A 55,723-nucleotide genomic window follows, 5' to 3' on the forward strand; every position below is an offset into this window, starting at 1 on the left:
AGCAGGAACTACCTCAACCATCAGGCAGCAGCTCACTCAAGCAGGAAAATACCCTGAGTCAGGGATTCTTCTCCTACTCTGAGCCCTGCCCTTTCTAAAGACCAAAACTACTTTTATTTGCATTTTAGCCTTTAAATTAATTAATAGGAATTAATACGTGTGTAAGAACTTCAGAAATTTCCCAAAGGCTCATTATAAATTTAGAGTAAAAGGAGCAGTGGATATTTTATTTTTAAAGATAGGGCTCTCATTAAATTTTTAGGTTATTAATAAAAACATTTTTACCAGGGCCTGGGTAGTTTGAGTGCTAGGATGAAGATATCAGTTAATACGATCCAACTATACACTCAATTGACTCCTAGAAGAGAGCCCACAAGCTGCATGTGAGTGTGTGTGCGTGTGTGGATAGGTTAGTGAGAGGTACATAGGGTTTCCAGAAAGGTATATAATCATGACTTCCTTTAATTAGAAAAAAGTTTCCTAATCTAGTCATTTGTATTATTTAATCATCTAAACCCCTTTTGGCTATCATAGGATGTATAGAGAAAAATTGCATTTAGTGTATATAAAAACAGAATTGAGTATCTGTTTATTTGGGAATTTATATCTATCTATTCATTTATGATCACCAGCCAGTAGCCTGATCAATGATAATAGGAAAGCTTTATGAGCAATGGTGAACTCAACCAACTCCACAGTTTCCACAGAGAATAAGTGCACAAAAGTAAATCAGTACAACCACAAGCGTGGCCTCCCTTATGCTCTGACTTTAAATACAGGCATAAGCTGGCTGGGCCTCTGTGGACTACCTCCTGGCTTAACATCATGACACTTAGAGTTGGAAGGAATCACCATTCGCTCCTTGTATGCATGACCTTTCTTTGCACTTTAAAAGGTCACACTGATATTCTTGCATACCCCAGCAATAGGGGTTGCCCCCTTTTAAGGAAGCCTGTCCTCTTATGAGATCGTGGAGAAGCCACTGCTATCGTGAAGAGGAGTCTCTCTCAGCTTCCGTTTGCACATCCCAGCCCTGTTGCTCAGAACCATCCTAAAATGACTGTAATGGTTCTTATAAAGCACTACCAAAATGTTTTGACATAGCTTCTTGGCTCTTTCAAATAACCTGTCTTCCTGTGTTAAACAGCTTCAGTTTCTGTAAACTTTTTTTTTTTTTTTGGTGTGTGAGTATGAGTGTTAGTGTTTGTGGTGCTTTAGACAGGGTCTCATTGAACACAACTGTCTTGTCTTTATCTCCCTAGCAGCTGGAACTATAGGTATTGCACCCCTAAGCCCTGTTTTTTAGGATGATATGGGAGTTGAACCCAGTTCTCCTTTGGGGGTTTGACCTGTAAAGCAGGAGCTTCTAGGTCATACTACTGTGACTGGGCCTCCTTAAACATTCTTTTCTCCACATTAAAAAAAAATATTTATTTTTAATTTTATTTATTCATTCACTTTTTTTTTTTTGGAGAGATTTTCACTGTAGGGCGCGTGCGCTCGCCAGACAGACAGAGAGAGACATAGAGACAGAAAGCGAGAAATCACCCCCCAGGGGGGATGGTCACGCCGCAATCCCTTCTCCTCCATTCTCCTCTCGGGATCTTGGGCATGCACGCACACGCGCCGGCGTGAGTTTTAAGCCACCGGGTCCGGGACACGAACCGCGGTCGACTACGTGGGAATCCAGCGGCATAGCCATTATGCTAACTGCTGGTTTCCTCATTCACTTATTTTAATTTGACCATACACACATATATGCACATGTGCACGCATGTACACACACACACACACACACACACACAGAAAGGGAGAGAGAGAAAGTGGGAAAACAAGCCACCAGGTCCTGGACTCTAACGTGGTTGGTCGTGTGAGAATGTCCAGCACTTTGACCACCATGCCACCTGCTGGTCCCTATCACATGTTCTAACTTTCAGAATTCTGGATATCTAAGTGATTTCATGCCTGGAATCCTCCAAACTGACTACACATTTCCCAAAACGTGACTTCCAGAAGTGGGCACCTTGATCCATATGAGGTCCGTGGGATCACAGGATACCACGGGACCATTACCAACCTGTATCTGGAGCCCGAACCCCAGCCACTAGAGATAAAACAAGACTGTGAATCCATGATAACAAGAACTGGCTTTAGTCTTGGTAGACACAGTAGTAAATGGGTTATAGGGCATCCGCTAAGCCTGATGGCTACACTGCACAAGCCATGGCTTCCCTTTCCTGTTTGTAGTTAGATAGCGCCTGGAATCTATGAAACTTCTATTTGCTCTTACCAGTCTAAACAGCATCTTTCTAGCTGCAGCTCTGATGGTCACTCCAGCCACCCAGGATTAACCATGTCTTCCTTCTTCCAGAACTCTGGCTACCCTTCTTGGTCTTATGCCTCATGCAGACTAGAAAGACATGATTTCTAACCTTTGCACAAATTTCTGTCAAAGGTATTGGACACAGTAGATCTTTAATTCATCCTTATAAACTTAGCAACCGATTTTCCTCTTCAGCCCAGTTCTGAATCTGCTTGATGATAGCACCACAGTCTTCTACATTGAAACCATAGTTTGTTATTTGTCATCCCAAACCAAATATATCAATATATGGTCATCCCTTCTTTCAACAGATAGCAACTGAGCCTCTTCTAACTATCAAGCCTTATATTGGATGCTGGGAATATAAAGAAGATTAAAGGGGATAAGATCTTTGTTCTCATGGAGTTTATATTGTGAAGAATAAAATAAATAAGTAAATTAACTACATATGAGACTGATGCTATGAAGGAAATAATCAGGATGATGAAAGAGAGCACTCCAGGTGGAGCCTATTTAATGTAAAGCAGATAGGGAAGGAAATTTTGAGGAATGACTGAAAGACAAAGTCTGCAAAATAAGAAGGTACAGCAGTGAAGACAATTTGGGAAGAGTATACCAAGCAGAAGAAATAGCTGAGGCCCATCAGCCAAAATGGGATCGATGCTTTCCAGACTTACAAAGGGCCAGTGGGCTAGAGCAGAACGTGCCAAATGGGAATAAAGTCATATTGAGAGTTCAGATTGAGGCAGAGTCCAATCATGCAGGCCTTATATGAGCACAGGAGAGGAGTATGGTATTCACATAACATACAATGAAAAATCATTGAACGTCTCACATAGTAGAGCAACATGGCCTAGTTTTCCATTTTATGAAGGACTCTCTGTGGTATGCAGAGTGGATTGGAGATGGGAGAATAGAGCAATTGTTGAATTCTATGACAAAAATGTAAGGGAGATGAGAAAGAAACCAGTTGGTGACAGTGGAGGTAGGAAGGCTGATTTAAGATAAATTTTGGGTGTATCTTAAAGGTTAGATGGGAGGGATGAAGGAAAAGGAAGAGAAAGAGTGGCTTACCCTGGTTTGTAAGTCTGGCCATTGTGGTTAGGGAGTACTCTTACAGTACTTATTCCATAAAACCTGTGCTCTTTCATCATTTTGATTCACTCTTCCTCTCTAAAGGTTTAGTATAGAGCCAAATAAGAGGATCTAGAATCTTACCAATCTCAAATCTACCTTTTCTTCCATTTTGACAATAGGTTTCTCCAGAAGTCTCTTACTTTTCATAAATAACTCCATGATTAAGTATACAAAAAACTTCAAAAACCCTGTGGACAGTTCTATTGGGCTTGAGGAATTAAACTTATTTAAGTCGATATGGGTTTTTCAAACATTAACTTACTGTCTCCTCTTGTGCTTTGGTCTTCAACCACCTTTTTGCAATATTTATCCTACTCTTTTCAGTTTAGGATTTATTTTCCCAGTTGGAGAACATAGAAACTAATTAAACCAAAGAATAACTTGGATCTTTCTTCAGTATCTGTTAACATCACAACACCTTTAAATAGAAGATTCATGGCTTCCCTTTTTACATTCTTTCTAGTCTTTGTGTGTGTGTGTATGTGTGTGATCTTAAACATTTATAAAGCTTTATCTTGTTTTGGTTTGTAAATTTTCTGATGCAAACCCTACACACTTATGCTGATTTTCTGAACTTTTTTTTTGATTATGAGCTCTTCCTGGTCCATTTGGTATATTAAAAAATCTGAGCTCATGAGGGAGATAATTTTGGAGCTATGTTGGGTACTTTGACCTTCAATCTCATTTCCGTCTCATTTAAATTAGTCTCACTTGCATAGTCAAAATTATATATTTTTAAAGGCTCCCTTTCTTTTTAGAATCATATTCTTTTAAAAATGTGTCTGTGGGATCTCTAGAGTTCCAGAAATCTCTTTTCATGGGAGACAGAATAGAGGGGAAAGAACCTAGACTGTAGAATCTGAAAAGTCTGTGGCTGACTTCTAGTCTGGCTAGAGATTATCCATAAATATCTGCTGCACAAGTGAATGAATGAATGCATTATAACTGCAAGCACATCATTTAATCTCACCAACCCTTGTTTTTCTTTCCTCTATGAAGAAGGGATGCAGGGACCAGCAGTTAGCATAATGGTTATGTCGCTGGACTCCCATGTAGTTGACTGTGGCTCGAGTCCTGGACCTGGTGGCTTAAACTCACGCCGGGAGCATGTGAGTGTGTGCCCAAGATCCCGAGAGGAGAATGGAAGAGAAGGGATTGCGGCATGGCCATCCCCCCTGGAGGGTGATTTCTTGCTTTCTGTCTCTCTGTCTCTCTCTGTCTTTCTGGCGAGCACATGTGCCCTGTAGCAAAAACCTCGACAACAACAACAACAAAAAAAAAAAAAAAAAAAAAGAAGGGATTCAAATATCTATTATTAGAGGGCTGCTGTCAGAAGCAAATGGACCACAATAATCTGTTGGAGCCTCCTTAATGACACCACCTTGGTTTTAGTTTTGTGTCAGTTCTGGGTACACTGTATGATATAGGTATGTTTGTAGTGTTGAATGTTCTGATGGCTGGCTCTCTTAAAACCTTGAAATTTGGGGAGAAGGGTGAGAGGGAGGGAACCAAGGGGAAGAAGAAAGAAGCGAAACATTTAATGGATATAAAATGGAAAGAAATCTGTTGACTATAATATGTAGTCTATCTTTGGATAGATATGCTGTGTATTCATGATGGGAAAATTCACTTGGTATGCTATAAAGATACATAGTGATTGAATGTAAAAATAATAATGATAATAATAAAGGAAAGAAAAAGAAAAGCTAGTAAACCAATACTATTGAGACAAGCATGACATTGTCTGACCAATAAAACCCTGGATAAATAAATACATAGCAAACAAATTAAACTTTTACTTTTATTAAACTTGTGTACGCATACACTTGAAAGAGTTATCCAGATTTACAAACTTTGTTAACTATCAGCTTTCATAAGCCTTTTCCCCTTACCATCTCAACTTCCCTTTCTTCCAAGGAAACCACTTTTAACACTTCTAGATGATTCTGTTAGTATTTCCCTCCATATTTCTAAATAACATGGATATATTTGCTTCTTGATTTTTCAGTTTCAGACATTTCCTTTTGATATCCCACAAGGAAGATTAACACTCTACAGCATTTCCTCTTTAATCTCCAAAATACACAAATTTCCACTTATTATGCCTCATTCTCTCAGTATAGATATTTAAAATTTGTATTAGATAAATATTCAACATGGACAGATTCTGTGTTCATTCTGATTCTGTGTACAGTTTAGGGCTAAGCCTTGGGGTGAATGTTGATTACCTTTCCTTTCTTACACATTTTTCAAAAATGTTGGGACTGGCAGGTGAAATTGTGGTTAAGGCACTAGGTTTCCACATGGTCGACTGCAGTCTGAGTCCCAGACCTGGCAGTTTGCTTTCTCACTTTTTCCTTTCTCTCTCAGTCTCTGATTAAATTAAAAAATAATAATAGCATATAAAATTGAATAAATAGTTCTTTGAAAAAGTATTTATGGCAACTAGAATTATGTTTATTTCTTTAGTTTTCTATGTGTTTCTCACAAATTCACTCCCAGTTGTCTCAATTTCTTAATACTTTCATTCACCTCAGCTAGTCAACAAGTACATTTTTTTTTTTTTGAGAGGTTTTTGCTATAGGGTGCGTGTGCTCGCCAGACAGACAGAGAGACAGAGAGACAGAAAGCGAGAAATCACCCCCCAGGGGGGATGGCCATGCCACAATTCATTCTCTTCCATTCTCCTCCTGGGATCTTGGGCACACACGCACACATGCCCGGCGTGAGTTTTAAGCCACCGAGTCTGGGACTCAAACTGTGGTCGACTACGTGGGAGTCCAGCGACATAGCCATTACGCTAACTGCTGGTTCCAACAAGTCCATTTTTAAAAAGTAAATCTCTCCTAGAATTTCCAACCAATATCATCCTGAACAGGCTGCTGTAGACTCTTCCAAACAACCCTTAAGCCTGTGAATACTCTATAACTTTCTGAATTAGATCTCCTGTTCTTGGTTCTCACTCTTACCTTTCTTATATAAATGTCTTGCTCTGAAGTATTAATAGTACATGTTCTAATCATTTTCTGATAAAGATTGTGAGAAAGATAAATTTTTGAGATATTCCATGCTTTTAAAATACTTTTTAATTTAAATTTTTTTCCATAGGGTGCATGCACTTGCTGGAGAGAGAAAGAGAGAGACAGTGAGAGGGAAAGTGAATATCCTCTGGGTGGTGGTGGGTAGGAGGGATGGCCATGCTGCAATCCCTTTTTCCTCTATTTTCTTCCTTGGATCTTGGTCACACATGCACACATGCTTGGCATGATGTTGAGGCTACCAATCTGGGACTCAAACCTCAGTTAGTCATGTGGGAGTCCAGTGCCTTAATGACCATGCCACATATTGGCTAATGTTTTTATTTACTTTTTTTTTTTTCTTTTTCGTAGAGGGCATGTGCATTTGCCAGGTAGAGAAGAGACAGTAAAAGGAAGAAAAGAGGGAGGAAAGGTGAAAGCACCTCCCAGGAGGGCTTTGTCATACTGCAATCCTCCTGTCTCCTCCATTTCTCCATCCTGTCTGAATTCTGGGCAAGCACACCTCTCACCTAGCATGCTTTTCAAGCTGCTGGGCGTGGCATTCAAACTGCAGTCAGTCATGTGGGATCTGGCTACCTTAACCATTAGAATATAGGGCCAATCTGACATTCTATGTTTAAAAATGCTTTTTTTTCTATCTCACATGTGATTGATGGTTTGATTCTATTCAATCTTACAGTATAGAAAACAATTTCATTCAGAATTTTTCTTTCAGAGAGGAAAAACAAACACTCACAACCAATTGATCACACACAAAGGATCAAGAATAAAGGTAGCTGGGGCCAGATGGTGGCACAGAGGTGATGCAATTACACCCACATGGGAAAGGTTGGGACCGACCTGAGCATGCTGGGTGTGTGTGTGTGCACAAGATTATGGCCAGCTGAGACTGGGCATCTATTGGGGTTGCCTGTCTCTTTGTCTCTCTCTCTCTCTCTCTAAGTGTCTGTCTCTTATAGAATAAATGAACATATAAACTTAGAAAGAAAGAATGAAAGAGGTTCAGACTTCACAATAGCAACAATAGAAACCGAAAGAATATGTTGCTTATGCAATTTGAACAATTCAAATGTCTGTAGTTTTGGTGATTTTGGGGGGGAGGGAATACAATTTCACATATGCTCTTAATACCTACGTTTACTCAAAAGTCTCTATTTTTGTCTTTACATGAAAAACCAAGGTGCAGGACCAGCAGTTAGCATAATGGCTATGTCGCTGAACTCCCATGTAGCTGACCACGGTTCGAGTCCCAGACCTAGTGGCTTAAACTCACGCCGGGCACGTGTGCGTGCGTGCCCAAGATCTTGAGAGGAGAATGGAGGAGAAGGGATTGGGGCGTGGCCATCCTCCCTGGGTGGTGATTTCTCGCTTTCTGTCTCTCCATCTCTCTGTCTCTCTCTATCTTTCTGGAGAGCGCACACGCCCTGTAGTGGAAACCTCTCCAAAGAAAAAAAAAAAATAGAAACCAAGGTGCTTCCCGGATGAAAAGAGCCAGTGTTAGAGGGAGGGGACGCAGGGGCTCCCACTTGGCTCTCACTAAGCTTATCCTCATGCCTCACCCTGAATGAAGCCAGAGTTCTCGGACATACGAGTTGTGTGCAAACTCGTAAAACATAATACATGATAGAGTAAGGTTTGTGACATACAAAGCATTTGTTGACTAGAGCTTAAGCTGAGCAGGATACTGGCTCCCTAGGAAAGACATCTGGCAACAGCAACCACAGCATCTTCAGCATAGGACGTCAGCAGCACAGCAGCGAAGGCGTGGGGGGGAAGTGTGGAAGGACTTGAGACCCGCCTTCATCATAGAGCTCCTGCGGACTTCATAGTGCAGTTGCACCTCTGATTATCTGCAGCTTCAAAATGACCAAAATGGTAGCTGCACCTTGGCTACTAGCAGGAGCTCTTGGAATGCAGGTGGAAGTCTTCTTTGGGAACTCCTAGGGTAATTTCAAGGACATTTGAAGAGAGTGAAAATTCTTAAGGAATTGGGAAAAAAGAGTCATAAACCTTCTTTGTCATGTTGTTACAAGTCTTCAGTCACATTCATTCTTGGCGTTCCGGGGCATTTCTGAACTTAGTTGTGAATCTACGGTACTGATGCCTAATCTGTATTGACAATGCAGGTAATGTTTACATTTGAACAGAGAATTCCTATGGGATGTTTTGATCAGAAGGGACAAACTATCTTTTAAGAAGTTTATTTCTTTCTTTAATATGAGAGCGAGAGACAGAACAAAAGAGACAAGAGTCCCAGCAAAAGAGATAAAGTCCCAGCAAGAATCTTTTTTTTTTGGAGAGGTTTTTTACTATAGGTCACATGCACTCGCCAGACAGACAGAGAGAGACAGAGAGACAGAAAGCGAGAAATCACCCCGCAGGGGGGATGGCCACGCCGCAATCCCTTCTCCTCCGTTCTCCTCTCGGGATCTTGGGCATGCACGCACACGTGCCGGCGTGAGTTTTAAGCCACCGGGTCCCGGACATGAACCGCGGTCAACTACGTGGGAGTCCAGCGACATAGCCATTATGCTAACTGCTGGTTCCCCCAGCAAGAATCTTTATCCACTCCTAGCTTAGGCAGCCCCAGATCATGGGCACTCACTTGCCCAGTATTCAGGGAGGTCTTTGGAAAATTTCCATGTGGGTCAGCATCCCAGAATTTTGCATTGCAGCTTTGCTACTGCCTAGCCCTTGGATGAATTTTTATTTTATTTTATTTTATTTATTTATTTATTTATTTATTTATTTATTTATTGGAGAGGTTTTTGCCATAGGGCGTTTGCGCTTGCCAGACAGACAGAGACAGAGAGACAGAAAGCGAGAAATCACCCCTCGGGGGGATGGCCATGCCACAATCCCTTCTCCTCCATTCTCCTCTCAGGATCCTGGGTAGGCATGCACACACACCTGGCATGAGTTTTAAACCACCGGGTCCAGGATTCGAAGCACCATTGACTCCATGGGAGTCCAGCGACATAGCCATTACGTCAACTGTTGGTCCCTTATTTTTTAATTTTTTTAGAGATTTTTGCTATGGGGTGCATGTACTCACAGGAGAGACAGAGAGACAGAGAGAAATCATCCCTTGGGGGGGATGGCCACATCACAATCCCCTGTCTTCCATTCTCCTCTTTTTTTTTTTTTTTAAAGGCTAGTTCATTTCTTTTATTAACTCATAAACAATTACTTGTCTTCTGGTTTGTTGAAGCAGTAAGTCAGACATTTGCCACAATAATGTCTGTCAAAATGGCTGGCCATAAAAACTCCAACACTTCATCTAAAGGGCACTCTGACGAAGGTGACTCATTTTGCCCTTTTCATCCATTTTATAGTATTTCAAGACAGCCAGATTAACCTTCTTTCTCTTATGCTTATTCTTCTTGGGAGTGGTATAAGACTTCTTCCTTTTTTTAGCACCACCAGAAAGTCTCAACATGAGATGAGGCATGGACTCCTTCTGGATGTTGTAGTCAGACAAAGTACACCCATCTTGCAACTGCTTGCCACCAAAAATCAGTCTTTGCTGATCAGGAGGAATTCCTTCCTTATCCTGGATTTTGGCTTCTATAATTTCTATTGTATCCGAAGGTTCATCCTCAAGGGTGATGGTCTTCCCTATAAGGGTTTTTATGAAAATCTGTATCTTGATGGTGGTCCCACCACAGATGGCGGATCAGAAAGGAAGCTTCCATTCTCCTCTTGAGATTTTGGAAACCACATGTGCATGTGCCCCGTGTGACTTATAAGGCATTGGGTCCAGAGTTCGAACTGTGGTCTACCACATGGGAATCCCGCAACGTAACCATTATGCCATCTGCTAGTCCCGATCCCTGGATGAATTCTTAGTAGTAGAAATTTAGGCCCTGCAAGGGACCATTTCCTTGGGCCTCTCCCGTTTAGTATAATTGGCATTCCGTCTCCTCTTGTCATGTGTTTTCATAATGTCTCTTTGATTCTCCATCACTTTCCCTTTTTGGGGGGCTTCTGAATGATTTTCTGACTCACACAGTGGTACATGCCAATTGAAGCAGGATTTTATAGATGTACTTTTAAGGTACAGAGACTCCTTCATACTACTTAAAAAGATACAAAGAACACACTCTAACCAGATTGACTTCACGTTTCAGATGTTTAACAAATGTTATGAGCCAGACTGTGTATCTCAAATGTATATTTATATAGTTGAGCACCATCGAATGTGTCTTCAGGGTACTATTGTAAACAAGCTGTCAAGCCTAACTGGGTTATCTTGGGGGAAAAAACAACCCTTGTTGCACATGCCGTTTACAAACCTTGTAAGAAACATTCACTAATCGAATCGATTGGGTAACTTTAAAAGCATGGAGTACTGTGCTATGTGTTCAGAAATCCAAAGTTTAGCCCTTAGTCTATTTGGCATCGGGAAAGCTATTTGAAAAATGATAACTCAGCCCATTAACAGATTGTCTCAACATGTTTACAACTGTCAATGTGTTTTCCTTCCTTCCTTGCTCCCTTCCTTCCTCGCTTTCTTTCTTTCTTTCTTTTTAATCTTTTTAAATTTTTACCAGAAGTACAAAGAGAGAGACAGAGAAGGACAGAGAGATAGTATCCCCAATAAGGCATGGCCACTCTGTAAGCTTCTCCATTTCTCCACCTTGTCAGGATTTTGGGCACACATGGACACGCTTCTGGTGTGTTTCTTGAGCTGTGGGAGCCGGGATTGGAACTGTGCAGTCAGACATGTGAGACCAACCACCAGGCTGTGGAGCTGGCCCGCTTCACTCTTTTCACTGAATGAAATAGATTTTTAGTCATTATATAATAATAAGAATAAAAATCGGGAACCAGCAGTTAGCGTAATGGCTATGTCGCTGGACTCCCACATAGTCAACCGCGGTTCGTGTCCCGGACCCGGTGGCTTAGAACTTATGCCGGGTGCGTGTGCGTGCGTGCCCAAGATCCCGAGAGGAGAATGGAAGAGAAGGGATTGTGGCATGACCAGCCCCCCGGGGGGGGATTTCTTGCTTTCTGTCTCTATGTATCTCTCTGTCTGTCTGGTGAGTGCACGCGCCCTATAGCGAGAACCTCTCTCTCAAAAAAAAAAAAAAAAGAATAAAAATCAAACCTTGGATAAAGTTAATATATTAACTTTTTGATTGTCTGTTTTTGTTTTTACCAGTGGGTGTGTGTGCTCACCAGAGAAAGATAGAGAGAGGGAAGTGAGAAATCACCCCTTCTAGTGGGATGGCCACTAAGGGATGCAAACCATTTTCCTTCATTCTCTTCTTGGGATATTGGGCATGTACACACACAAACACACACACACACACACACACACACACACACACACATATACACAGCATGATTTTCAAGCCACTGGGTCCAGGACGCAAACCATGGTCAGACATGTGGGAGTCCAGCATCTTAACCACCATGTTACCTGCTGGCCCAAAGTGAAAACAGTTACTTTTTAATTCTCCTTCTTTTGTTAGAGATTAAGTAGCCTTATTCCAAACATTTCAAATTTCTATGATTAAATCTAAAGTTATTTCCATCTTGAAAACACTAGAATTCCTAAACTAAAATTTTTATTTTTCACATTTAATTTTAAGGCTTCTTTGTGAGGAAAAATGATGGAATGGGGGATTCTTCCTCACCAATATGGAAGTTTGGTGTAGGAGAGACCATAGATAGCCAAGGTAATCCAAGAAGACTTTCTGGAGGAAGGGAGCTTTGAATTAGGACTTTTGAGAGTAAAAAAAAATGTCCATTAATTCACTCAGACATATAGGACATTTAGGAAAACTGGAACAATGGGGAAAAATCTAAGCATGTCTCAAAAAACAAGGACTAAAACAATTCAGATAAGTATGTTTGTGTAAGTAGGAGGTTCCATGAAGGATCTTGTGATGACAAACCAGGAAAGACATTTCTGGTAGGGGCCTTACAAAGCTCCTCGTATATGCCATGCCAGACACTGCCATAGGCAATGAGAGAATAAGGGAGTTACAGTGTAGAATACATTATCAGAAGTCTTTGAACAGAGTACAGAAACTTAATAGTACAGGCTATGTGGAAAGGGGAAAATCATGAACCCTCAAAGGAGAATAACCAGTAGGCCTCAGTAAAAAGTGCTTTCCACTGTAGCCAGGGGAGATAAGACAAGCTTAAGGGGGAAACATTCCTGCATCATTGAGTTCCATTCATTAATTCAGCAGTATTTATGGAGCCCCTTACTCTGGATATAGTGCCATGTTAGCACAGAAAGGAGACTAGAATAGGTCTAAGAAAAGCATGGGGCTTCCTCTCAAGACATGTTGCAGAATAGCACAAGTCTGTCTGGAATGACCGCGCTCAGGGCACAAAGGGTACGTGACCTCTCTTGATGGGGCAGGAAGCTCTTGCGGCCTTCAGGTCCTCATTATGGGCATTGGCTATCTTTGAACTACAGATTTTTCAGAAGGGCCAACTATTAATAGACAGTAGAAAGCTGAGTTTACTGTAAGAGCTTGACAAATATAGATTTGAGATATCATTATACCGCCAATTGCTCTTCAGCCCACAAAAGCTTTGCTGGCCTTTGTGCATCCTTGTTTTACTTGGTCTCCTTGCGACAGAAAACAATTGGCTAGGGACAGAGCATACTCTGGATCTTTCTTCAAACACAGGTCACAAAATAAGAAATAAAGTCTATTGCTTAGGACCTAGTTTCTTATATTCATTTATTTATCATCTACCTTATTTTATTTTAATTTTTGAATTTTATTCACTACTTCCATGAGTAAGGGAGAGAGAGAAAGAGAGCAAGAGAACGCAGCCTCAACTGGGTTCTGGGCTACCACCCACCCGCAGCCTCAGTCAGCCTTGGATTATGGGCAGGCAGGCCTGGCACACTCAATGGGGTCTCTAGACACAAACCTGGGACCCTCCCATGTGGATCTGCCTTGCAGATCATCACATTTTACTGCTCCATCACATTCTGGCCCTTGTCTGACTTTTTCAAGGGCTAAACATTACTTCTTCATTCGTTGCTATTCTCCCCACTCCAAGCAGCCTAGAGCATTTGGATTTATACTTATTGTCATGTATGATTTACAAGCTTCCTCTTTGGAAGCTAGGTCCTCTCTAATAGAGAACTCTAAAGTCATGTTAGAGAAAGAGACCTTTATTAAATGGAGCAATAAACTGGTTACAGAGTCTCCTTAGCATGTTTTAAAGAGATTGTTGCGGGCAATAGAGTGTCTTCCAAATTCCAAGCATGTCTTTTTCAGTCTTTAATAATTATAAAGATGGCACAATTTTGTGATTATCCCAGTGATCAACTCACCCAGAAACAGAGCAAAGGACTCTTAAAATATTGTGCACACTATGGCTCTTTACACTCATAAAGGTTAGAATAAAATAGTTCAGACTAGAGAATTTTAGCTGTAACTTGCAAAAGACCCAAGTGATCCTGTGCCTCCACTTGTGAAAAAACTCAGATAAATTTCAGATAAAATTTTCAAGGGTAATATTACAGAATTTAGATTGCCTATGAATGCAGAGACAGAACATTGTGAATTTTTCAGTGAATAATAAATGTCAGTTTACAGTTTTCACTGTAGGGTCGAACTGCTTGTCTATTCCATTGTGGAATTATAGGTTGGGACTTGTATTTTCCTCCTATGAATCTATTTTTTATTACTTCAACTTTGTCCTATATTTTGTTACAAACTATTCTATTTTGTTTTCTTCATAGACTTTCTTACTTTAGATATTTATTTACTTAGAGGTTTGTTTTTTTTATTTCCCCCATAGGGCACCAGTGTTCACCAGAGACAGAGACAGTGAGAGGGAAAGGGAGAAATCACCCCCTGGAGGCGGAGGGCCACACTGCAATCCCTTCTCCTTCAATCTGCTCTTGTGATCTTAGGCACGCATGCATACTACCTGGCAGGATTTTCAAGGCCCCAGGTCTAGGACTTGAACTGTGGTGGGGTATGTGGAAGTTCAGTGACATAACCACTATACCATCTGCTGACCTCCACTATTTTAAAACATTGTGTTAGTATAATCTTTTCATGGTTTACCCTTTTTCATTTTAACTCTGGTTTTTAGGTCTTTTTTTCAGTCTGTAATTAGGTAAGTAAAAATTTTATCCATTTGTATTATGCTGAAGAAGTTAACATGAAGTTCTGCTTTCCTAATAATGCATTGTGGAACTAGAAGATGTAATTCACATTGCAAATGTGAGACTATCTGTTAGAAAATAGGGAGAAAATAATTAAGTCAGGGATCTACTAATAGTTGTAATATGAGGAATAGCATCTGTTAGTGTGATGTAGACTCTTGAGTTAGGTGCCTGTGAAAATATTAGCAGAAGGTGGTAAGTGGGTAGAAATTCAAGATTACATGATACTTATACCCCCTTTATTTATTTATTTATTTTTAGAGGTTTTTGCCTTAGGGCATGTGCTTGCCAGAGAGAGACAGAAACAGAGGCAGTAAGAGGGAAAGTGAGAAATCACCTCCCAGGTAGATGGCCACACTACAATACCGTTTCCTACACTCAGCTCCAGGGATCTTGGGCACACATGCACACACGCCCAGCATGAGTGTGAAGCCACCAGGCCTAGGACCTGAGCCACAGTTGACCATGTGGGAGTCCAGTGACATAACTGCTGCACCATCTGCTGGCCCCAACAAGAACTAATATTTCTTTAAAAATGCTATTTGAGGGACCAGCAATTAGTGTAATGGCTCTGTCACTGGACTCCTATGTAGTCAACCGTGGTTCGAGTGCCGGACCCGGTGACTTAAAACTCATGCCGGGCGCATGCATGTGCGTGCGTGTCCAAGATCCTGAGAGGAGAACGGAGGAGAAGGGATTGCTTTGTGGTCATCCCCCCTGTGGGTGATTTCTTGCTTTCTGTCTCTCTGTTTGTCTGGTGAGTGCATGCGCCCTATAGCAAAACCTCTCCAAAAAAATGTTATTTGAATAATGATTGCTCCCTTATATCACTTGCTAAAATGTGTTAGGCCTTGAGAAGAACATTGGGGACACTGTTAAAAATCAGGTAAAATCTCAGGCCAACCACAGTGGTACAGAAGTAACACAAAGTTCTGCAGTGCTAAATCAATATGGGTAGTTTCTGGGTTTGTATCTTGAGGGTTCCTTGTGCATGTTGGCCATGTGTGTGAGCCCATGATCTTGAATGGGGAAGGCGGGGGAGGATTCAACATAAAGACCCTTTTGGGGATACCTCTTTCACTGTTTCTGTCTCTCTCTTTCATGGAAGAAATAAGTAATAAAAACACTTGAAAGGGATTTAATTTTTGGCTGGAAGAACTTATCATTTAGCATACCGTGGGACCAACACCGTCATACCATGGGACAAATTTGATGATGAGTAGGTGAAAGAGAATCCATGGGAGTTGGGGAGTAATTCAGTCGTAGGAATCATCAAAGGACTCCTAAAGAAAGTGATGTTAAAGCTGATATGGTGGACATAACTCTAAGATGACCTCTAAAGAGTAATGGCTTTGCGTATTTTCTTCCTCTTGAGTATGGGCAGGACCTTGAACTTGCATGTAGCGAATATGGCAGAGGTGCTGGGATCACTTCTGTCATTATGTTATATTATGTAGCAAAAGTACAGGAATTTTGCATACATAACTAAGGCTCTTATCAGTTTAAGTTAACCAAAAGTAAGAGTGTCTCAGGTGGGCCTGACCTAGTCAGGTGAGCTCTTTAAAAATGACTAGAAGTCAAAGACATTTCTTTCCTGGCTTTCATGAAGAAAACTTCCACGTGGGCAGAGGGACTGTGAGTGGGCCACAAGGTGAGGAATTGTGAGGGCTTCTAGAAAGTGAGGGAGGTCTCTGGCTGACACAAGGTGAGGGAGGTCTCTGGCTAACTGTCATCAGGAAAGCAGGAACCTCAGTCCTATAACCATAGGAAATTAAATTCTGCCAACTCTGTGAGGTTAGAAAAGGATCATGAACTCCAGAAATGAATGACAAAGTTAGCAGTAAGATTAAACCTTGTGAGATGGTGGTCAGAGACCCAACTAGGTTGTACTTAGATTCACGATGCATGGAAACTATGAGAATAAATGTGGTTTTTTTTTAACTGAATGTTTGTTTTCAATTTTATTTATATACTTATTTTGAGAAATGAATGACAAAGTTAGCAGTAAGATTAAACCTTGTGAGATGGTGGTCAGAGACCCAACTAGGTTGTACTTAGATTCACGATGCATGGAAACTATGAGAATAAATGTGGTTTTTTTTTAACTGAATGTTTGTTTTCAATTTTATTTATATACTTATTTTGAGAGAGAGAAGCAGAGAGAGAGAGAGAGAGAGAGAGAGGGATAGACAGAGCCTCAACAGGGTTTCAATGCCATGATTCATCCCTAGCCTCAGTAAACCCTGGATCATGGACATTTATGTGCCCAGCATACTTATGTGAATCTCAAGATACGAACCTGAAACCTTTCCATGTAAGTCTACCCCACAGTATTGAGTTTTACCATTGTGCTTACATCTGGTTCCAAATGTATGTTTTAGACAGGAAAGTTTGTGCTAATTTGTTATACAAAGCTGAGATGCAAAAGATAGTACTTGGAGAAAAGATGCCCTATGATTTAAGTAGAGTGGCTAAAATCACAGATAGGCTTGGGTTTTAGTTTAGCCCAGTGATCTTGAGTAGGTTTTTTAACATTTTTTCCTAATCTGTAAAAGAGACATTAGTATTGTCATCACCACCATCACCATTTTCCTTGTCCTCTTCATTAGCACCATTGTCATCTTTGCCATTATCACCACCCATCATCTTTTATTTGTCCCTTGTAGGGCTATTGTGAAAACTAAGTAGATTAAGCTGTTGAATGATTTTAAATAAGAGAGTGATACTAACAGAAGCAGGATTCTAACTTAGTTTGTCTGAGCCCAGGTCCTGTTATTTTCCAGAATGCTCTTCAAGACCACAATTTATATTGTTTCCCTCTAGTGTTACAAGCTCTGGTTTAGCAATGGGGTAAATCTCAGTTTAAATTCCAGCTTTACTTTGAGCAAAACAAAGTTTTGAGGCTCAGTTTCTCATTTCTGTCATATAATATTACAGTATTCATCTCATAGGGCTATGAGTATTAAACAAGATAATATATATAAAATGTGTACACATTTAATAATTTCTTTTCTTTCTTTTTTTTAGGGTGATAACAGCCTTTAATTGTATTTATTTATTTATTTATTTTTGCACTTATTTATTTATTCTTATTGCCATGATTTTTTTTTAATTTTTTCCCTTTTATTATTTTTTTTCATTTTATTTTCTTCCATACAATCAATCACATTATTATTTGTCTTACAAAATGGATATTTAAACAGGTGAACATTTCTCCCTAGTACTGTTGATAAAACTACGAAATATCTTCAACAGATAGTACCATTTAAGAATTTCTTAAATTAGCAAATACATGTTCACACATATTATTATTTATAGTCTTCATCCATTTTATATAAAACACAAACAGATTTTTATATCTACACAGGTGTAAAATGCTCTGTATAAGAAATATATTATTGAGGGACACGATTAAGTCTCTCAAAAGATCATGGAAAACTAAGACATATTTGGAAATTTCATTGATATGTTAGATGTTATTCTAATGATAGTGCCTTTATTTTAAGAACTCTCCACAGTAATTATTTCCTATGTATATGAATGTAGCCAAGCAGACTGATTTATAACCCTTAGGTCCTTGTTCACATTGCATAATTACGGGTTCTTTGATTTTTCAAGGGCTGAATCATTTCTTTTCTTTCTTTCTTTCTTTCTTTCTTTCTTTCTTTCTTTCTTTCTTTTTCTTTCTTTCTTTCGTTTTGTTTGAGAGATTTTTGCTATAGGGCACTTGCACTCACCAGAAAGACAAAGAGAGACAGAGAGAAGGGCACTTGCACTCACCAGAAAGACAAAGAAGAAAGGAAAAACAAAAACAAAGAAATTCCCCCCCCCCAGGGGGGATGGCCCCACCGCAATCCCTTCTCTCCATTCTCCTCTCAGGATCTTGGGCACGCACACACACACGGCTGGCATGAGTTTAAGCCACTGTGTCTGGGACTTGAACTGTGGCCGACTACATGGGAGTCCAGCGACATAGCCATTATGCCAACTGCTGGTCCCCATTGCTTTTCGTTTTATAGCTCTTTTGTCAGAAGGATTTTTCTGGCCTCGTGAATAGGTACCATAATGTTTACCTAGCTGAAAACCAGCTTTTCCACATCATGTGGCTTATTGTTGCTATAATTTTCTAAACTTGGGTATTGCCAATGCTAGACCAGAACAAGCTGAAAACTTAAAATGCTGAAAGTTCTGATGAGGAATGGGGAAGACTTGTTTTATTTTCTCATTGTGTAAACACAGTCCTTCACATGGCTGCTCCGTGTGTTTTATTGACAGTTTTGGTTGCTCTTTCTTTCTGTCTCATTGGGTACAGACCGTGTTTATTGTTGTCTAATAAATTATGCTTCCGCTTGGCATTTGCTGTTGCTAATTGCCTACTAACTTTCTCCCCATTGGAGTAATGAGTGGCAATTTTGGATCTACCTCCACACAGATATTATGGTTTCTTATCATTATTATGCTGCATCTAGTTTTCTCTTACACCCTACTTGACTTATATGAATATAATGTGTCTTTTTTTACGTGAAGAAAGCAGAAGTCATTTATAGTCATAATTATTCCATCTTTTCAAGAGCAAGGCGAAAAAGTACATGCAATATGATCTGTATGGAGATTTAGACCAGGGGACTGAATATATTAGTAATTAATACAGTTACAAATATTTAAATAAAGTTTGAAAATTGTGCAGTTGTACAAACATTATCAGAACCTCTTTATCACTTCTGCCAAAGTAGAAAGCTGAAGCTATGTTTGTTTTAGGAGAACTGGTTGAGATTTCTGAGTGCTAGTGTAAACCGACAGTTTAGTTGAGACCCCTTTATTGATCACCCAGTGTCATATTCCCAACTCTCAACAGCTGTGTCCATTGGTGAATAGTACCTTCTTTTCTAGTATCATCTGGATTGTTGAGAGCCATGAGATAAAAAGCAATAGAGGGCAGTGTTCTTCTGTAAGAAGATTACATAAAACATGGTGAAGTTATTATTCTGTGGCTTATTTGAATAGGGATTTCTATCCATATTCACTAGATTTTGGATAGCAGATTCCATAGGCGTCTTCCAGAGGGTAGCTGCTTATTACTGTAATCACTACTGACAATGCTATTGGTTTAAGGTCTTAACCTTCTCTCTCTTGAACCAAAATTATCTTCCACTTCTCTTAGCTCTAGGCTCCTTCCTTTTCAATTCACCCTTTTATACACTTTCAGAATTCTCTATTTTAAATAGAAATCTGACTGTATCGCCCCCATGTTTAGAAGTCTTTTATCATTTCTCAACTGTAAATAAGAGATGATGATTAAGAGCATAAACAGCAGGGCAAGGAAAACTCGGAGGATAACCTTGGGCAGTTATTCTATCTGAGCCTTAGCTTTCTCTTCTGAAAATGGGGGCACTGATACCCAACTGCGAGGGTTACCGTGAAGATCAAAATTAACATGTTGAGTACTCAGTTGAGTGTTTTGTACAATATAGCCTTTCAAGAAATCCTAACTTTTAGTTATTTTTAAAAAATAGGTATGATTGATTTAAAGTCAGTTTTCCTTTTAGAAAAAGAGAAAGCATCAAGGAGACTATTCATGTAATCTGGTCTCTTCCTCCAATCCATCAAAAGTTATTGTAATTCCATTGTAAAGCCGCTGTAATTCACTGCTCTGGTTTTCATGGTGCCAGGTTATTTTATATTCAAGTGAGTGATCATGACTATTAGAAGAATATTCCATTTTTAGAATCTGATTTTAGGGGGTTGACAGAAATGTCAACATAACATGGCCAAAAAGAAATACATAAACAATCAGATCAAAGAGACTCAGCCAGAAGAGAATCATATTCAGAGCGAGAGAGAAAAAAAAATGTTCAGAGGAAAATTAAAGAGTCTGACAACAAATTAAATATAGTCAGCAAGAACATTTTTATCTGGTGCAAGATGCTTTGTGAGTTCTGATTCTTTTTGTTGAAAACATGCGCTCAGATGAATATCTTTGCATTGGCTGGCCTTGCGCCTGGCATGTGCCCTAGACTACCCACATTCCTTTTCCCCTTTATTCACATCTTTGCTCATGGGGCCTCTCTTACCCACCCCAGCCTATGAAGTAGCCTCCAGATTGCCTATCCTTCTTTACTGCTTTACACTGTATAGTTTTTCCGCATTACGCTTTTTACTACCATAAAGTATTTGACTATTTTCTGTCTTATCTATCTTTCACCAAAAAATGTATATTGTCTAAGGTCAGTATCTCTATGCTAGTCAGGGTTTTATGTCTGGTTTATAGAATAGAGCCTAGTACCATACTGGGAACTTAGTAAATACTTGTAAATCAGCAAATGGAGAGTAGGCTTAAAATCCAGATTCTCATGGAGAAATATTTAAAAGGCATTCTCTTACTTTCTTCATTGTCAAACAATTCCTTGGTAAGGAAAAGATGCTTGGAAACTCATTTTCTCTACAGATTATGTAATTTGCTTAGTGCGGTTATTGGCATATTGTATTTATTAAGTACTATTTTTTATTCCAAGTGTGATAGATTTAAATTGAATTTCCACTCGAGAATACAGCCTGCATTATAACAGCATGAATATCCTGCTCAAAGAGGTGTCTCTGACCCTGGCTTTATATGATTTCATAGACATTTGGTCTAATTTTTTGGTCAGATATTTACCAATTACAAGCGTGTGGAGCCAGCAGATGGTGGAGCAGTTACAATGCTGGACTCCCACATGGCTGACTGTGGTTCAAGTCCCAGACCCGGTGGCTTGAAAGTCACACTGGGCATGTGTGCGTGCATGCTCACGATCACAGGGAAGAAATGAGCAGAAGAGATTATGGCATGGCCATCCCGCCAGAGTGTGGTTTCTCACTTTTCCTCTAGCTGTCTTTGTCTCTCTCTCTTTCTCTCTCGCTCTGTCTCTCCCTGGCAAGCACATGCTCTCTAAGGCAAAAACCACTAAAAATATACAAGTACAAGCATGAATGACCATGCTCAGATTGTTAGTTGTGTAAAAAAACAGGGACGAGAGATGGACAGCCTGAATTTATTACTAATTACCAAGTATAAAATTTCTGTTATGCAAGATGAATAGATTCCGGACATCAGCTCTGTATGGTGCCTATAGATCATACTACTGTATTGCACATAAAAGTTTGTTCAGGCCAGCCACAGTGGCACAATGGTCGTGGAATGTTCTGAGATGCTGGTGCCATATGGGAAGATCCTGGTTCACAACGCATGGCCTATGGTCTCCCTGCGCACACTGATCCTGTGCATGCGTGCCAGTGATCCTCCCTGGCCAAAGCTGGGTATTGTGCAAGGAAGGCCCAGTTGGAGTTCTCTCTCTCTGTGTCTGTCTCTCTCTCTCTCATGGAAGAAATAAATAAATAAACTAAAAAATGCTCTATTAAGAGATTAGATTTTTAATGTCAAGTTCTTTTTTTTTAAGAGAGAGATTTTTCTGTAGGCATGTACACGCATCAGAGAGACAGAGACAGGGCAAGACAGAGAGATAGAAAGTGAGAAATTACTCTGTGGGGGGATGGCCACACCACAATCCCTTGTCCTCCATTCTCCTTTTAGGATTTTGGGCATGCACGCACATTTGCCCGGTGTGAGTTTTAAGCCCATGGGTCCAAGACTCGAACTGCAGACAACTAAGTGGGAGTTCAGTAATGTGGTCATCATATCATCTGATGGAACCTTCTGTCAACTGTTTTTACTCCATTAAAATAAAAGCTGCATCAAGTAACAGTAGCAGAGCCTTATAATCACTACTTGGAGTTTTTTTACTTCTCTGAAATTCAGGGCGTTTCTCTCTGGCAGTTTCAAAGTTCTTCCCTATGTTTGCTCCTTCTCCACTTCAGACAGCTGTGCACAGAGACGCACAGAAAGAGGAGCTGCAGGTCAGCAGACATGGGTTTCTGATACAGTCTCACTGCTGCGTGTTCCTCAGGAAATGGGACTTATCTTCTGCAAATTAAACTTCCTATCTATCGATGGGAATAATGCTAGTTCCCCTGGTACCTCAGTGGAACATTATGAGAACATGGAAAATATGAAAGAGACAACATTTAGCACAAAGTATTGGCCCTTTCCTTGCATCTCCAGCAGAGACAAAGAAAGAAAGAAAATTTTGCAGCCACTTCATAATGTAGTCCTATGTTAAAGACACTAAGGAATTATATCCTACCTTCAATATTGGTACTAATGGCAGAGTTTTTAAACAATCGTTTTACATGTACTTTGCAAGTAAATAAAATATGAATGACAGATTACAAAAAAAAAAAAATCAGGACTAAGACCAAGAAGAGAAACAAAGAGACTGCAAATGTACACGTATCCTACCTTTAGCATAGCTTTAGCTAAAATAAAAATAAAACTGAAAAATAAATCACAAAAACATTCTTGTTTATAAGATCTATCATCCTCTTTTCTTTTCCCATCTCACTTCTCTTCTTGATTTCTCTACAGATTTTCTAAACTTTGCAGAGGCTTCTTTTTTGCATATTATAGTTAAGTCAGTTTCCAACGAGAGCACGAACAACCTCGCTAAAACACTCTATTCAATGAAGGATAAAGTATATCACTTACCACATTATTATTTTTGCAAAAAGCCATTATGTAAATATACAGGCTTATATGAGCTTAAATAGTCTGAGTCAAGGATGCACAGAAAGAGAATATATACACATCTACCGAAGCAATGCTCACGGCAGCCTGGCTTTAACAGACAATTGCATACCCTCACTTAAAGGGCAAAGAAGAAACCATATGTCTATTTTAGTGACTCCATTCTGAGATGGTGTACTCATTCCTTTTATTATATTTTCAAATAAATACATATGGGACCCGTCAGATGTCAACAGTGGCTCAGAAAAGAGTATGAATTAGTCACACTGGCACACAGGGCTCGGGAACAATGAACGGTGCTCTGGAAGACCCTTGAATACAAGCCTATTTGCCTCTTAATCCAAATGAATAATTAATGATAATTATCATGCTGCAGTTATTATCTGTGATAATAATATATCCGTAAGGTGAATAAATTCAATCTGCTACTATGCCGAAATGGCAACTCATAATATTCTTAAGAAATACAGATATAATTATCAGTATTAATGGTCAAGGGGAAAAAAGAGATTTTTATATAAGGAATTACAGCAAAAGATTTAAAGTAAGGTGGAAATGAATCCTCCTGATGGTTTTTTCTCTTTTTCTCTCTCTTTTTTTTTTTTCCCCCCCATGGCCATCATTGCTGTGGACCTGCTGTGGTAATGTTAGGGTTCCTACTTTTGTGGGTAGGATCCATTTAAGTAAAAGCTTTCCCATGCACTGCGTACTGCAATCTGCCCATCACATTTCCATTACTGCCCTGTAGAAAACGACTCTTGCTAAGTTGAAGATCTTGTAAAGGGCATGTGGAACATGTTAGGATGGGGGACTGATTGGGCCTCCAACTTGACAATTTAACACTTAAAGAAAAAAGAAAGCAAAAAGTCAAGCCAAGTACAATATGGAAGCCTTGGTTATTGAGTGGGGTGGCAGTAGGGCCATGCTGATCATAGCAGATACGGGTGGTGGCTGTTCTTTTTACAATGTCCTAATGGCTTAGAGTCAACTAGTGAAATGGATGTAATTATGGCTCACGAGCTAATCCCTTCTACCAGTTCTTATCACTATTGGAAAGCAAGATACTTGACTTCATCATCCTGTGTGTGCATGCACGTGTGGATCAAGTAAATATTTACACATAAAGTAAATATTATCCATTTTTCGAGTCATAATTTTTTAACCTATAACTTCACAATTTAGATATAGAATATTTCTATCACCTTTTCCATGCATCTATGCAATCAGGAATCTTTCACTCCCAGCCCTTAATAACATATTAACTGGACCAGCAAGTGGCATGGTGGTTAGGGCACTGGACTGCCACATGGTTGATCATGGTTCAAGTCCTAGACCTGGCAGCTTGCTTTCTCACTTTTCCTCTTTCTGTCTCTCTCTGGTGAGCACACATGCTCATAGCAAATTGAAAAATAATCACAATAATAAATAAATAAATAAAAATAGCATATTAGCTATTTTCTGTACCTCTAATTTTTCCATTTCATAGTATTATATAGATTTGGTTATATGTAACTTTTTTGTGTGTCTGATTTATTTCACTTAGCATATTGTTTTAAAATATTCATCTATATTGATGCATGTATCAATAGCTCATTCTCTTTTATCTTAAGAGTAATATTCCATTATATGTTTCTATCATGGTCTATTTATTCACCAGTTTGTGGACATTGGGGTTATTTTCCAGTATTCACTAATTACAAATAAGGCTGACATTAAAAATTAGATGACAGAAAGTGTGTGAACATGGATTTTCATTTCTCTTGGGCAAATAAGAGGCAACTGTAAAAACTTCATGGAAAAATGGAATGAAAATAAAAGCTTATTTTGGTGCAAAAATAAATCCATATATTGTTTTTCTTTCTTTTTTTTTTTTCCTCAGGTGATAGAGTCAGAGAAGCAGAGAAAGAATGTACTCTCCCCATGGGGCGTGGTCACATCACACTCCTCCATTTCTTCAACATGTTAGAATTTGAGCAGCATGTACATGTACCTAGCATGTTTTCTAAGCTTCTGAGTCCTGGCTTCAAAATGCTTGGTTGGCCATGTCAGATCTGGCTTCATTAAGCACAAGGGCACAGGTTGGCCCTCATAGTTTTTTCATAATACACATTTTCCATGAAACTTTTAAAGACCCTCTATACCTAGAAATAGGATTGATAGGTCAAATAGTAAATGCATGGTAAACTTTATAAAAGCACCAGACTACTTTCTAAAGTGATTGAAACAGTTTACATTCCAGCCACAGTAGATGAGAACTCTAGTTGCTCTGCATCCTCTGCACCACTTAATATTGAGAGCTTAAACATTTTTCCCATTCTGTTTGATGTGTATGGTATCTTATAGTTTAGCTTATATTTCTATAACGTCTAATGATGGTGAAAAAAATTTTATGTGTTATTTCTTATCTGTAAGTCTTCAGTAAATTTTTTTTTTGAGAGGTTTTCGCTATAGGGTGCATGCGCTCACCAGACAGTGAGAGACATAGAGACAGAAAGCGAGAAATCACCCCCTGGGGGAACGGCCACGCCGCAATCCCTTCTCCTCCATTCTCCTCTCGGGATCTTGGGCACGCACGCACACGCGCCCGGCCTGAGTTCTAAGCCACCGGGTCCGGTACGCAAACTGCGGTCGACTACGTGGGAATCCAGCGACATAGCCATTATGCCAACTGCTGTTTCCCGGTCTTCAGTAAACTTTTCAAATCTTTTTCCACTTTAAAAATCTGGGCAGTAAAACCAGCAGATAGTGTAGCGGTTATATCGCTGGATTCCCACATGACCAACTGCAGTTCAAGTTCCGGACCGGAGGCTTGAAACTCATGCCAGGTGCATGTGTATGCGTCTCCAAGATCCTGAGAGGAGAATGAAGGAGAAGGGATTGTTGTGTGACCATCCCCTTCCAGGTGGGGGAGAGGTGTGATTTCTTGCTTTCTATCTCTGTCTTTCTCTGTCTCTCTGGCAAGTCCACGCACCCTACAGCAAAAATCTCTAAAAAAAATCTGTGCAGTATGTTTTCTTGTTATTGAGTTGTGAGAATAACTTTGTTTTAAACACAAGTTCTTTATCAGCTATATGTTTTTCAAAGTTTTTTTGGCCAGTTTAGGTTTATATCATCATTTGTTAAACAGAGTTTTTCAAAGAGCAGAAGTAAATTTTAAACTTTTTGATCCTGTCTGAATTTGACAAATAAAGCAAAATAGAAAGCTTACGTAAGTTAAGACAGCTTCCTCTTCTTGAATAAATCATTGCTATTTATAGAGCACGAACTATATATAAGGCTCTAAGCTAAGCCTATGAAAGTATATAAGGACTCATTTAAGAAAAAAGTAGTAGTGGTAGTAATTTAGTAGCCTGTATAATTTAGTTAAATGCCACTCTGCACTGTATCATTTTGTCTCTATAAATATGGCTATTGATAAATATTTTTACCTAGGAAAAATATCCCAGGGCATAATATAATTGTGAATGTGGTTCCCCTTAGATAAAATAATGTACATTTATGTGAATTCTACCATTTTTAATCTTTATATGGTTTAAAAGCAGAACCATTACCAGTTGCTTGGCATATTTAATATGTTAGCATTGGAAAAAAATAATCTTTAATTCAATCTTAGTGGAAGATGCCTAAAGCATTAGAGGAATGTAGGAGAGTTAACTCTAGAGAATGCTTAATAGTTAGATTTTAAGAACATCTTTCAAGAGTAACATTTACTAAAAAAATTACTACACAAACTTCAAGTTTACTCTCAAAGTTTTCATATTTTCATGTGAAATCAGGTATGCTTCCTGTTTCTGATTGGTGAAGAAAATGGCAATACTATCAAGGGGTAATGGTTACACTTCTGGACTCCCACAGAGTTGACCATATTTCAAGTCCCGGACCCAGCAGCTTAAGCCTCACGCCGGGTGCATGTGCGTGCATGCTCAAAATCCCAAGAGGAGAATGGAGGAGAAGGAATTGTGTTGTAGTCATCCCCCTAGGGGTGATTTCTCACTTTCTGTCTCTCTGTCTCTCTCTTTCTCTCGAGCGAGTGCATGTGCTCTATAGCAAAAATATCTCTCAAAACAAAAACAAAAACAAAAGCAAAAGACCCTTCATTTTAGAACTTTTGATAATATAATTTCAATATTGTGATGCCTTTCAATTAAGACTCCTGAAAGCAAGACTAAGACATGATATTGGGTATCTGAGGTTAAATATCAGCTTTACAGAGGAGAATAATTTCTTTGCTCTAAATTGTTTGAATAATTAATAAATCAGTATAGAATCCCAGAAATTAGAGAAACTATCTTAGCCATTCCTTTCTTAGATGAAAAACTATCATTTTGAAAGACCTTCTAAATTAATCCTTAATTCAATTCATTGTTTGGCTCAATTATTCCACAATATTCAAAGTCAGAAACTGTTTCTTAAGTTTTCAGTTTAATAGCTCACACTAAAACAAGGCCTTGATTCCATTCTTCTATGGTCAGTGTATTCTGTGTGTGAACCTCTTACACACCTGAAGATAATAATTAAATTTCTCTCAAGCTTTCTCCAGCATTTTAATGATCCTGGTAGTAATGTCTGAATTTTCCTTGAACTCTTTTCTCTTTAACAGACCTTAATACAGGGCAGTGCACCTTGATAAAGCTTTGACTAGAACTAGATTAATATGGACAAAGTGATTATTGCTATGTGCCTAATATTAAAATTGTGTTGTAAAAATTACAGCATCATGTTATTAACCTGCTGCTAGTTTATTACTCACTGTAAACCTTTGATCATTTCTTATTTGCATTTCCTGTGTGAAGACCTTTAGCTTTATAACCTGAATGAGCAAATTGGAAAAAAAATACATTCATGCATTAAGTTCCCAGCTTATAGTTTCACATCTTGAAACTTCTTATTTAAGGCTCTTTTCTTTTCTTCACTTGATAGGATCACTTAGAAGTGGAATTCTATCTTCCTTTGTGACGGAAGGATTTGGTGGGTTGGTGGGATTCTCATGTTTTTGTTGTTGTGTAATCCTTCTGCTAAGCAAAAACCAGATATAGAAACTGAAAAAAAAAAAAAAAAAAAAAAAAAAAAAGAGGTCTGAAACAGTTCCAGAAACCAGAGATGTTGACAGTGATGAGATGAAACCAGTACCATGGACAGCAGCATTACATCAGAAGTCAACCTGTCAACACATAGTCTGCAAGTTTAAGGAAACCCAGAGTCTATTTGTGATGAAGAAATTTGGGATGCTGGGTGCTTATGACAGAAAGATTTAACAAAAATAAACTGTGTTTCTATATCCTTTAGACAATTAGTTTCAGTCAAATGCAGTATATAGATGTAAATACCAGATATAGTGTGTGTGTGAAAGAGGACGGTCTGAGGAAAGACATTTGTGGGAGGGACAGAACAAACAAACAAACAAACAAACAATACAAACTTGAAAAAAAAGAAAAATAAACTAACTGGGTGCCAATGTTTTATGCACTGGTTAAATTGCTTCTTTATGTTCTTGAATCTTCCTACATTATAATTTCTGTAAAATACAACTTAAATCACAAACACAGGCCTGTATAGAATATATTCTACAAGTAAATCTACTCACAACATTAAGACTAAATGATCATGATTTTTAAAAAGTATCTGGAGAAATAGTGCTACCCCTTAAATAGAAATGGTCTAAGGAGTCTTTTGCAAAAAAGAAAAAAAAATGCAATTTTTTTTTTGTGGAGTTAAGGCAATAATGATATATGCAAATGCTTCCATAAATGGATCCCTTTATAATAAGACATTAAATGCGCTGCCTGACATATATAGAGATGACACTATTGCGATAATGATAATTTAGGATTTTATGCTTTGACATAACGGGTTTACTATGACCTGCTTATGTTTTCTTATTTGGGAGAGTACATTTGTGACCAAATATGTTCCCCAAATGTCTTGCCAAAATTAGTCAAGAACTTTTAGATACAAAACTAACTAAATGGATGGGAATGAATTTTTGGAAGTGTCTAAATATTTTTAAATTAAAAATTCTAGGGACTAGCAGATGATATAATGGCTATATCAGTGGACTCCCACATAATCAACTGCAGATCAAGTCTCAGACCTGGTGGCTTCAAACTCACGCTGGGCACATGTTTATGTATGCCTAAGACTCTGAGAGGAGAATGGAGGAGAAGGGACTGCGGTGTGACCATCCCCTCTGGGGGGTGATTTCTCGTTTTCTGTCTCTCTGTCTCTCTAGTGAACACACATTTCCTATAGCAAAAATCTCTCTTTAAAAAATTCAAAATGCTATAGGAAGACTAATTTGAATTTCCTTTATGAGGGTTCCTAGGATTATTACCTCAGTAGGCCTATTATTATGGGAAATGGTCCAATGTATGCCATTGCAACGCTTATTCAAAGGGCTATGCCATGTTTTAGTGTGTAATGGCCCAGAGCAAGATGACCTAGTTTTGACTTTCACCATAGTTGTCTTGTGTCAAAACTCTGTGATAAGTGAATTTTTATATAGCTCTTTCAATCTTCCTTTCTTGGCTTCCTTCCTTTCATCTGCCCAGATCTTGTGCTCTTCAATTACTTAACATTCTCAAGCTGTTTGCTGGTTTCTTGGACTCTTCCACTCCTTCCCAGGGTCCTATATTCCATTTATTTCTCTCAGCTTCATTCAAATAGATCTGTCATGTGTCCCATACTCAGTGTTCTTAGATGATGGGAACTAACATAACTTTTTAAAGATGTTGAGCCATCTAATTTTTCACTTACAGAGATTATTATTGTGGGAATTTCAGATACTTTGCAGGGCTAATGGGGAAGGTATTTTGGAGATAGGGAGTGATCTGGGTTTATGTATATTATTTCTATAAATCCAAATATTTCTTAACACATTTAGTTAACTCAGAAGTATGACAGAGTAAAGTCCAAAGAGCAGTCAATTTCCTCAGAGCATGTGGTATTCCTCCTCTCAAAATGGTGTTTTTCAAAACACATTTTCAAAGTAATATTTATTGACAAGGTGACATAATGCCATGATAAAAAGATTTTAGAGAAAGCAGAGTGATGAAAAATAGTCAACAGGTTGGAGAAGGTCTCTGTTCTTGCTTCTTTGTCAACCAATCAGGTGGGCTCCACTTAACCTGGCACTGTCCTGAAGTGGATTCCCCCTAGAGTTAGAACCTGGAATCTGGACTACCTATGAGCCCATCCAGCTGACTGCATCTTAGGTTGTTTTGAGAACTTCTTATAACTTCTAGAAGATTCATGTTGGACATTTGTCGGTTTTAGGTAAAATTTGCTTACAAGGAAAGTTTAGTTTCTAATATGCATATATCGTCAGAGTTTGATCTCCACTGCCAGGGGAGAAACATTTTTAGGTCTTACCCTTCTATGAGGATTTATTGATTTTAAAAGGAAGGCACTGTCCCTGAATAATTCTGGATCTGGCTATTTATTTATTTATTATTTTTTAAAGAGAGAGATTTTTTGCTATAGGGTGTGTGCCCTTGCCAGAGAGACAGAGACAGAAAGATAGAAAGTGAAAAATCATCCCCCAGGGAGATGGCCACCCCGCAATCCCTTCTCCTTCTCCTTGTCTCCTCTTGGGATTTGGGCATGCACACACACCTGATGTGAGTTTCAAGTCTCCAAGTCCTGGACAAACTGGGGTCGATCACATGGGAATCCAGCAGCATAATCATTATGCCATCTTCTGGTCCCCTTTAGGTATTTATTTAACAAATTTTATTTATTTATTTATTTATTTATTTATATTTAATTTTATTATTATTGATTTTTAAAAAACTTTTTTCACATTTATTGATTCACAAATACCTTAAACTAAAACTAAAGACAAAGCTAGAATCTAGTTACCAGGGCAATGTAATTTTCTTCTGAAACATTTTAAATTAGTTAATTAATTTACATTCATTCCTTGAGAATTGTCACGGCATACAAAATGTGATTTCCCATCCAAAATATACTGTATAATGGCTTAATCATACATGTTATCATAATTAATTTTCTGTTTCTAGTTTAATATATATACATGTACATATATATTTTACCCCATTTCCCACCTTACTCCCACACTATCTTAGGTGTCTATAGTTTTTTCCATTCCTTTCCCTCCCACCCATTTTATTGATTTACAAAATTTCTGAAGTAATCTAACTACTTTCAATAGTAAGTTTAGCTGGTATGTACATATCAGTGAATAAATGTCTTACTTTAGGCGTGAAACTGAGTAGAATGAATATATTATAAGGTAGCATCTAGCTGATGCTATGAAGCTTACTACAGTCATTAAATAGGTATTTTTAACATACTTTTTTGATTTCAAGAAAAGGAGTTTTAGCTCTAATAAATCAAAGAAATGCTAAGAAACTTTACTTAAAACTTAAAGCCAGGAAACAGGTTAGGATTCTGTTCAAATAGTACATACATGAACCTACCAGCAGCTCAAGATAGGACAAAAATCCTTAAAACTGGAAAACAAAGCCTAGAAGAAAATCAGTAATGTTTTAGTCAAAAGTCATAAGATTCTATTTCACCAGTTGAGTCTCATGTACTTAATCTACCTTCTGTTGTGGTCCAATCTTCCCTATTAAATTCTGAGATACAATATTCAACTCCAGACATGTGTCTCTATGATTAAGTTGGCCATTTTAAATTCAGCACCTGTTGAGCTAATACCCTGAAATCAGAGGTAAGTAAAAAAGGACATGGGCACATGAAGACCTTATATTCTAGTAGCATAAAAGCCCTTTGTAAAATTTATATCACAAGGAACCAGCAGTTGGCATAATGGCTATGCTGCTGGACTCCCATGTAGTTAACCATGGTTCGAGTTCCGGACCCAGTGGCTTAAACTCACACTGGGCACATGTGCGTGCCTGCCCAAGATCTCAAGGAGAATGGAGGAGAAGAGATTGCAGCATGGCTATCCCTGCTGGGGGGTGATTTTTCGCTTTCTGTCTCTGTCTTTCTTTTTCTGGCAAGCGCATGTGTCCTATAGCAAAAACCTCTTCAAAAAAATTACATCACAATATAAATTATTGGATATAAATTACTATAGACATTTATTCTGTACATATTTAACAAATACTTCCATTTTGTAAATACTATGCTTGTTCTGAGGATATGGGAAATATAACTGTGCATAAAATATAATATCTATCATTGAGGAGCTCATAAGATAGCATAGAGGGTTATTCAAACAGATAGCCAAAACATTAGAAATTGAGCTCTATAAATGCAGTGAATACAAAGCACTTCAAGAGCATTAAGAAGGGCACTGCTAATTATTTGTGAAGGTCTAGGGAAGTCTCTACTGAGAAGATGGTATTTGATTTACGTTTGAAGAATGAGAGGGAATTGGTAAGGTAGGAAACAGTCTAAGTAGATGACAGGAGGGAAAGCCAAGGTTGGAGGGAGGATTTCAAGGTCTGAATGCTGAGAATCCATTTATCTGCCTGGGCAGATGAAATCTTTGCACATTAGTCTTGGCTAACTCCATAACTCTCCTCAAAGTATACACTGGGTAAGTTCTTTTTACGCTTGAGCTGATTCTGAGCATAGAACAACTTGACCTTTACTAGCGGCTCACTTAGTCTTCCTATTAATATGTCAACAATATCTTTATATTTGCATAAATTATCTCTTGCAAAATGTGTTAACAATTTAAGTATAATATAATATTAATGTCTAATAAGCATGTAATGTATACTAAAATGAACAAAATAGAAAATATTTACATTAATATAATATGACATCTCTTTAGAAGATAAATGGTATTATGTAGTCAAATTTTCCAAATACTTGGGTATGTAAGCTCCTACATACCCTTAAGTATGGCACTATATGCCTCTGTATTATCTTTTTAAAATATAGTTCTTTGGGACCAGCAGTTGGTGTAATGGCTATGTTGCTGGACTCCCAAGTAGTCGACCACAGTTCGAGTCCCAGACCCAGTGACTTAAACTCACATGGGGCGTGTGTGTGTGTGTGCCCAAGATCCCAAGATGAAAACGGAGAAGGGATTGTGGCATGGGCATCCCCCCTGGGGAATGATTTCTTGCTTTCTGTCTCTCTGTCTCTGTCTTTCTGGCGAGTGCACACACCCTATAGCAAAAACCTCTTCAATAAATAAATATAGTTCCTGAAATTGCTATCTACATTCCTTTTCTGTGCTGTTGTTGTTCTTTGGAGGTCTGGATACAGAAATACAAGAGCGGATTTGGCTCAGATAATTGGACAGGAACTTCTCACATTGGCACATTGACACTCCACCCAGCAAACTATGATGGGTTAGCAAGTGTGAGTTCAAGTTCTAGCAGAGAAATGTCTGCAGAGATTTATAGTCTATTTTCATAGCCTCAAATGTCACATTTCCTTCCCTTAGCAAAAGATAATCCTGTCCTTTAATATTTTTTAATTTCAGGTCTTAAGCGTTCTGTGATCTCATGAGTTTGTACTTGGTGCAATTGTAGTTTTCCATTTCTTCTCTTAAACTAGTCTCCTCCCTTCATTTTATGAAACTTTTAATCTATGAGTCTTTGTCATTGATATTCTCTCCTCACTACCTTCTTCCACTTCTTTACTATAATCCTATTATTCTAGGACTTCTTTATCTACAATTGATTTCACAAGATCTTCTCATTTCTCTTCATATTTTTCCACTTACTCTCCTTTCTTTCTCATGGTTTTATAGACCCTGAACTCCTCTGCTTTCTCATCATCTGCTAATTAGCATGTCTCCATGGTAACAGACAGTTGCAGAGCAGGAATCATTTTCTGTTCTGGCTACTGCTGAGCAACCTCTGGGCCTAGCAAGGAGGGGCCCTGACCTGATTAAGATAGGAAGACTTTTCTCTTCTTGGCAGGAGAGGATCCATACATTTCAGAGAAGGCCCTGTTTCCTAGGGGAAGAAATAAGTCAATTTGGTTGAAAAAGAGTGTATACTTGGACTCAGGCATGCAAAATCAAAGTAGGAGCTAAACTAAGAAAATATTAAAGAAGATGAAGAAAAAATATCTAATACTGACTCTCTGCTCCTGGTTTGTAAAGATTAGCAGTGCTTTGATCCAGAAGATGCTATGGAGCAACTGGAAGTGAATATTTGGTAGCATTTACCTTTGATTTTACATATACAACTTAATACATGTGCTTTATGGGACTAAATCTATGACAGAGAACAACCCTATTCCTAGCTCTTTTAAAATATATGTATTTTAAAAGTTTGGTTATTTATTTCTTCCATGATGGAGAGAGAGTGAGACAATACCCCAAACAGGGTTTTGATGCTACAGTCTACCTCCCTGCATTCAGCCAGCACTGGATAATGGGTATGTATGTGCTCCTTATACTTAGGGAGGTCTCTGGACTTGAACCAGAAACCTTCCTATGTGGGATTGTCTCACAGAGTGCTTAATAACACTGTGCTACCATCTTACCTTCCTTAGATTTATGAGTTTTATTTATCATTGATTTTATGCTTACTATTTTCAACTAGACATAAGCCTATAATCAAATACTTAATCATATATACAAGCAGATAATAACAGCACTGATTATTATAGACAGTTACTGTCTTAACCTTTTAAAAATAAGTTGTGTGACATTTACAGTGCATGTAAGAACACAGTTTCTGTATATTTTCCTATGGTTAAGAGGCTAGGAGTGATATTCCTAGGTTTAATTTATTAAGCACCTATTCTAACATAGTTGAAATTTATTGCTTGAAACTGTATAGGTCATGATGTAGTCTTACGTAAACTGGCTGGAAAAATTTGGTCTCCTGACCTATAAATTCTGGGATGATATTATTATTCTCAAACTCTGTCCTTGATAGTGAATGGGGATGGACAAACTGGGTTTACTAGAAGAGTGCTAACCTTTCCTCTTTTTCTCTCTTCAAAGTTTATGAAGAATAACATTTTTCTAAATTTTAAATGAAATATTACCGATTTGTACACCACATTCCACTAATTGAAAGTCAACTTGTTTATATGTTAAAGTTGACTTAAACCAGGAAGACTGTCTTCATCATTCAGCATATCAGCCATACCTCTGACCTCTAAGATGAAGAAGTTCATTGATTTAATGACTTTGATTTGCCAATTACTGTACCAAATGCTTTCCATAAGCTATTGGTGGTGGCTTTCAGATCTCCTTCATCAGGGATCATAACTGTCTATCCTGGGCTGTTGTACTCTAAAATCCATCACTGGAGCTGTAAGGATCCACTTTTCAATCTTCCAATGATGGCATGGCAGGGATTCTAAGGGAGATCTGTTTCTGGGAGATGGAACATCCTCTTATAATTGACTTAAGCTTGAGTACTCCCCACTGGCCTTGTTGATGTTTCTTAGAACTACAATAAAACCTTTTTCACTCATGTCTCAATTTCACATCCTCAAGTGTCCCTGCTCATGCCCAGCACATATGCCCATGGCCCTAGCTAACTAAGACTAGGAATGGATCATGGCATGAAGACCCTGTTAGAGGCATCTCTCTCTCCGTGCTTCTCTTACTCTGTCTCTTCCTCTGATGGAAGAAATAAATGAGTAAACTTAAAAAAAAAAGACTCCCCAACCTCTCTACTCCTCTCTTCTTTAGAGGGGCCATTCTGTATCATTTTCTAACTTCTCTTCCAGCCTCCATCTATTCCAGCCTCATTTTACCTCACAGGTATTTTCACTAATAAATTTTCTTCTTATGAAAAAAAGTTTATTTCTTTGCTTCATGAATGAAAGAGATAGAGATAGAGAGAGACAAACAGAGAGACAAATATATAGCATCCCAACAGGGTCCTGACACCACAGTCCACCTCCCAGCTCCAGTCAGCCACAGATCAGGGGCATGCATGAACCTGGTATACTCAGAGTGGTCTCTAGATGGGAACTTGGAACTCTGGGTGAGCATCACAGATTGCATATTTCCCCCACTGTGCCACCACCTGGCACTCCTAATAAACTTTCATGATGTTTATGTCTTGGAGGAGCTAAAGTGACACATTATCTAGTCTGATCTCCCCAATCTCACGAGCTCTTAATGACTATAGGAAAGTGAGTCTTGAGGACTCATTCAGGTCACCAAACTAGTAGCTGGTTTCAAATCTAGCTCTGTCTGCTCCCTGGTCTCTTGGCTTTTCCCACTGTACAACTCACCATCACTTTACGGTTACTTTACTTGTTGACAAATCCTATTTTAAAGAAAAGGAACAGGTGATAATTATTCTAAAGCAACCTGAGAGGGGATAAAAGAAACCTGGAAGGAGGCAGGTTGTTAATATAAAATGTTCACTGTTTTTCTTAGACTAACTTACAATTTAGACTTTCTCATATGTGTCACTGACAGGGAGCTGTCTAGCTCCACAAATGTGTTGTTTTTCTTTTTTTACTAACACCCTTTTTTAGGTAAATCGGAGCTGCAAATGCTGGATCTGTTTTTCAGAGACAGCATGTGAATTTGTGACATTCCCTGGGGAGTCTGAGGTCTAGGAACCAATGAAGAGATCACAACAAAACAGGAGCATTATGTTTTCAAGTATTAGAGTGATTATTGTCTGAAAGTCTGAGCATTATTTAAAAAGCTGCTCTTCTCATTTGGATCAGGCAGCAGTGTGAATTTTCCAAAGGCGAGAGGCCTTCCTAGCGTGAATAAAAGCTGAGTACAGAGTGGGGCTGCGGGCTGCTTGTGTTCCAGTAGAGGCTCCAAGCAAAAGCCATGGTAGTCTGCTCCGGGGGACCTCCAGCAACTGAAATGGATTCCTAATGAATCGAGAACCTGGTAGGGAAGTGAGGAAAGCAAAGGGAGACCCCCTCCCCCCACCTCCCTTCTTTTTTATTCTGGGCAAAAAAGTACAATTTGCTGCAATTCACTCCAAAACCTGGTGTGAGTTCAGGAGGACAGGGAGCCTGAGGACCTCCACCTGAATGACTTCTTGAAAGACACTGTGTCTAAGATCTTTAGTGCCAGGGGAACATTGACATGCTCCCCTGTACCTTGTAGGGCATCTTTTCATGTGATCCAGGAGACTTTATCCTTTTTAGAGTGGTGCCACTGCTGCAGTGGGTGCTACAAAGTAATATCAGACTCCTGCTGCTGATGCATTCTCTCTGTGCCTCTGGTCAGGGGCCCAAACAAGGGCAGGCACTTGATCACTCTCTGATATTTTCCCCTGGGGATGAGTTTGCCATAGAATCTCAGTCAATGGATGGAGGCTCCCACTGTTGGACTTATTCTCTCCCAAAATTTATTTTAACTAATTGTGTCCTTCTCATCTCTGCAACTCCAGTTCCTTTGCTGCCTTCTTTGTATTACACGTACAGCAAAAAAAGTGCACTGTCTTCCATCCTATGACCTCCCATGCTCCCAGGCCACATACCTTTGTCCACGCTGTTTCTTCTGCAGTGGTGTGTCCTGTTGTCCCTCATTCATGCCTGCGATCTCTGCCTACTTGTGTGTCTAAGTCCATGGAGATGAAGTGCAGATGTAGCCTCCTAATTGGAACCTTCTCTGACCTCTCCAAACTCAATTAATTACTACATTCTTTGAACACATCAGTAATTATGTTGAAATGAAATTAATTTTGCTTCTCTATGAAGAGTACAGATCAAATTCAGCACATTTTTTGTGCCTGGTATTGGAGTGCCTGGCATTGGCACTGTTATATACATATAGGATTTCTCGAATCTTTATTTGCCAAAAGGACTAGAGAAGATGATTTCTTTGGATTGAGATGGGCTTTTATTGCATTCTAAAATTACTGAACTCTTGAGTCTTCATAAGGGGGACTGATAACAAAGATAGGGCACATTTTTAGCATGCTTATGGAGAAAACTATACAATAACAATAAAAATCCTTACTGCTTAAAGTCTCTGATTTCCACGAAACTTTTTGGAATATGTTCTGGAAAAGCATGAGTCGCTTTCCAGTGACCCTTTGCTATTCTAGGACATATTTTAGTATATCTCAGGTATTTTCTGAAGCTGCATTATTTTATTGCTGTTGTTTTGAGCCTTGGGGACCTCCAATGTCAGCAGGGCACAGATTCTGCCCAGTACTCCTCTGCATGGCCACTTGCATCAGGAGCTCCTCAACCTGAGCCATTACTTCTCACAAAGTTATAGGTAGCAAGCAGCCTAGCTCCATAATGGAAAAACTACCACTATTTAAAGCTTGTAGGAATTTTGATCCACTTACACTCTGCTCCAAGCCATGAGGAGGTCAACTGTGTAAAACAGTCATTAATTTGACAAATACCCCTTAGTTATTAGTAATATGAAAGGTTTTCTTAAGGTCGTGGAAAATATATATTATGCAAAAACTATGCATAGATTACTAAAATTTTTTACATCAAAGTAAACTCAAACTCTAATTCCATTTAATACACATGTTTTGAATCCTTCTTGTACAACTATCAGAAAGTATCTTTTTGAACTGATAATTTTGCTCTTCATTGACAACATAGATCATGGACCAATAAACTAGAGTGTTATGGACCAAGTTATTCTGCTTCTTGTTTTCCTGAATAAGGTTTATTGGAACAGAATTATGTCATTTGTCCACTATTTTTTAAATGACTGTTTTCGCATTATAATGGTAGAGTTGTGTTCTTGCTGGAGTAACTGTATGACCTATGAAAACAAAAATATTTACTGTCTGGTTCTTCACAGGAGTTTGCCAACTTGACAGAAATCTAGAGTTATGTGAGAAACCATCAAGAAAACTCTTCAAACTCTTCTTTGTTCTTATTAAAAATATAATTGTGAGAACATATTTCACTCAGATATTAGTATCAGTAAGATATGCTGCCTCCTGAGTTCTTGGTGAATTTTGAATTTTATGAGCATTGTGAATCTTATAATGCATTGTGTTCCCTCATTAGCTTTCATTCTTAGAGCATCCTGAGCCAAAATTGCAGGACTTCTCTGTAAGGAGGTAGATAATACCTATCTTTACCTACTTTTACTTTTTTCTACTCTTAATTCCTGTTCACCTTGATTTATTAACTATTAATTTTTGCCCGAAAGCCTTTTGTGTACATACTTTTTGGGAAAATCTTATTTATAAACAAATATGTAAGTAATATGTCCTCTCTGTACTTCCATAGTCAAGTGTCTATAATCAGTTGTTTTTTATTTCTGCCTCTCTTTAGGGGTACTTCCTATACGAGGTGCTTTTTCACCTAGAAGTAATCAATGTGCAGGTTTTTTTGTTTGCTTATTATTTTTGCTTGTTCATTTTTGTTTTGTTTTGGTAGCCAGTTAAGTTTAGAAAGTGTTTCAAAGATCAGAACATTTCCAACTTAAATTTCTTGGTACCTGTTGTATAAATAGTAATCATGGTATCTAAGGTTGACTCCTTTATTAAAAATGGACTTAGTTGTTATTCTTTTATTAATAAAAATAAGAGTTACAATTTAATAACTATTTAGTATTTTTCCCAGTGCTTTGCATACATTGTTAAATATATTGATTGTAGCAGTCCATTTCAATGAGGCTCAGCTAGATGATATACCTTGTTTGGTGGGATTGTACAGCGTAACAGCCAGTGATGCTTGAAGGAGCCAGAAAGGCGATGTCAGTGAACAATCAGGTGGGCATAGTACAAGGTAAAATTTTGGAAACTGGTGAGCCCAGGCTTTGTCTAAAGGGGCAGCTGCTGCTCAGCTCTAGCTAACCACTACCACATTCAAATGTCTGCTTGCTATTGTTTTGAGTTCCCAGTTTTTCAGGAACCAAAAACCCAGACTCTCAGTGAAATGTTTTAATCTTGAAAACACTATTCAAGAATCATGAAATATGCTGTAGGTTGGGTTTGGCACCTGGGCCACCAGTTTTTAAACTCTGGGTTAAGACTTCAGGCATTGGGGCTGATGGGTTGCCTCTGAATTCTAACTCTACCATGTTCTGTGTTACTTTGATTGGCATAACCTTTCTAAGCCTCAGCTTCATCCTCTAAATAATGATACTAATAATATTAACTTACTGGATGTTGTTGAAGTGTATAAGCTCTGCCTGTGACATAAAACATACTAATTACATAGCTATATACTCATAATGATTGTGTCTTAAAGATACAGAGCTGAAAATTTCATATCTATGTTTTTTTTTTTTTGAAGAGGTTTTCATATCTGATTTGTAACCAGGTCTGTATAAAATTTGAAAGCTGTATCTTTTTCTCTCAGTGCAACCCTATATTTCATAATTCAGTGTTTTGTTTTGTTCCTAACTCAAATTTGTCAGTTATCTATCACAATATTTTATGAGCCACATAAACTTTAAACAATTCTCACTATTCCTTTTAAATTAAAAGGGCTAAATTTTTTACAGATGCATATATAGCTCCCATTGAATTCAGTGGGCATCAAGAATCAGTGGGATGGAATCTAGCCTGAAGAGTTTTAATTTTCTTTTTATTTACAGTGGGAGATCATAAAAATGGTATATTTGCTTGGAGTGTATCAACATTAAGTATTCTTGCTAGCTGGGTCAAATACAGTATGATGACTGAAGTTGAGAGCAAAGAGTTTCTGCATTTTACTAGTAGACCTGAAGATGCTTTCTTGTAAATGAGCAAGCATAGCTGTAGGCATCAAAGATAACAAGCAATATTGAATAGGAGAACAGATTCCACTGAGGTGAAATGAGGAGTCAAATATACACTATAGCTGATAGCTCTTTACCTGTATCTTGTTCTTGAGACAATTAAAATAGTTTAATTCCTTAGTAGAAGTATTCATAATTTCACATTTGCTCTATACCATCACCATCATTACATACAAATAACCATAGTAATATTACTGTACTTTTATTTAAAAAGAGTTTTTTTTTCTTTTTTTAAAAAAAAACCCTTTTTTCTTTTTTATTTTTACCTGTATCTTCACATCAGATTATTTTATTAAGAGAAATGGTTAGTATAGTAAGATAATATTTGTCTAATAAGATATCTTTACAGGGATCTTTAGACACACTACCTGAAGGGTTATTCTGTTCTAAAAGTGTTGGGTTAAAAACCATAATATCTTAAACTACAAAGGTTGTCGACAAAGGACTGTATTTGGAAATGGAGGACATAGATTGTAGCCTCAGTTCTGCACATAAACAATTGTGTGACTTTAGACAAATAACTCCCTGATTATTGATTACAGATAATACAACTGTTCGACAACAGTAAGAATATTTGTGAAAACTCTGTTTTTAAATTAAAGTACAGTTTTATTGCTATAGTTACTTTTATGTAATGATTTGATGGTATAGAACAACTATGAAATTCTGAACACTTCTACTAAGGGAGAAAAGCTATTTTAATTGTTTCAATAACAAAGACACACTGGCAATTGCATTCATTTGATTTTGACCTCATGGAAATAGGAAAGTTGAAATTTTTCTTTTTGTTTGTTTTTTACTTCTGAGAAGAAATGGGTATTTTGCTGACATAAAAAAATAAAAATAAAGGGCTTGAGATAGAAGAAGGATATAATAAGTAACATGAGGAATGTAAAGTGGAGATGATTAAGTGTAAGTAAAAATCAATGTTAAGCAGACTGAAGCCCTTACTTGTGTATTATTTAGCTATCTAAATCAGTTAGCTGATTTCTCTCCCCCTCTCTCTCCCTTTGTTTCTTTCTTTCTATTTATTCTAACATTCTGGACACAGGAATAAAAAAATCAGGAAGTATATAATCATACAGGATTGGTAATTACCTAGGGGTGCTCAAGAAAATGATAGTAAGGCAAACACATTTAAGGTATTTAAGAGAGAGAGAGATTTCTTTACTTGGTAGGCTATGTGTTGCAGAAATAATGAGAAAGGAAGTGAGAAATGAAGTCAAAAGGATACTATTTGTTGTGGAGGAGAAAATGTATATTAATCTTTGACATATGTATATTTTTGGGGGTGTTTGTGTGGGGGCAGATGCTGTTTATGATAGTTTAGCTGGGTATATTAAGGTTCACTTACGCTCCTTCCAGAAATTTAAGAAATGCCATTGTATTCTCTCATATACTGTTGTCAAAAAGATATCTATTGTATAATTGTTGCCATTTGTTGATTCTTTTTCTTTATATAATCTTTTAAGATTTTGTCCTTTTAAGGTATTCTGCAGTTTCTCTATTATGTGCTTTAACACGGATATTTTAACTTATTCTAAGACTCAAATACTTCTTTGATTCCAGAAAATCATCGACTACTTTACTGTTTTCCTATTATTTTCTTTGCTTAGAATGCCTGTTCGGCATTTTAAAGACCCTTATTCTATTATTCTATTCTATTCTTTTTTTTAAGAGACATTTTTGCTATAGAGTGCATGCACTTGCTGGAAAGACAGAGAAAGAGAAAGAAAGAAAGGAGAGAGAGAGAGAGAGAGAGAGAGAGAGTGAGAAATTATCCCTCAGGAAGATGGCCATGCTTCAGTCACTTCCCTTCCATTGTCCTGTCAGGATCATAGGTATACATACATGTGCCCAGCTTGAGGTTTAAGCCACTGGGTATGGGACTTGAACCTTGGATGACTATGTGGGAGTCCATCAACATACCCATTATGCTATCTGCTGGTCCTTCTATTCTTATTTACTAACTTGTTTTTTAAGACAGGGTTTCACTGTGTCACAGTCCTCTTGACTCCAGCTCCCGAGAAGTTGGGATTACAGGTGCATGCCACTATGTTCACTTTTAGTGTGGGCCATGAATTGAACCTGTGCCTCCTATGTGGCATCAGGTTATTGGATAACAGTGTCTGCAGGTGCACGCTACTAGGATTGGATCCTATATGGCTGTTGGAAATTTTTCTTTTTATCTATGATGAATTAAAAGTAATTTTTGCAATGTTACCTTTCTACTTCTATATTAATTCTATTAACTGGGAATTATTTAGTTTCTTTTTCCCATTTGAAGGATAATCTTTTCAGGTATAGTATTCTTGGCTGATATGTTATTTCAGGATTTTAAATATATCTTCATATTTTTTCTATGCATGTATTATTTTAGTTGAGAGGTCCGATACGAGTCTAATGGGGTAAACTTCGTATGTAGCTTCATATTTTTCTCTTTCCATTTTTAGAATAAGATTTTTATCTTTGACTGTTACTAATTTGGCTGTGACTTGCCTTGGTGAGGATCTTCTTATGTTACATCTATCTGGTGTTCTATGTATTTCCTGAACTAATGTCTCTATGTCTCTTTAGATTTGGAAAGCTTTTAGATAATATTTCATAAAAGAGATTTTCTATGCCCTTACTCATTTTTTCACCATCTGGTGGGTAGGTAGATATTTAGTTACTTAATGGAATCTAGAATTTCTCATATGTTGTCCTAGTTTTTTTTTTTTTAGAAGTTTTTGCTATAAGGCGCGTGCGCTCGCCAGACAGACAGAGAGAGACAGAGGGACAGAAAGTGAGAAATCACCTCCTGGGGGGATGGCCACGCTGCAATCCTTTTTCCTCCGTTCTCCTCTCGGGATCTTGGGCATGCACACACACGCACCTGGAGTGAGTTTTAAGCGACTAGGCTCGGGACACAAACTGCGGTCAACTACATGGGAGTCCAGCGACATAGCCATTATGCTAACTGCTGGTCCCTGATTTCTTGTGTTTTATCCTCTGTTGGTGAGGAGTTATTGTATTCCTTTAAGAACTAAATATTTTCTACTATTCTCATATTTCTTGTGATTCAGCATTAATTTTTAGGCATCTAGTGAAAGATGCACTTCCTCCTAATTTTTTGGAATAGGTTTTCTGAGCCATATGCTTGTGTACTTCCCTTCTGTGTGTGTTCTTTGTGCCAGTTTCCCCATTTTTCTGTGGGTAGTAATGCTGGAATTCATGGTGGGACTTTCGGGTTTTGGATTTTCAGAGGGGAATTTCCTTCATTTTTCTCTTATGGAAATGGTGTTGGGGGGAATTCCCCTTCAGCCTCACTGACTTCAGGTGGTCGACTCCTCTCTACCTTTGCAAGCAGAAGCCATGCAAACTAGAGTTCTTTCCAACTTCCTCCTGCCCCTCAGTGATCCTGCTTGACTCTTCTCTCTGTAGGGCTTGCTAATAGGCAGTGACTATAGCCCAGGTACCTGTGGACTGTAGAGGTAACAATGATTGGCCCTTCCCTTGCTTTTCAATCTGTGATCATGTTACCCTGAATTACCCCAACCTCTTTAGTTCTGATATGGCCAGGGTCTGAGCTGAAAAGGTGGACCACAAGATAGTAGGCAGTGTGCATGACATGGGCTGGTAAAACATGACACGTGGATGGATAGTAGCCTCCTCCTTCCCTCCCACAGAGCAAGAAGGCAGGTAGCATATGGCATATGAAGTGTGGTCAGTGGCTTCTTCCTTCCTCTTTTCAGTGAAATGGGCCATAAAGTACTATCTATTTTATTAGAGAAGACTTCCCAATACAATATAGGAGGGAGACTCTGAGAAAGATTCTGAGAAGAACTGCTTTTGATTTACATACTGAGTTTCCATGTAAGTTTCTTAAATATTGAAACCTAAAATCAGACTGAAAAAAAGAGGTTGTAAACTTAGAGAGGAAGTCTTAGCCAGGAAGACAATAACATGTAGGAAAATACCAGATAATTTTTCTGCAGTGTGTATCACAGAACAATTTACATTTCTACTGGTGGTATGTGAGAATTCTTTTTGTTATACATGCTCACTAACATATTAGTTGATTTTAATTTTAACCATTCTACTAGCTGTACGGTGGTATCTCACTATGAATTTGGCACCTTTACATATATTTATTGATTTTTTTGATATCCTTTTTATGGGTGACTATTTAAGTGTCCTACTTCTTTTTCATTGATTATATATATTTTTAAAATGTATTTGATGAGTTCTTTATATATTTTGGATGTCAGTTCTTTATTGTTTAAATTGCTGAAAATATCTTCTTCCCTGCTCTGCTTTGCTTTTTCATACTCTTGATGGTGCTCTTTTTATCAACAGAAGTTCTTAATTTAATATAACACAATTCATTATCCTTTTCCATTTTAACCCATTTAAGAGATCTTTTCCTTCCTTAAGGTCATAAAGATACTATCCTACATTATTTTTAATTAATATTATTATTTACCTTTCACATAAATAGCTACAAACCACTTGGAATAGATTTTGTCTATAATATATGTAAATATTATTTTTCTCTCCATGGATATTCAGTTAATCCAACACGATTTGCTGAAAAGACCATTCTTTTCCCACTGTGCTGCATCGACATTTTTGCTATAAATCAATGTTTCTATACACAAGGATCTATGTCTGTGTTCTCTGTTTTCTTCCACTGGTTTATTTGTCTATCACTGTACCATCTTCCCAACATTACACAAAGCTGTGGTAGAGTGTGTGTATGTGCCTAGGAGAGCAAGAGAAGCAGCCTCCACAGGGTGACCATCCCTTTCTTCCAGTACTCCAAACTACTAAAATCCTAAACATGTGCATGTAGATTTAGCTTGTTTTCAGACTAACTGGGCCAAGGACTCAAACTGCAGTTGGCATGTGGCTTTTAACTTCACACTCTAGTGCACTATCAATTGCTCTCCAGTGGCTGGGCACACCACACCATTTTAATGATCATAGTTTTACAATAATCACAGTAGAAGAAATTGTTCTATCTTTTTCTCTTTTAAAGTTATCTTGGTTGTTGTTGACCTTTTTTATATTCAAATAGAAATTTAGCATTTCCCAGGAGGATGTGATCATGCCACAATTCCTTTTTCTCTATTTGTCTATCCTGTCAAGATTTTGGGTGCATGCACACAAACACACACACACACACACACACACACACACACACACACTTAGCTTGTTCATAAAGCTGCTAGGGCTGGAATTCAAATTGTATGGTGGGCCATATGGGATCCAGCTCCTTTAATCTCCAGGCTATGGGGTTGGCCCTGAGCTGATTTTTCTTTCCTCCAAAGTTTTATTATGAAAAATTTCAAACATACAAAAAATGGAATTATGCAATATATCTCTATACCTCTCTGTACTCATTCTCTGCTTCAACAATCATAATAGGTTTTTCAATTTCTTAAACTCATATTTAATTATAATAATTTTATAGATTCTTTTCAATATTCTATATACATTGTTTGCAAATCTCGATAGCATTATTTCTTATTTTCTAAGGTTATTTGTTTACTCATTTACTTTCCATGCTGCTCAGGATATTCAGAAAGGTTTTGAAAATAAATAATAATGGCATTCATATCATATATGTGAACTTAATCATTTCCTTTTATTTTCATCAAATGATACTTACAAAGATCAACTTTTATGGATGCAAGTATTATAGAAGTCAATATATTAACTAAGTTAGAATATGTGTATACTGAAATATTTGTACAGTTTGAGCAATGGTAGTCAAAACTTTAATAAATTAAGAGCAAGTATTTTTTTTTTTTTTTGAGAGGGTTTTGCTATAGTGCGTGTGTGCTCACCAGACAGACAGAGAGACAGAAAGCAAGAAATCACCCTCTCTTTGTCTGTCTGGCAAGTGCATGCGCCTTATACCAAAAACCTTTAAAAAAAAAAAATCAAGAAATCACCCCCCAGGGGGGATGGACACGCCACAATTATTTCTCTTCCTTTCTCCTCTTGGGATCTTGGGCATGCACGCACGCACGCCTGGCGTGAGTTTTAAGCCACCGGATCCGGGACGCGAACCACAGTCGACTACATGGGAGTCCAGCGACATAGCCATTATGCTAACTGCTGGTCCCAAGAGTGAGTATTTTTGAAAAGCACTAAAATCATGTCAATAGGTAGTCCCAGTGTTTACAGATAGTAATTGCATATTTAAACTTAATTCTGAGCACTTTAACTTATGGTTACTGTTGCAATTTAAAAAGTCTCATCCAAAGGTTAAGGCATAACCACCCATGCAAACTGGCATACTTGTTTGTTTTACAGTGTGTGAAAATGTCTTTAACTCATTTATGCAGGGAACAAATTTTAACTCTGACAGTAATCTGCTTTTCAATAAACTTTATAGTTTTCAACTTCATATAGGCAACAGAAAATATGAAAGAATTTCCAACTGTGGGAATTAAATGCTTAAAAATTAACACTTTATTAGATTTTATTTTATTTAACATTCTAGTAAGTTCACAGCCATCAGCAATTTCAACGTAATTTCAGGTGCAACTGGGAATTTGGCATCCTCAGTGGAGCTGTTAGTATAGCAAACCTTGTAGAGGAAATATGTACATTTAATAGCACATGTGAAAGGACTGTTCTAAAATTGACTTCGATGGCTTCATTTTCTCCACTGAACTGGGTCACTCAACATGGCTGTTATTGTTCCTGATGTTAGGGCATATTCTCTTTTTACAATAAATTTTTGACTGTCAGAAGATATCAACTTGACAGTCATGGCGTCTCATATCCTCCGTAGGACTCTTTTTCTCCATATATTATGTTCTTATGAAATCTATTTCATTGCCATAGGAACTTCAATAGTATCTTGTCTGTCACTACAGCTATGTCTGTGCACTCTGCCACAGCTCCTACTCAGGGCCATTTCCTCTCCTTTGTCCTTATCCTTTTCATACATAACATATATATATATATATTTAAGGGTTTTGTCATGGAGCGAGTGCACTCTCAGAGAGACAAAGAGACACAGTGAGAGATCACCTTCTAGGGGGATGGCCATGCTGCAATCGTCCTCCATCTTCCTTCTGGGATTTTAGACACACACACACACCTGCATGCCCAGAACGAGTTTCAAGCCACTGGGTCCAAGACTCGAACGACAGTTGGCCATGTGAAAGTCCAGTGCCTTAACCACCACAATACCTGCTGGCCCTGTCTCCTATTTATTCCTCTGTATTTGAAATGGAATTAAAGCATCATTGAGTGAATAGGTTATTATTTTAACAGAAGTCAGATTTGGGGTCACCATAGCAGCAAGTTAGAGGACAGATTTCAAAGTAAGCAAGAACTGAGGCAAAGCAATCAAATAAACCTTGCAACCTGGGCTGGTGCCCTGAAATAAGAGACAGGCAGAGCTGCCCTGTAGGTGGGCAGGCTGAGCTAGAGACCTTAAAGTCTGCTGCTTGATTCACAATCCAGGGGACTAAGACTGTTAGAAAAAGCTGCATGAGAACCTGGACGGCTAGTATCTATTAAACTAAAGGCATTGACAGAACTTATTATGAAAGACAAAAGACAGTTTTTTCCAATAGAATAAGACTCTAAGAGACCTGGATTAGAATCTAGGGAAGATGAGGATAGGATGGGAGGGGATATAGGGTAGGACTAAGACACATACCAAGTCTGGGTCTGGCTGGGTCAAGAGGAGAGGATTACCGAGCAGTGTGCACTGAAGGGACTTACAGAAATAGATTGGTAAATGGCAGTAACTCCCTAGAAGAAAGTGAAGAAATGAGGTTGTGAGCAAGAGCTAAAGAAAATAGGAAATCAGTCAGAAAAAAGTGAATATTGAATATTGCTTCTAGTCCTTAGTCTTCCCAAAGTTGGAAGGAGTGACAGATGAATGGCTTGGACGATGGAAGTTATCCAGACCATTGCTCAGTTATAAGACGTGGAGGTCTAAAAAAATGGAGGGGTACACTAATGACAGTGATGATGGAGACGTAAGCTGACACTCCTGTCTGCTTCTCGCAATAAATAGCATATGCACCCCTTCCCCCATCACATTTGATTTCATATTTAATACATTATGTAGCAGCCAGCTGAATATTTATGTCCCCTTACAATTTAAATAAACCAGAGTTGAGAGAGCCACAGAAACAAGATCTTATAAACCTGAACAAAGGGAGGTTTTCATTCATTCATTCAGTTCTTCAGCAAATATCTATCGAAGGCGTTATTGAGTGCCAGGAAGTAGTCTAGGTGCTGGAAATATGTCAGCTAACAAAATCTTCAAATATAATTCATGGTTAATAAGAATAATAGGAATGAGGAAACAGAAGAAGTGTGTCTACTTCTAGATCCTTCAGTAGTGGTGGAAGAGTAAAGATCAAGTCCTTTCACCACTCGTTCTGTAGGTCTTTCTTTAATTCAGTTAAGAAATATCCATCCATTTATCTTGTCTAGATAGATAGATAATACATGAGAGGATTTAAAGCAGTTTTCAGAATGAGATTATTTTGGTGCCAAAAAAATTGAAATCCATGAAGAGTTGTTTTTATCATAATATGAATTTTCCAAGAACTTTTTGAAGCGTCCGTGTATATATTTAGTTTATATGTGACTGCTTGGAGTTGACGGGTACAAAAATAAACAGAATGGGATTCAGTCCTTAGGAAAGTCAGTTTCAAAGTGAGACAAATGATCACAAACAAAATGCAATGATCACAGCTTTGACAGAGCCAAATCCAAGAAACTCTGGAGCATGTAGTAGATGCAATGCCCTACAGTGGAAGAGATAGAAAAGACTTTCTACTAAGGACCTGAGAGCTGGCTCTAGAGGGAGTAGGGGCTAGCTAGCATTGTTGGGGAGAGTGTGGGAAGAGAAGAATGTTCAGAGACCGCTCCTTAGTCTGCCCTAACTTGTTATCATCTCCTGTTCTTTCTTTCTTTTCTTTTTTTTGGGGGGGGGGAGAGGTTTTTGCTATAGGGCGCATGCGCTCGCCAGAAAGACAGAGAGAGACAGAGAGACAGAAAGTGAGAAATCACCCCCGCAGGGGGAATGGTCACACCGCAATCCCTTCTCCTCCATTCTCCTCTCAGGATCCTGGGCATGCACGCACACACACCCAGCGTGAGCTTAAGCCTCTGGATCCAGGACTAGAACTGCAGTCGACTACATGGGAGTCTAGCGACATAGCCATTACGCTAACTGCTGGTCCCTCATCTCCTGTTCTCTTCATGCTCCCTTGAAATTATATGCTTTTCTTTCTTTTGGGGTATACTAGCAGGTTTTTGCTTCACCTATCTCTCTGGTCTGACAGGAGGCAAAACAGTGATGAACTTCAGCATGGGTATGCATTAACTGGAAAGAAGCAAGAAGGAGCCTTCTGGGGTGGGTGTTAGTACATGTGTGTATACACACTCTATTCAGTTGTTTGTTCATTAGTGCACTTCCTTAACTCTACTATATACATACTATATTCCTTGGAACATGGAAAAAAAAGAGATGGAATACTAGCTCTAACCAATTTCATTCATGCTAGTCCTATAAGAGTGTTTTCTTTTTTTAAATATGTATTTTTTTTCTGATGGAGGAAGTGAGAGGATCTTCTAACAAGGGCTTCCTGCTGGAATATACCCTCTGCCTCAGCGAGCTGTGATAGCAGACATGTGTGAACGTATCTAGCATGTACAGGGAGATCTCGGGATGTGAACCCAAGACCTTTCCATATGGCCATTGCATCATTACTGCTGGTAAAGATTTACTTTTCTTTTGGCCCAATTTAGCATTTAGTACCTGATAAATCTATTTTTGGTTTGCCTATTTTGTTTTTCATTCTCTGTTCATTTCCTATATGAACATATTTTCAGAAAGCAGATTACAAAAGTTATTTGAGATATTTATTTTTGTCTTATGATCATATTTGTCTTCTGATAGGGAATTACCTACTGCCTTAAACTGAAATTATATGAACTTCTCTATATGATACATTCATTTTACATTTTAGAGTCTTCCTTTGCATACAACTTATAGAACACATGTTCCTGTTTTTCTCTTTAAGTATCTGTGGAAAGGGTACATTATAGTTTTTCTCTTTCTAGTGTCTGGAAGATTGAAATCTATACACATTCAGAATCCTCAGTAAAAATTTTGGAGAGGAAAGTGGTATGGAAAAATCCAGAAAAAGTGTGTTTCTATTTTGATTTAAGAGCTTCATAGAAAAGAGAAGGGAAAGACCTAAATAGTGTATTTAAAGTATCTTATTTCTTTCTACCCTTAAACAGATTAAAAGAGGAGAAGAAATAAAATACTCTTGGAGGTTGATTGAGGAATAAAACACCTACAGAACAAATTTGACTTTTTCAAGTTTTATGAATCTTCAAATAGCAGGTTTAAGTAGATTTGCTGGAGCTTAGTTATATGTGTTTTCCAAGCAAGGTAATTTTTAAAGAAGATAGTTCTTTGCATTTTCTCAGGTCAGAAATTGAGTTTTTAGCTTACCTTTTATGCTCAGGTAAAAAAGAAAAAAAAATGTCATTTACTATATAATTGTAGAACAACTTCAATTTCAGATCTAATATCAGGTAAAGCAACATACATGTTGAACCTCCATGTACGTATAAAGAAAATAGCCTGAAGACCAGAAGATGGCGTAGTGGTCATGTCACTGAACACCCATATGGTCTACTGAGGTTTGAATCCTAGACTTAGAAGCTTAAAATTCATGCTGGGCACCTGTGCGTGCTTGTCCCAAATCCCAGAAATGGGAGAGAGGAGAATGGAGAAGAAGGGATTGTGGCCTTCCCCTCTGACGGCGATTTCTTGATTCTAACTTTCTGTCTCTCCATCTCTTCATGAGTGCACACTCCCTATAGCAAAAAAACCCCCAACAAAACAAAACAAAACAAAAAAACAAAAACAAACACTAAAAGTAAATAAATAAATGAAAATTAAGAAAAAAAAAAAGAAGAAGGAGAAAACAACCTGGATTCTTTTCATGCTGATATCTTGGTGATATTTTGGACCAGCCAAGGCAAAACTTGTTGAGCACTTTCAACATTCTTCTAGGACCTTGTCTCTCTTGATGTCTCTTGTATCTAATTATCTCTTCTTCCCATCAGGGCTGCTGGTGACACCATACTGTTCCAGTGGTTCATGAACACTCACTGTAGTCCCCACATTGGACCATGCCCCATGTCTTTAAGTAATATTCCATCAGACCTTGTCTAGCACAGTTCCTTTCCTTGGGATATTGAACTCTGTCATCCAAAGACTACTTGTTAATTCCAGAACCAGATATGTTTATTGATGCAGTTTTGTGGATGGGATGTGTTATTAAAGCACACTGCCCTTTTCTCTTTCATTAACCAAATATACATGAAAAATGTCTTGTTGTAGGACACAAAGAAAACACAGATAATCATGTTTAAGAGACTAAAAGTAATCATAATCTCTACCCAATAACCAACATTAACCTACGCACACAGAAACACATACATACATGTATTTCTTATCTTTTAAATTTAAATAATATTTAAAATGTCTCGTGTCAGTTGATGTGTTTCTATTAACATTTTTCTTTGTGTCTGGAAGTTATTCCACTTTATAAATACACTTTTATATCTGTATTTTAGCTTACCTTTTGCTTTTATTGTTGAATATATGGATTGCTGCCTATTTCATTTTCCCAATTAAGTTAATAGGAAAACCTTATAGTACATATCGATTTCTTATCAGTAATTTTCTCAGAAAGTCAAGAGCTTTTGAATTTAAAAAAAAAATTATTTAATTTAATTAACTTATTTATTTATTTTAATTTGACCAGAGAGAGAGAGGGAAAGTGAGAAAGCAAGCCACCAGGTTTGGGACTCAAACCATGGTCAGCCATGTGGGAGTGTCCAGCACCTTAACCACCATGCCACCTGCTAGTCCCCAAGAACTTTTGACCTAGAATCTCCAGGTTACAGATACATATAAGAAAACCCTGGCCACTTATCTACTTTTTTGTGCTAGTTTTTTTTTTATTTTTAAAAAGGGAATGTGTATTCATTGTGAAATGTCAAGTAACCTATAATAAAAAATAAATTCCCCTTTTACCTGAGACTACTAGTTCTCCCCATAGATAACCACGGTTAGGCATCTCCATTTTGTATGCAAACACATATATGTAGTATATCCTTTTCTTTGTACACAAATGGAGATATATACGTTATTATGGATTTCTTTTGGTAAAATGTTTCTTTTCAGTTTGCTATAGGGGGTGTGTACTTGCCAGACTGAGAGAGAGAGAGAAAGAGAGAGAGAAAAAGCAAAAAGTCATCCTCCACGGTGCCGAGGGAATGGCCATGCCACAAAACCTTCTCTTCTATTCTCCACTCAGGGTTTTGAGCATGTATGCACACATGCCTGGTGTGATTTTTCAAGCTGCTGGGTCCAGGAATCAAGCCATGCAGTCAGCCATGTGGTGTCCAGCCATACCAATCTCAATGCCACCTGCTAGTCTCCAGTTTTTTTTTGTTTTTTTTTTTTAAATGTATCGAGCGGCTGGTGGGTCCCGCGGGGTCCGGAGTTCCTTACACCAGGGCCCCGCCAGGCTCCGTGGGATGTCCGTGGTTTTTGTGCGGGACTAGCTGAGGGGCAAGGCGGTGGTCAATCAAGAGACCATCCAGCGGCTCCTGGAGGAGAATGATCAGCTGATCCGCTCTATGGTGGAGTATCAGAACACGGGCCGGGCGAACGAGTGCGTGCAGTTCCAGCACGTGTTACAGAAATCTCATTTACTTGGCTACCATTGCAGATGCCAGCCCAACCAGTACTTCAAAAGCAATGGAATAACTTTCCAGGTAGTCGGTGTGAGGAGTGAGTGAATGTAATTTATCTCCTAGGACCTGGAGACTGGATCTTTACCCCAAGTTGCTTATAATACCAGTGAAAATCTGAAGAAAACTACTAACTTAACAGTATTCGCAATGTATTTTAATAATTAAGTATATCCTGCAATAAGTTGACACCAGGTGTCTTCTGGCCTGAAGTGGGAGGGTGTTTAAATCACAGCGATGTCTTGGGCATCAAAAAGCCTACTTTTTCGTTTCTCACTGGAGAGAAGATTGAAAATACCTATTGGACCGTCAGGAGTAACTGGTGAGACTTCCAACTGAGATCTTGCCAGATGGACAGACAACTGTTCCCTTTACCTCCTCTGTCTGATTGCTCTCTTCAGGTTGCTTTGAAATAAAGCTTGCTTTTCCAGAAAAAAAAAAAATGTATCTTGGGACATCTTTCAGTTTAGAACACATAAATTTAACTCATGTTTTGTTCATGGCCACATAGCAATCATGACATCAATGCATTATTTTTAAAAATTTTGTAATAGGTTTTTGGGGGACCAGCAGGTGGTGTGGTGGTTAAGGCACTGGGTGCTTCCCCATGGCTGACTACGGTTTGAGTCCTGGACCTGGTGGCTTGCTCTCTCACCTTCTCTCTCTCTCTCTCTCTCTCTCTCTGTGTATCTTTCTAGTCAAATTAAAAATAAATGAATAAGTAAAGTTAAATAAATAATTTTAAAAAATTTTGTAATAGGTTTTTGTCATAGGGCGCATGTATGCGCCTGATTGCTGGAGACAGAAAGAGAGAAACAGTAAGAAGGAAAGTGAGAAATCACCCCCTGGTGGTATGGCCATGACTCAACTCCTTCTCCTCCATTTTCCTCCTGGGATTTTGGGCACACCAACATGTGCACATGGACTGATGTTCAAGCTGCTGGATCCATAGCTCAAACCTTGGTCTGCCATGTGAGAGTCCAGAGTCTTAACAACCACACCACTTGCTGGCCCCTCAGTGCATGAAATTTGATATGATCAGTGGGTTGTTGATAAGGCTAGATGATTTTCTGTGTTTTGTTGAGACAAACACAGCAACAATAAAAGCTTTTGTATATATAACTATATATATATATAACACATATATATATATATATATATATATATATATATATATATATATATATATATATATGCACATACATACATAAATATGAATTCTTACAGGTTTAAGGCTTTTGGTACATAGTGTAAAACTGTCATCTATTAAGGAACAAATATACATTGGCATGGGGAGAAAGTGTGCCTCCCCCCACCCCTTTTTTTGAGTTTTTGCCATAGGGCATGTGTGCTTGCTTGCCAAAGAGACAGAGACAATAAGAGGGAAAGTGAGAAATCATTCCCTGGGGCGATGGCTATGATGTAATCCCTTCTCTTTCATTTTTATCCTGGGATTTTGGGCACTCACACACATGTACTGACTGGATATGATTTTCAACCCTCCAGGTCTAGGACTCGAACTACAGTCAGCCATGGGGAAGTCCAGTACCTTAATCACTATGCCACCTGTTGGCCCTGTGCCCCCTCTTATTTTAAAAAGAAGATTTTATAGGCAATATTTAAAGCGTAAAGACAACTGTAAAGTTGGTGTTTTTTAGCCCCTAAAGAAGAAACCTTGCAGCATCTTTCTTTAAAAAAAAAAAAAATTTATTTAATTTTATTTGTTGTCATTATTATTATTGTTAAATTTGCAATAGGGCATGTGTGCTCACCAGAGAGAGAGAAAGGGAAAGTGAGAAAACAGGTCACCAGGTCCAGAACTCGAACCATGGTCAGCCATGTGGAAGTCCAGCACCTTAATCACCACACCACTGGCTGGTCCCAAGGCAGCATCTTTTAATATCTTCCTCTTTACTTGCTAAAGAGGACAAACCCTAAACCCACATGCTCATTTCAGTGTTGCCTTGTTTATAACTGTGTTGCTAGAAGATTTTTTTTAAAAGGAATTATTTATTGAATTATTTTGATATTATTTATTTTT

The 55,723-nt window shown here is 38.2% G+C and overlaps 1 protein-coding gene and 1 pseudogene across 1 annotated transcript; one reads left to right on the plus strand and one right to left on the minus strand.

Annotated features, from left to right (window-relative positions):
* Positions 1-9,684: 9,684 nt before the first annotated feature.
* LOC102482992 (ubiquitin-40S ribosomal protein S27a-like) lies at positions 9,685-37,698 on the minus strand. Its single transcript, XM_014585450.1, is given in 6 exon segments — positions 9,685-9,773; positions 9,776-9,793; positions 9,796-10,144; positions 34,103-34,174; positions 35,027-35,099; positions 37,646-37,698. Coding segments are annotated over 6 exon segments (654 nt in total).
* A 15,768-nt stretch (positions 37,699-53,466) lies between these two features.
* Positions 53,467-53,701, plus strand: LOC102468082 (SS18-like protein 2 pseudogene; annotated as a pseudogene).
* Positions 53,702-55,723: the final 2,022 nt, after the last annotated feature.

The sequence above is a fragment of the Tupaia chinensis genome, unplaced genomic scaffold (genome assembly GCF_000334495.1).
Source record: "Tupaia chinensis unplaced genomic scaffold, TupChi_1.0 Scaffold000013_1, whole genome shotgun sequence".
NCBI classification, from domain to species: Eukaryota; Metazoa; Chordata; class Mammalia; order Scandentia; family Tupaiidae; genus Tupaia; species Tupaia belangeri.